Source organism: Mesoplodon bidens (genome assembly GCF_964165515.1).
Source record: "Mesoplodon bidens genome assembly, chromosome: 10".
NCBI lineage: Eukaryota > Metazoa > Chordata > Mammalia > Artiodactyla > Ziphiidae > Mesoplodon > Mesoplodon bidens.
The window spans coordinates 99,939,317-100,011,405 of record NC_138172.1 but is presented as its reverse complement, the minus strand read 5'-3'; the positions used below and the strand labels follow the sequence as shown (position 1 = coordinate 100,011,405).

Here is a 72,089-nt window from a genome sequence, read left to right as displayed (position 1 = left end):
ATTTTCACGTAACAATATATTTTGGAGGTCATTCCATTTCATCATCAGTACTGCTGCTTCATCCTTTTTCATGGCTGCATCGTATTCTAGTGTGCATACATAATTTATATAACCAGTTTCATACCGATGGATATGTATGTTTCCAGTTGTTTACTCATATATGAAAAGCTCCAACAAAGACCTTTGTATACATGTCTTCACATACAAGTATGTGCATTTTAAATGCTGATAGATATTTCCAGATTGCCCTCCAAAGAAATTACATCAACTTATACTGTCATGACTGAATATAAGAACCCTTGCTCCCCACTTGCTTGCCAAAAGCATCTAATAATATTCACAATCTTCCATCAAATGACAGCTCTACCTGAAAAACCACACGAGGTATAGGGACCTCCAAATAAACATTGGGTCCTGACACTGAGCCTTCTACCCTATCTCTTTTTTAATATCAATTTATATATTTATATATAAATTTATTTATTTTATTTTTTATTTTTGGGTCTTCGTTGCTGCACACGGGCTTTCTTTAGTTGCAGCAAGCAGGGGCTACTCTTCATTGCAGTGCATGGGCTTCTCATTGTGGTGGCTTCTCTTGTAGAGCACGGGCTCTAGGCACGTGGGCTTCAGTAGTTGTGGCTCCCGGGCTCAGTAGTTGTGGCGCACGGGCTTAGTTACTCTGGGGCATGTGGGATCTTCCTGGACCAGGGCTCGAACCCGTGTCCCCTGCCTTGGCAGGCGGATTCTTAACCACTGTGCCACCAAGGAAGCCCTACCTTGTCTCTTGTGAAACGAGTGTCCCCTGTATAAGCCCTAATACCTAACAGAGCAAAACAAACAAGATGAAAAAAACAGAATGGGATATATGATCAAACCGACTAGCGCCGCCTAGAGGCTCCTTATTTTCAGTACTGCCAAGTTTGCAAACTACTTTAATTGTGTGTGTGCTTTTTGAGGGTGGGGTAGTAAGAGGAATCCACAGTTTTCATCAGATTCTCAAAGTGGTCTGTGACTGCTGCCAAAAAAGCTAAGAATCACTGACTTAGACAATAAAAAAGAAAGAGAAAATTAAAATGTGTATAAAAATTCAAGTGCCTGATCTTATGGCTTAATGTAGATATCTAAATAACACTGTAAACTTACACTCTTAATACATAAAATAATGAAATCACGCTAGAGCATTGTTCTCAAATTCTGGACTCAAAAAATTTCTAAAACAAAGTTTGTCGACCAATATGGTTTTGCCAAAGTTCTACTACATCAAGTAGAGATGTTAACAACAACAACAACAACAAATTACTATGTTCTGTCATCATTTTTTTTTTTTTTTTTGCGGTAAGCGGGCCTCTCACTGCTGTGGCCTCTCCCGCTGCAGAGCACAGGCTCCAGATGCGCAGGCTCAGCGGCCACGGCTCACAGGCCCAGCTGCTCCACGGCATGTGGGATCTTCCCGGACCGGGGCACGAACCCGTGTCCCCTGCATCGGCAGGCGGACTCTCAACCACTGCGCCACCAGGGAAGCCCTGTTCTGTCATCATTTTATAAGACTATTTTAACATCCAAAAGTAGGAAGGGTGTAACCTTAGAGTAAAAGGCTGTCCTTTAAATTGAATAAGTTTAACTCTTTAAAACTCCCTACTCTGCCCCACATTTTCTCACTTCACCATCAGCCCTCAAGTCTGAATGACACAGACAGGAAAATGCTGTCATGCGTCGTCACTGTCTGCGGGTTGGCCCTCAGAAACCACTGCTATCAGGGACCTGTTTTTTTTTTTTTTTTTTACATCTTTATTAGAGTATAATTGCTTTACAATGGTGTGTTAGTTTCTGCTTTATAACAAAGTGAATCAGTTATACATATACATATGTTCCCATATCTCCTCCCTCTTGCGTCTCCCTCCCACCCTCCCTATCCCACCCTCCCTATCCCACCCCTCTAGGTGGTCACAGAGCACCGAGCTGATCTCCCTGTGCTATGCGGCTGCTTCCCACTAGCTAGCTATTTTATGTTTGGTAGTGTATATATGTCCATGCCACTCTCTCACTTTGAGGGACCTGCTCTTATATTCAGGGAAGTCGGGGCTCCTTCACTGTCTTGTTTTTGGTCTGTGCAGCTGAACGATGTAGAGGAAAAAGCACCAGATTTTGAGTCTTGGATTTGCCATTAATTAACTTCAGTTAAGTTACTTAATGTCTCTCTGAACTTCAGTCCTTACGTCAGACGAGAATAGTAACCCCTTTCCTGCCTACGTCCCAGGACTGACCGGTTCAGATAAATAAACATGTGAGCAAGGTTTTTTGTAAACTATGATTTATGATACAACATGCAAAGTTTATTCAGCTAGAGAGGAGTGAGGTCAGGACTCAACCCCATGACTCTCTGGGGATCCCATATTCTTCATCGTTAGGATATACTCTTTCCTAACATGATATAATTATTACTGTTATTCCTACAATTCTTATATATTTTCATTCCAACCACTGGCTGAACATACAATAGTTATTAATTTGCAAGACTTGGGCTCCTTTGATATGTGGGCAATACCTGTGCCTACAGATGCCAGCTTTTAGTCTAATTAACAAAGGATTTGCTCAGGAAACATTCAGTTTGATTTCTTTTTATCTTCAGATATTAACCTTTGTAGATAATCATAAGACCTATTAGGTAGAACCACTCGGCTATACTGCTAAGAAAGAAGTCTGAGCATTATTGTACTCAAACTGAACATATCTTATCTGGTGAAAATGTAAAAAATGGGATGTAAAATTAGAAATGTCAGGTCTTTTGAGCAGTGTAGTCACTTTACTAAATCTTCCGTAAATTATAGGTAGGCATTAAAACAGTATGTGAGGCTTAAAACAAAACAAACAAAACAAAATAGTACGTGAGCTTGCTGAAGGCAAAAAATTATACTCTAAGGGACTCTCTGGTATACTATATTTTTCTCATTCATTCAATTTTGTGATAATCTAGAATAAAACACCGTTGACTTTTTCTTTTAATCAAGACAAAATCATATCTAGTTAAAGCTGACTGAAGCGTTGGTAGGTCAGGGAGGTCAGAGAGGTCAGGGAGGTCAGGTCCACAGCGGGGAAGCCACTGGCAGCGGGATGGGGTCTCCCAGCAGGGAGGGCGGCACTGAGGGCCCCGCACTTGTGCTGCCAGCTGTGCGAGGTGGTGACACCCGGGCCAGCATCCTCCCACGTGGCCCTTCTTCCTGTTCTTTATTCCCCCAGTGTGGGGCCAAGTGACCTCACGCCTTCCTTGGTGACGTCACAAGCGGAGTCCCAGAACTGCCCCCCTCGCCACCCGCACTGCTGAGAGCCACACCCTCAGCCCCATCTGCCAGCTCGCTGGCCTACGGGGTCTCTGTGGCCTCCAGCCTCAACCCTCTGCCCAGCTTCTGAGGCCCGACAGAATCAGCGTCCACCCGATTTATCCCATTGCTGTGCCATTACTTCGCCAACCCGACCTTACGTCAGGCATGAAGAGGACTTCACCTTTCTTTAGCAGACACGCTGCTTGTACTTCTCCTCTCTGGAATTTTCTACCTGCTCCCTCTGCAGGGTCATATAATACAGGGTATAGGCTTTGGAGTCAGACAAGAGTAGGTATGAATCTCACTCACATTCTTTCTCTATATATTTTTAAAACATTTATTGAGCAGGTACAGTATGTCAGAAACTGCCAAGTTCTTTGTCTCATTAGTTTTTTCATCACACTAAATCTATGAGGCAGCTGTTGTTATTGTCCCCAGTTTACAGGCGAAAAAATCTGCAGTTCAAAGACATTAAGCATAGCCAGTCGGTAGACCGGATGGGATACAAATTCAAAAATTCCTGGAATTCAGAGCCAATAACCTTAACTGCTACTCATTAGCAACCCTCTAGTTATATGAGCTTAAGCAAGCTATGTAACCTCTCTAATCCTTAATATTCTCATGTATAAACAGGGATATAAATGTCTACTCAGCAGGATTAATGAGATTACGTATACGATGCTACTACCAAAGAGCCTGGCGTCCAAAAGAGGCTCCTAAATGTTTCTCTCTTTTCCTTTCTGTCCAATGACATTCCCCTCATCTTTTACATCCTGCCTCTTCCATGAAGGGTCCTTGACAGATGGAGTGAACTACGTCAGCCCACCGTGGTCTCTTCCTCCTGTGCAACCCAAGAGGTCTAAAATTTAGTTTCAAATTGTTTTCCAACCATTTCATGTAAGTTAGTTTTTGTGTTTTCACCCGAAGTTTTTCATAAGCAGCAGCCACATATTATACTTCATTTACATCCCCTGTTCTTTGCAAAGTACATTGCAAGAACGAGATACATGTGGACTGGATTAGCGATGCAGCCCCTGGATACAGTCTAAGACAGATTTTGCTTTAGAAAAATTTCATTCTATATTTCAAAGTGCTTATAAAAAAGGCATTATGGTAAATGCAGATTCATAATCTATCATTTATCCAGCACGGGTAACAATGAATTGAAAATGAGGAACAAACTGGAACTTAACTGATATATCTTACTGAACTGCTGTATTACCAAGGAAATCATGTTGATACTAGAAAACATTAATAGCATCCATCCTTAGATAGATACCGCAGCCATTAGGATTTAAGTGTTCCATCCATGTGTTGATTATTCACAGCTGGTGATTTCCCTCTGCGGTCGTTAGAAAGATGATGAAGGTAACTGGGATTTATAGAATCGGCTAACTATTCTGTTAAGCCAGTCCTGGCAGTGAGCCAAGATAAGAAGCCAGAAATGACTCCACTGATACAAACTAGAGCCAAACAGCCAAGGCAACTGACTTAAGGCTCCAGACACGGTCTATTCTCCGTAAGCTCCTAAACTATGCCTAAGACCACTGAAATCCGGCCCAGCAGACGCCACAGAAGGAAGAGGGTGCCAAGACCTCGCCTGGCCCTTTTCCACCCACAGGGCCTACCTTAAGCACGTCCCAGGACTGCACGTGGCTGCTTCCCGTCCATTACCACATGAGGGCCCAAGTCCTCCTGTCAGGCTTAGCTTCATCCTGGACCCTTTGCTAGACCTTGAGTTTTACCTGTTACCTTTTTACCAAAACAAATTGACCCATTTCCACCTACAGTTTCTCAATTTGAGTCTCTCGACTTGAACAGAGCTGGTGGGAGTCAAAAGGAGACAAGTCCACAGTGTGGACATGTGGCCTTTAGGAGCCGGATGGAGGCTGCCAACTACACTGTCAAGTAAGGGCCAGGCTAAACGGAAAGACGTCTTAAGGGAAGAAGGTCTCAGGTTAGCTATTTCCACTATTTCTGAAGAACTGGCCAATTTCTGATACAATCAGAAAGAAACAATTTTCAATGCCAATTTCATACTACGTTTTAAAAAGTTATATATTTCCTTAGAGAAATATGTCAAACACTTTAACTTGATGTATCTGAATGGAAAGACACTAAATCAATACCTAAGCTTCCAGGCAGGGGGAAGATTTATGAAACCCAAACAAGCTGGCCTGAAAACATCTACCTTTCTGCGACAAACTTCCGGAGACAGCTTCTCTAACCTCCCTGGGTAATTACAGTGTCTCAAGTTTCTCTTCATCCTGCTCACTGTCCCTCCCAGTGACACTTGCACACAATATATTATACCTTTTATGTAGTAGGGAGGGTATGTCAACACCAAGTCAAATATTCAGATGAAATTCAAAGCAGGCAATCTCCTGGAAGTTTTCAAAGAGTTTTACAACTGGCATCCTACACTGGCATCCAAATGACTGTGCCCAATTTTGTCTCAGGACGTGAAGAAAACCTATGTGTGCATCCCTGATGAAATAATTGGTTGCAAAGTTTCCCTTCACATGAAAATTCCAGAAGGCAGTGTCTAAACCTTCATCTTAATCGTTCCTTTCTGCCATATGCACATCATTAGGCTACATGGGCGATGCCTGGATGGTTAAGGGTCACAGAGAAGAAGGCTCTTATTATGAATATTTACCAACCCATATTTAAGATAAAGGAGCTGCAGGGTTTAAAAAGCTCTCACACTACTATAAAACATGTAGCCTCATTCTTGCTAGAAAGTATACATTTCTTGTCCAGAAAGTCTGAAACAGAAGTCTCAAATTCTCTTTAGGAGTAAAGGGAAACAATGTCATAAAATAAGTATAGTTCCGGAAGCTGCAGGTAATCTCTAGGATGGTTCCCATGAATGGACAGAAAGGAACCCATGGCCATCCTCTCACAAGTACAGGGTCCCATAGCAAAGACAGACAACTCACCCAGCCACAGCCCCTCTCAGTAACGCCAAGTGGGTAGTAATTCATTTCTGCTGGTCACTGGGTTCCAGTGAAGGAAACTGAAATGTCATACCTTCATTCACAACACTGTCTCATGGAATTATTTTTTCCGGATTCCTTGGGAAGTTAAAGTATTTGAGAAGAATATCAGGAACTGTTGTTTCAGCCTGTTTTGTGAGTAGATAATCGCCTTCCAACTCCATTATTGCAGGAAATGATGTGTATGGCATTGTTCCTAGTGGGGGGGGGGCACTGTGCTTTAGCCAGACCCGTACATGCTTATTAAACAAAACAAAAGCGTGCAGCCTAAGTCACTTCGCTGAACTCAGACTTTTTGAATCTGGTCTCTAGATAAGAGACTGGCCCCAGACAACCTACCCACATACCAATAACATTCTTTTGAAAGGGTGTAAGCAAAACTTGTTTTGAGAAATGAGAAATTTCACCAATACTACGAAATGTGGCAAATGAATAACTCCAATAAATTAAGTGCTATCAAAATGGGTTTAGCAGAGACCTATTTGAAAGGCTTGATTTTTCTCTCATGTGGGCCTGAATCAAAGACCAGCCTGGGAACTAGAAGTAAAACACATTTCATCCTGAGAAGTACCTTTGAGTCCATGGAATATATTAGCTGGTTTTCCCGACATGTGACATCATCTGTGGTACCAGCTGTATGGGTGTGCCATCTAAGGGTTTAGAAAACTAGTATTTCTTTGGCTTTAATATGTATTTTAGGATCACAGAAAGCAGTCTGATCTAGCTAAGTGCTCCAAGAAGAGAGAGCTGCTATGGACTTCTCTTAAAGAAGCTTAAGCTACTTATGATCATGACCTATCAGCCTTTTTATGGGTGGATTACAAAGAGTAAATTCCTAAATGGACATCTAGAATAGATGGTGATGATAATACAACTGTTATACAAGCAAATATTAAACACAGCACTTATACGTCAGGCTCTGTTTAAAATATATGACATATGGGGGCTTCCCTGGTGGTGCAGTGGTTGAGAGTCTGCCTGCTAATGCAGGGGACACAGGTTCGAGCCCTGGTCTGGGAGGATCCCACATGCCACGGAGCAACTAGGCCCGTGAGCCACAACTACTGAGCCTGCGCGTGTGGAGACTGTGCTCCACAACAAGAGAGGCCGCCATAGTGAGAGGCCCACGCACCACGATGAAGAGTGGCCCCCGCTTGCCACAACTAGAGAAAGCCCTCGCATAGAAATGAAGATGCAACACAGCCATAAATAAATTAATTAAAAATATATATATATGACATAAGTTAACTAATTTAATTCTCAGAACAAACTAGGTAGGTTTTGGTACTTTTACTACCCATGTTTTACAAATGAGGACAGTGAGGCACAGGGAGGTTAGGTAACTTGCCCATGGTCACCTAGTTAATAAGTAGCAGAGGTGGAATCTGAACCGTAGTGTATACTCTTACCCCTCAACTATCCCACCTCTGGGAACCTCTGGTGGTTCTCAGACACTTCTGTCCGATTCAGTTATGATACAATGATCTTATCTCCTCTTCACAGAGATTATTATTTGGATGGTTTGTTAATGAAATGAGAAGCACCAAACGTTTTCTGGTTAGAGTCTAAATATTTTTAATAGAAACACCATAGTTCTATTCTAATTCAACTTTAGTTTCCAGTAGTTTCTGTAGAGAGATTTTATTTTTCCCTGGAACAGTATGCTGCAGTGTTATATATGATACTTCAATAAAGAGGAAACTATTTCTATGGAATGTCTAATGCTTAGCATTGTCATTCAAAAGCTTAAGGATCTTTAAATGATTTTTAAAAATCCATTACTAAATGTAGAATTAAGTTTAAGAAATACCTCAGTTCTTTATTATACCTTAAAAAAATCAGGTGTAAAGAAATACAGGTTCAGGGCTTCCCTGGTGGTGCAGTGGTTGAGAGTCCACCTGCCAATGCAGGGGATGTGGGTTCGTGCCCCGGTCTGTGCCCGCCTGTAATATGTTAAATTAATGATTTTGCATAATCTTTAAGTTTTTATTTTTTCATCTTCTAAAAAATAAAACTAATTTGATTATAACTAATGTTTTTTTTATATAACTAATGTTTGAAACATGCATTTTTCTTCTGTACACATTCAATCAAAGTTTTGTTTTTTTGTTTTGTTTTGTGTTTAAGATACGATGGGGACCTAGACTTGACTCAGCCAGTCCACTGGCCACAGCAATTATGCATATTGCCTCTTACTTTTCACTTGCTGTAGCCTTGAGTTTTCCTTTTCCGAACACTTAAAAAGGAACTTGTCCTTTTCTTTACTAAAATTGAATCTAGGTGGGCAATGGAAACCACACCTCACAGGTGCGTCACCCGCCTCCCCCTTGGGGCTCTCTCCCCTCTCTCTGCTGTCACCACCAAGCATATTTGAGACTGGGGGTCAGCTTCCTTAATTCTCTCCACACAGCGGAGATCATGTTGGAACATTAAAAAAAAAAAAAGGGTTTCACTAAAGACTGGGGGTCACAAAATATAACCAGATAATCTGGTTTATAAAGCATCGATCACTCATCTTTGGCCCAGGCCCTCCTACAAAGACTTCATGACTACCTCCATATGAGGCAGGGGTCATCTGTAACCCCTACCTACTAAGGCTGCTATCAAGTGTGCCTAGACTTCCGAAATTCCAGATGAGCAGTGGCGGGGAGGGGACAGGAGGGGAGAGGGAGGTTTCCACACCTGCCTGGTCCTAAGAATCACCACTTTTTCGGGTGATTAACATTAGGAATGTCCACACATTTCAGGACTCGAGTGTGGTCTTACTCTGTGTCCCTAATGAAATACCTCCATGACATGATAAGAGAATAAACCCAGAATCGATACAAGAGATACACACAAACACGTGTATCCGATACAGACGAGAGGAAGGCGTTTTGTCATCCTCTTCGGCGTGTAGACACCAGTGGGACCCGGCACCTCCAACAGCACCGACTCACTTCATGGTAACCCTTGTCTGGGATGGCGGAATCAGTTCAGGCAAGAAAGAAGGGAAGAAAAGAAATGAAAATAAACCCTGGGGGCTGCTCCCCCCAACCCCCTGTCACTTCTCCAGCCCCAGTGGAAGCCTATGGGCAGCAACCTCACAGCCAACTGGTCGGCTCACAGAACATCCCACCTTAAGAGGACCAGGGACAAAAAGTTATGGGAGCTCACTGAATCTGCAAATGGAGGTTCCTTTTACCTGGTGGTGCATTTAAAGAACTATCACCATCACCTAAGTATGTTAAAAATGTGTGTGTGTGGTGGTGGTGAGGAGGGATGCTTCTCTTCTCTCATCTACTTCTTATTCTCAGCAAATCATTTAAAAAACTTGAACATCTCTTTAGCACCAGATAAGAAACAGGGATACTTCATTGGGAAGTGGGATGGAGAACTTTTCTGTTTCAAGGCAGTAAGTGTAACAACAGCAAGGAAAGCAGACTGCAGGGAGGCTGGAACTGGGGATGAGGGAGGATTCGGCCTCTACCAGAGAAGCCTCTCTTCAGGAATGGATTCTTCCACCCCCGTTCCTACCTGGCAATACTGCTTCCAGAGCTACGGTTCAGCTCCCACAAGTTGAAACTCTAAATACATCTCAAAAAAAAAAAAAAAAAAAAAAAAAAAGGCCTTCAATATAGTGGCTGATTACTAGCTTACATCACTGGTCCTGCTGCGGGTACTATAATATTTTGAGACACAATAATCTTTGTGGCTAGAAAAGCCTAATCACTATGTACATCATTGTTTCTACCTGAAGATTCATTCCCAAACAGATATATATTTGGTAATTGGGAGTCACTGTTTTTTCCAAAAGATGTCAACTTTCTACTTTCACAGTATATAGTTTATCTTAAAAGCTTTCCTGGGCTTCCCTGGTGGCACAGTGGTTGAGAGTCCGCCTGCTGATGCAGGGGACACGGGTTCGTGCCCCGGTCCGGGAAGATCCCACGTGCCGTGGAGTGGCTGGGCCCGTGAGCCATGGCCGCTGAGCCTGTGCGTCCAGAGCCTGTGCTCCACAACGGGAGAGGCCACAACGGTGAGAGGCCCGCGTACCACAAAAAAAAAAAAAAAAAAAAAAAAGCTTTCCTGAGAGAAATAGCAAATATTATAAGCCAGATGACAGACCAGAAACCTGATGGTGTAGACTAAAAACAACAGAACATGTTCATCTAGTCTTTATCTTCATATTCAGCCACTGTGAAACACAGATGTAACAAAAGTAGCAAGGGTAATTCAAACCTCAATCAAACTCATTCCTAGCCTTATACTATGGAGAGAGCTTTTTTTTTTTTTTTAAGATGTTGGGGGTAGGAGTTTATTAATTAATTTATTTATTTTGGCTGTGTTGGGTCTTCGTTTCTGTGCAAGGGCTTTCTCTAGTTGTGGCCAGCGGGGGCCACTCTTCATCGCGGTGCACGAGCCTCTCACTATCGCGGCCTCTCGTTGTGCAGCACAGGCTCCAGACGCGCAGGCTCAGCAGCCGTGGCTCACGGGCCTAGCCGCTCCGCGGCATGTGGGATCCTCCCAGACCAGGGCTCGGACCCGTGTCCCCTGCACCGGCAGGCAGACTCCCAACCACTGCGCCACCAAGGAAGCCCCCCCCCCTTTTTTTTTAACACACAGCACATGTTCTAAGCATGGGATAGAGGAACAGCACAAAACACATTCTTTGTCCTTGAATAACTTAATCTTCTGGGAAAGGAAATGGGAAATCCTTAAATAGGCCTAGCTGCCTAATAAAAGCCCATAGTATTTTCTCACTAATGTATAAAAGCAAAATATTTATCTAAAAGATAAAGATATCTTGTTGATATCTTAACATCTTTTTGATCTTCCTAATAGTGATGCTGTTCTCAAAAGCAAAAAAATTCAGTCACTTGGGCTAACAATTATGATTATATATAAAAAAGCAACAGGGCTGATTATCTAAATTTTGTTGTCATAAGAAATATAAACAGTGCATAGACATACCTATATATGGATGTTAAAAATTCTCACGATCTTAAATTCCAAACTGAGATCTTCATCGCTATCCCTGCCCTGTCTAGACTAGGAACTGCTATTTTCAGCCACATTCTCAAAAACCCACGTGCAGGGTAGCAATTTCCTCTATCAGTCACACATCTGAGTCTATAGAGCAACCTTCCTGTCACACCGTCATTGTGCCACACAGCCTCATTAACCTACAGGATATGCACAAATTAATAAAGTTGGAAGTGATGTGAAAATTGTCTAAGTGATGTTAAGTCTCTGTAAATTTAGCGATGGAAGCATAACTGAAACTTAGGTCTCTTGACTCTCAAACAAGTGCACTTTCCAATTTCCAGTCTTATCTGATATTTTCAACACCAAAGAAGTCTAGTAATTACTGTATGACCTTGCCGGTATTTTCATTTGCGTTTTTGATAAACAAGGGCAGAGACGGAGCTTTATGCATTTTTTTAAAATCCCTATGATTTATCTAGGAATACAAAGTGGCTGGACCACAGGTGCTTCATAAATGCTTTACTGAACTAAACTGAATCAGATGTTGCCATTCTTCTCACTCTCCAAATCCTACTGAATTCAAGTTTTATCTTTATTACTAACGATTCTCTGATTATAACTTACAAAGATAGTTCCTACTAGGAATTCGCTTATTTTAATCATAAACTGTTTTCTTGGTAGAGCATGGTCTTTGATATGATACTGTGTTAATACTATTGTCCTAGTTTTTCTATTTCGTTATTACATGTGCAAAACTGATCATAAATTCCATTAAGATGGAGTGCTATTATTGACTATAGTTCTCTTGGAATACAATCCAGTCACAGTACCATGCTTCAATGAATAAATGTGTATTAAATTCTACTTTGGCTTCCATAGTTGGTGGGAAAAAGATACCCTGACAACTAGCTCTTTAATTCCTACTATTATTTTCCACCAATTACCATATTTTTGTCTCTAAAAATTAATTTAGAAGTTATAAAACTATAATTTGGAGGAAAGAACCAAGGTTTTATTTTTCAAATCCATTTAAAAACATTATGGGGAATGCTCTGTTTCTTGACTTAATTTTGGTTACACAAGATGTAACCTAATCAATTGTGCACTATTCTACACTTCAATATAAAGTCCAAAGCCTCACCAGGGATTTTACTGTACTTTTACTGCTAATAATACCTTCACATCAAGAATATAATTTAAAAATCTGTATGTATGAAACATGAAGAAAGTTAGGAAAAAATACAATTCTCAAAAGTACTCCTAACCCTCCAGGGATACTATATATATGCTTTCTTAAATTTTGACATTTTTGCTCAGGATATAACTCAAATTCATTATTTCTTACACATCTTTGTTCACAGATGGTATGCACCCATCTACACAAAACTGCTTAGTGGGGAAAAAAAAAAAATCTGTTATCACAGTGACACCTGCTGGTTTTTAGCTACAAATTTTAGATCCCGAGTGAAAAACAAATCCTTTAGCGTCAACATTTTTCTTAGTAAAATTAAATACTGTTTCCATCTTAATATTTGGTATGTAATTTTAAAATAAATTTATTCAATATACAATGGACCACATATGGTTTGTGTGTGTGATCACAACCTCACTGTAATTTCATGAACTATTTTTCTAAAAAAGATACATCTCCAAAGAAGCTGCTTAAGCATTTCAGAGTACATGAAATTAAAAAAAAAAAAAGATTTAACGTATGGCTTTCTATTCAGATTCTCTACAAATTCTGTTTTAAGGGACTCATTATAGTAGCCTTAAAAATACTTACAAAATTGTTTCTCTGAAGAATTGTAATTTAAAACATATGGACAATTTCATAAAAGTCAAGAATTTGATCTAGAATTCTTTTCTTGTGATGAGAACTTTAAGATCCGCTCTTAGTACTTTTCAAATATACAATATTGTTAACTACAATCACCATGCTGTACATTACATCCCCAGAACTTATAACTGAAATCTTGTATCCTTTGACCCCCCCCAACCCATTTTATTCACCCCCACCCCCTGCCGCTGGCAATCACCAATCTGTTGTTTCTATGAGGTTTTTGTTTGTGTTTGTTTTAGGTTCTAAATAGAAGTGAGATCATTTAGTATTTCTCTTTCGCTGACTGATTTCACTTAGCATAATGCATAATGCCTTCAAGGTCCATCCATGTTGTTGCAAATAGCAGGGTTTCCTTCTTTCTCATGGCTGAGTAATATTCCATTGTGTGTGTATATATACACACATCACATCTTCTTTATCCATTCATCCACTAATGGACACTTAGGTTGCTTCCATGTCTTGGCTATGGTAAATAATGCTGCAATGAACATGGGGGTGCAGATGATCTCTTCCAGATAGTGATTGTTTCTTTTGGATATATACTCAGAAGTGAAACTGCTCGATCATATGGCAGTTATAGTTTTAATTTTTTTGAGGAATCTCCACGATGTTTTCCATAGTGGCTACACCAATACAATCCCACCAACAGTGCCAGAGGGTTCCTTTTTCTCTACATCCTCACGAGTACTTGCTATCTCTTTTCTTTTTGATGACAGTCATCCCAACAGGGGTGAAGTGATATCTCATCATGGTTTTGATTTGCATTTCCCTGATGATTAGTGATGTTGAGCATGTTTCATGTACCTGTTTGCCATTTGTTAACCTCCCTTGGAAAAGTGTCTATTCAGTTATACAAGTTCTTTATATTTTTGGATATTAACCCCTTATCACATATATAATTTGCAAATATTTTCTTCCACTCTGTAGGTTACCTTTTTATTTTGTTGATGTTTCCTTTGCTGTGCAGAAGCTTTTTATTTGCTGTAGTCCCACTTGTTTATTTTTGCTTTTGTTGCCTTTGCTTTTGGTTTCATATCCAAAAACTCACTGCTAAGACGAATGTCAAGGAGCTCACCCTGTTTTCTTCTACTAGTTTTATGGTGTAAGATGGAGGTGTCGTTTCAACCTTTCCATGTGGCTGTCCACTTTTCCCAACACCATTTATTATAGAAACTGTCCTTTCCCCACTGTATATTCTTGGCTCCTCTGTCATAAATTAACTGACCATATACATATGAGTTTATTTCTGGGCTCTGTTCCATTGGTCTATGTGTTTTTATGTCAATACCATACTGTTTTGATTACTGTAGCTTAGTAATATAGTTTGAAATCAGGAAGCACCTCCAGCTTTGTTCTTCTTTCTCAAGATTGCTTTGGCTATTTGGGCTCTTTTGTGGTTCCAAACTTCAGGATTGTTTATTTCTGTGAAAAATACCATTGAAATTTTGATAGGGATTTCACTAAATCTGTAGATTGCTTTGGATAGTATGAACATGTTAACAATATTAATCCTTCCAATCCATGAGCATGAAATATCTTCCATTTATTTCTTTAATATGTTTAATCAATATCTTGTAGTTTTTGGTGTACAAATCTTTCACCTCTTTAAATTTATTTCTAGGTATTTTACTCTTTTTGATGCAATTGTAAATGAGATTGTTTTCTTAATTTCTCTTTTCAGTCGTTCATTGTTAGTGAATAGAAACACAGCAGGTCCTTGTATATTGATTTTGAATCCTGCAAGTTTACTGAATTTATTAGTTGTAAGTTTCTTTGGTGGAGTCTATGATAAACAATATCATAGAAGTAAAACTCTATTTGCAAATGACACTGACTTCTCTTATAGTCAAAAGTTTCACTCATAAATAATACCTCTATGGAGACTGGAAGTGTTCAGATTGAAAGCCTATGTGTGACAGAAACAAAAAAGAGAATTCACAATGTATATTGGAGGCATTTGTGATTCCTCCAGATTTTCATGAAACCTTGGGTTTAATACCACAAATCTACTTCTATCTACATACTCATAATAAGGACCTGGGATGTTTTCACAAACTATATACAACAATGTCCTAAAAAGAAAAAAATAAAAAAGAAATCCAAAATGAAATATTCAGATAAGAGTTATACAGGTTCAAAACGAGACTGCTATACTCTTATTTGCTTTTATTAGCTCACGAATAGTAAAAAGAATCCAATAGAAGTAATGGAAACAATCAAATTAGTTCACATATAAGAAGAAAACACAAAATAGAAAATATTGAATATTAGGCACAATGATTGAAAGAAAAGGTATCATCCTTTATACTAGAATATGGACAAGGTCTTTTGGGAGGGAAATTTGAATATAATAAAATCAACATATACCTAACATACCTTTCTGTACAGAGAAATCTCCACTAGCTACTGAACACCAAAAATGCTAGAAAAAAATTTTAACTGTATTTATTTTTACTTTATTTTTTTTATTGGAGTATAATTGCTTTACAATGTTGTGTTAGTTAACTGTATTTTTTATTCATGGCCGAGTTCATCACAAATTAATGAAAACAACTGAAGGCAGATTGGGAAAAAGTGAAATTCTACAGGATAATTTGGCTCTGGAACTGATAACTGTCCTAGGTCCCCATCCCTGTGGCCTAGAAGAACCCCCGTTTTAAGGACCCGTGCCTGCATGGGGCCAGGAATCACGGCCTGGGACTGTGTTAGTCTGCTTGGGCCACTGTAAGAAAATACCACAGATGGGGTAGCTTACACAAAAGAAATTTATCTTCTCACAGTTCAGGAGGTAAGAAGTCCAAGATCAAGGTGCTGGAAAATCCCATCCTGTTGAGGCCTCTCCTCCTGGTTTGCCGACGGCCACCTTTTCTGCTGCGACCGTGTGATCTTTTCTCTGGTGCACGTGGAGAAAGGGAGCTCTTCCATCTCGTCCTCTTCTTATAAGGACACTAATCCTATCAGATCAGGGCCCCACCCTTCTGACCCCATTCAATCTTAATTCCTCCTCATGGGCCTTGTCTCCAAATACAGTCACATAGGGCGTTAGGACTTTAACATATAAATTTGGGGGGACAAAATTCAGCTCACAACAGGGACTGAGCTGGACTGCAGTACAGTTGGTGAATCCCCAAAGGGCACCACTCGCAGTGAGTGAACTAGGAAAACACCGAACGTTTCTCTTCTTTATTCCAAGTAGAGCTGTGAAGGATGAAAAAAATCTCTAGGAATGTCTTATCACAGCCTGACACTGGCATATATTTGAGGAAGAAATGCACACTACCTGTGAGTTAACTGTCTGTGAGCACACACACACTGAGTGACAGGGAGGGAGTGGAGGGAAACTCAAGGTGAAAACTGACTTTGAAGTGGTCCAGGGTTAGAGGGCTATAAGAAACAAAACAGAGGTGCTAGGAAAAAACCCTAAAAACCCAAAAACACAAAACATACCGAAAATCCCCAAAAATAAAGTTCAGAGGAATGTAAACTCACAATAAAAATTCACTGATCACATCAGAAAACAAGTCACCATAAACTTGTTTCAGACAAAACAACAAACTGTAGACTCAGATTCACAAAAAAGGAGAAAAATATAGAAATCATCATATGCAGAATGCAAAATAAGTACATTTAATATGTTCAAAGAAAAGAAAAAGAGGGAATAATGGAACTATCCCAAATGACCAAGGAAGTTTGAAAAAGAACCAAACAACACTTTGGGAAATGAAAAAAATATACCCATAATTAAAAACTTGATAGGTTAAATAGGTTAAAGACAGTGAGAAGACAGAATTAGTGGACTGCACAACAGATTTAAACAAATCATCCAGAATTCAACACATAGAGACAATGAGATAGAAAATACAAAACGGAGATAAAGCAATATGCAGAACAGAGTGAGATGGGAACACCTAAGTCTAATTTGATCTCCTAAAGGAGAGAATCCAAAGAATGTAAAGGTACAATATTCAAAGAGGTAAAAGTTGAGAATTTCTCATAATTCAGGAAAGGCACTAATTCTCAGATTCAAGAAGCTCAGTGAATCTGAACAGATTAATGAAAAGAAATCCACAGTAGACATGTTGTAGTATAATGACATTTGATTGTAGAATGCCAAAGATAAAGAACTTAAACATAACCTGAAAGAGAAGACAGATTATCTACAAAGGAATACTGCTCAGACTGACAAGTGTCATTTCAGAAGCAACACTGGAAGCAAGATGACAGTGGAACAATATCTTTAAATATGGAGAGAAAATAACTGTCTATCTAGAATTGTATACCCAGATAACTTTCAAGGATAATAAACAAATACTGACTGTAAAAAATAACTGTTTTTGGAGTTAAACTGAGATAAAACTAAAATTCTAGACACTTATTAGTTAAGGGGAAGCAATCACTTTGTTCAGAAGTCTAACGTTCAAATAAGAGTAAAGACATAAACTTTAGATTCTGTTAACTATGCAAACTAAATTTCATGGTAAGCACTAAAAAGATAAAAATTGAGTTTTACCTTTTAAACTAGTAGAGGAAAATTGTAAAACAAAACAAAACAAAACAAAACAAAACTCAGTGTGGAAAAAGAAAAGAAAAAAACCCCAAAGGTAGCGAGGAAACAAAATGATGGGACAAAAAGCACAGTAAGATGGTACAGCAAGTCCCCTACATGTGAACAAGTTCCGTTCTGAGACCGCATTTGTAAGTCCAATTTGTTTGTAAGTCTGACAAAGTTAGCCTGGGTACCCAATTAACACAATCAGCTATATAGTACTGTACTGTAATAGGTTTACAATACTTTTCACACAAATAATACATAAAAAACAAACACAAAAAATAAAGAAAACATTTTTAATCTCACAGTACAGTACCTTGAAAAGTACAGTAGTACAGTACAACAGCTGGGATACTGGGGCTGGCATCGAGTGAACAGGCAAGAAGAGTTACTGACTGGAGGAGGGAGAGGAGGTAGGAGATGGTAGAGCTGAAGGATCGTCAGCAATAGGGGACGGAGGGCAAGCTGCAATTTCACTCACGCCTGACGCTGATGGCACAGGTTCTGGTTCCTTGCTGGATTCAATTCTACCTACCCTCTTGTAAAAACGATCCAGTGATGTCCGGGTAGGAGCTCTTTTTTTTTGTTGTCATAGATGACACGGTAGCACTGGATCGCATTCTGAATGGCTGCTGCGACCCTCGTGTACCGTTCTACGTTCGGGTCCTGTGCTCAAAAACTAACAGTGCCTCCTCAAATAAAGACAATCCCCTTGTCATTTCCTGTGTCATGAATCTCTTCTGTTCTTCAGTTACTTCTTCCTCTTTTCCCTCTTCGTCCTTTCTCTGGGCCTCCAATTCTGTCAGGTCTTTAGTAAGCTCCTCGTGTTGCACAGCAAGGTGTTCAATGTATGAAAGACATGCGAACTAGCTTATGTGATTGGACAGGTGAATGCACGCTTGCATCTTTGAAAATTCGCAACTTGAAGGTTCATTTGTAGTGGACTTACTGTATAAATAAATCCTAATATATTAGTAATTTCAACAAATGTAAAATGGATTAAAGTTTCCAGTAAAAAGATAATTAGATAGAAAGAAAAAAAAGTGTAGTTACAGTTTTTAAGAGGCACATGAAAACATGATATAAAGGTCCAACAGAAGAATAAAGAAATATATACCCTACAAATTATTAACCAGCTGGTGTGGCCTGTATAAACCTCTCTTTTGGAAACAGATTTTAAAGCAATATAAACTGATACAAAAACATTACTAGAAATAGAGGCTGTGACTACAAATATAAGATTCAATTCTAAACTTGGAAGATAAACAATTCTAAACTAGTATGTACCTAATAACAAAGCTTCAAAATATATGAAATAAAAACTGAAAGAATTACAGGGAGAAATCGGAAAATCCACTAGAGTAGGAAATTTTAACACATATCAGAATCTGGAAGATCAAGTAGAAGAAAAAAACAACAGTAAAACAGAGACAATTTAACCAACACAATTAACAAGTTTGGTCTAATGAACACCCAACAGTTGGAAAATACGCATACTTTTAAGCACTAACGTAACATTGACAAAAACTTAGCATATTTTAGGTCAGATGGCAAATCTCAACAAATTTTAACATCTCAAGTCTTACATGAACCTATCCTTGGACCACAATCCAATGAAAGCAGAAATCAGTAATAAGAACAGAACTTAAAAATCTTCATGTTAGGAAATGGAAAAAAAATCCACATATATAAGTCAAAAAAGAAATCATGATGAAAAATAAAAAATACTTAGAATTAAAAAAAGTATTTCTATAGTACTTTAAGTTGACACACATTATTTCGTCTGATCATTAGAGACTAACCCTGTGAGGCACACAGAGTCCATATTCTCTCTGCTTGACAGCACAACAGCAGAAATGCTGTATGTTATGTAACAACTAAAGCTACCTTTTAATATATAAATAAAATACATATCAAAAGTGATTTAAAACTGGGAAATATACGTGAAAGTGTTCACTACTGAAAATATTAAAGGGAAAGAAAAGCAACCCTCTCTTTTAGAAGATACACTGAACAGCTAAGAAAGTCACAAAGAAAGAACTTAGTATCAATGTTTAAAGCTCAAAAAGTCCATTAAATCATTTTGGTTTAAGAAGTCTCTTAGATCCTTCTATAGTATATACAAACTCATATGGTAAAGTATTTATTATTCATATGAGATGAACAAACACTGTCAGAAATCTTTGCACAGGTTGAGGAACCATTCCTGCTCACACAAAGTCCTGATCTCCTGGTTCCAGCATCTGTTCAATGGTGCACTGGCAATTAATGGCGCTCCCCAAACTGCCTATGGGACAAAAGGAATTTTCATTTACGGTTCCCCTCCCTTTTCATGTGTGGGATATTTTGGGAAGTATGTTTTCTTTTTCCATCCACTGAAAGAGAATTAAGAAAATTCCAACATGCTTGAATGTCAGTAAGTGCTCTTTTTCGTCCAGGTACCACAGGATGATGGATGAACCTGTCAAGCCTACGGTAGCGGACAGACGGAGTTGGCAGAAGTTCAGTGTTACTGAAAGAAATCTCAGATACTCATTTCATCTCCTCTATTAACTTTAATCACTTTTCAACATGCAGCCAAGAATGAAGCTTTGACAGCAAGCCATAAATTTACACAAGCAAGCATTGTCACTTTTCTGCGGTAGCAACACTGAGATAACACAAGAGTTGAGTATTTTCTTTCTTGTGCCTTTCTTTACTGAAGAGCAATAAAAAAAAAAAAAAGACCTGAAAGATTTATCCATACCTCAAATTCATTTGCCATAAATCTCTTGAAATTATTGCATTTAATTCAGCTTAGTTTATGGTAAATAAAAAATCAACTTAGTTCCTCAATTAGATTGGTAAATGCAGATTTTTAAAGATCACAGTGATGACAGAACTGGTACGTGTTTCATCTTAATACACCTGCTTATGAGAACAGACGTTAAACACTAAAAAGGATTTACATTTAACATGGGTCATTTGCCATGTGGGCAAATACTTCTGGTTTACTCAGAGCCAGAATCTTTATATGGTTCCAGAGGGACGCCTTGGCAGATTTTGCTGATTACTCATTGAACAGCTGAAACATGTATAGACATTATTTATCTTACAAAGCTTACCCACAGCAAAACACATGTAAAAATGAGGTAAATCTATGGGCAAGATTATGGTTCTTGGAAAGGTTAAAAGTCAACTCTATTTTTGGTAAGCTTTTCCTTGTGAGCACATTTTAAAAGCTGAAAATATGAAGTGCTGGAAGGCCACGAACTTAACAAGCATGTCTTGTCATCCAGTGAAACACGGCATTACGCTGCCATGCAAAATCTGCAACTTCTCCCAACAGGCCAATTCAGAGACCAACGTGGCTCTCTTTGAAGAGCAGAGACAAAGTTTTGACTCTCTTCAATGTGGCCTCTGCTTCCAGGACAGTTGTTTCTCAGTACATCACTCATGGAATAACACTGTACACACTCCTCCAAGAGCCAGGGAGGCTCTGACAAGCAGCCACCATATCGGCCTTCTGAGCCACAATAATAAAGTAACATTAACCCTGCATAAGGATGAATTAATTTCTTTTCTAAGAAGTCTGTATTTACAGTTCTCGGAGATAATCAATGGAAACTAAGACCAATCCTCATTAACAAAGAGCATGTTTATACCATTTTCCTCCTACTTCTCCCCATTTAGAGATATAGGCAGATACAGGAACTTAAAACCGGGAAGATGTGGCATTCTTCTTCTAGGAAACAGCTAAGACTCCGGTAGCAGTTTCTTTTTTCTGCAGAGGAGTGCCACTGAATACACTGCTAAACTTGAGGCAGAGGCTAAGCGGTTTGGTGGGAGCGGTTTCTGAGGGGAAGGCAATGTTTTCTCATCCGTCTGTCACTGTTATGGTTCAAGTTCTCCAAAGGCTGGAAATTTTGCCAGGCCCTTCTCCATCTCGGCGTATTGTTCTTTAAGCCTCTCCATGGCTTTTCTGTGCTCCTCGTCCACTTCAGCCTGTTCGCTGTGTTGTTCTTTCATGAAATCCTCCCACTGCATTATATGCTGTTTCTCACTAGCTATTAAATGGTCATTATGCATCTGAGAAAAGAAAATTTGAAAGTCATGGGACATTTTTGCAGACAATTATTTTTCTATGCAGAGAGACAAAAATAACTACCTCTTGATATTTGCTCACTACAGTGTAACAACTGGCTTATAAGTCACAATGACAAAACTGCTTTATAGTTTTTTTGTGTTTTTTTTTTGCAGTACGCGGGCCTCTCACTGTTGTGGCCTCTCCCGTTGCGGAGCACAGGCTCCGGACACGCAGGCCCGGCGGCCATGGCTCACGGGCCCAGCCGCTCCACAGCATGTGGGATCTTCCCGGACTGGGGCACGAACCCATGTCCCCTGCATCGGCAGGCAGACTCTCAACCACTGCGCCACCAGGGAAGCCCTGCTTTATAGTTTTAATGTCCAACAAGAACATGACATGTTAGAAACATCTAAGGCTTCTCTTACTATGCCCAAACATGGGCATTCACATTTCTGAAATTTCAAAAATGTCTAGTATTTTAAATGACAGAATCAAACATAATCCAGGTAAATTTTCATACCTCTATTTCTCCACAAATTCCATTTAATCGCATATAATTTAAAAATTAAAGAATACATGCCAAAAGAATTGTTATTTTAAGAAATTAAAATGCATGTCTCACATAAAATATTTTTGGACACATTAAAAGAATCATAGATTATTAATCACTGGAAGAGAACTCAAGAACTCTCTCTTGGTTCAGTTCCAAAACTTAAAGCAAATAAACGGCAAAAGCATCTGTGTCAAATATCTAAGTTCATCTTGAAATGTCCCTTAATATTTCTATATGAGGACAAATTTTTTCTTTTGAGTAACACAACAATAAAGATGAAACAATATATAAATTAAAAGGCATAAATTTAATATAATTTAAATTATTATCTTTGAATATGTATTGGGCTGGCCAAAAAGTTCGTTCGGATTTTCCTGTAACACCTTACGGAAAAACCTGAACGAAACTTTTGGCCAACTCACAAAGAGCTAAATACAAAAAGAAAGTATAAAAAAAACCTTTATATCTCTGCCTCAGTATTCTACATATGTGTCTAGAAGTTTTGCCACAGACTAAGTCCTGTTAAGAAAACAAGCACTGTGACAGATGCAAACCACCAAAAACCTACAAAGCACCAAAACGCTTACTAATCCCAGAGCTCTAATGAAAACAGGAGGACACCTGGTTACTCAGAATACTGGTAACTCAGATGCTGAGAGAGCTAGCAGGAAAAAGATAGAAGCCGTGTTTTCCTGCCACCCATAATGCCACCCATTATCTTCTCTCTCAACTGGGCCATGATGAGAAGCAAGGTGGAGAAGCCATGGTGCTCTAAGTATCTATGAAAGGTGTATTTCTGCTAGTTGTTTTGTATATCTTATTTACTTCTGAGGTTACAGGATTCTCATTTTCCAGATGAAGAAATTAAGGCTTAAGAACACTAAATTTACTTCTCCATGGTCACTGAGCTACTACATTGTAGACTCAAACTTAGGACTTGCTGACACCCAAACCTATGGCTTTTCTATCACGAAGTGCAAATCAGATCTTTCCAGGGAAGTTTTACATAGATGGCTAAAGGTCTTCTGCGAGACACACACAAAAAACTATTGCAAGAGTTTTTTCTGCCAATCTGATCTAAAGCTCCTCAGCACCAAGGTGAGAGGTTAGAAGTGAATCTGAAGTTTCAGTTATAGTGAAACATTCCCCTAAAATATGTCCCGCAGACCCATGTGATCTGAGCAGGCAGTACAGCGGTGGGGAGAGAGGGTTAGGATGGGATCTGCTGATCCAGTAAGTTTGGGAAACAGGTTAAACAAAATTCAAAACATTTCTTCTTAACCTTTCAGCCTCATGGACAGTCATTCTTCAAAAGATGAATAAAACATGAAGAGTTCATTAAATTCTTTTCATGGAACTTTTACAAAACCATTATATTTTAAGAGAAAAGTCATAGAGAAGAAAAATGCAAATAAATCTCATCAAAATGATGCCTTGCTTTGGCTGAAAATTAATTTCTAATAAGTACAGAGGATACTAACCCTGCATGCTCAGAAGCTGTTTAACAGATTAGTCTTTTCTTTTTAATTGAAGCACTGTCATTAGCTTGGCTGACCCTGTGATCTGGGCCATGAGGCAACAGCCCAGGTTCTACTTCCCACCAGGCAGCAAGTTGCCATACAGCTCAACAGAGAAAAATGAGGATTTGGGAAGTGGATAAACCTGGCTTCAAATTCTGGTTCACCTGTTACCAGTTGCACGACTCTGGCCACGTTAAATTTTCCTTAATTTTAAAATGAGGAAAAGAATATTTACATTCATAAATAAATCTGTATCATGTCAAGTTCCTAGCTCAGTACCTACAGTGCTTAATAGAAGGTAAGCATTATTATACAGGTATGAGCAATGCATCTAGAAGGCAGATCAAACCACTTTTTAATCCTCTTCAATTTAAGGTTTTAAATCTTTAATTTTAATAATCTGATTTTAGCAATAGATTTTTATAATTCAAACAATACACAGCAACTCAAATCAAAGTAGCAGTTCTCCCCTCCCAGTCCCATATTCAATTCAATCTTCCTGGATGATTCCACTATTTACCATTTGGCTGTAGAGAAGACTTTAATTAAGATATTGCCAAAGACCACTATCTCTCTATTTTGTAGCTTCAGAATATTATTACCAAAGACATATACATCCAAGTAGCTTTTTCATAAGACATATCACTTCTTGGCCTCCTAGTCCAGGTGAAAAGAAGTTGAATACTGACAATTCCCTAACCGAGCTGAAAATCTAGTCTTGCTTTCGTATCAAGAAGTTCTGCAGACTTGTGGTTGCCAAGCGGGGAGGGGGATAGGGGAAGGAATGATTGGGAGTGTGGGATTAGCAGATGCAAACTTGTGTGTGTGTGTTGGATAAACACCAAGGTCCTGTATAGCACAGGTAACTATATTCAATATGCTGTGAAACCATAGTGGAAAAGAATATGAAAAAGAATATATATATGTATAACTGAATCACTTTGCTTAAGCAGAAATTAAACACAACATTGTAAATCAACTATACCTCAATAACATTTGAAAAAAAAGGTCTGGAAGCCACTCTACTTTATCTATCCTTTCTTAGTCTCCCACCTTTAGTAACAATAACTGCTTTGCAATCTTGTATTCTCCACAAAAATTAGTAAAGAAGAAAAGGGAGGGGTAGCTTGTATATTCCTGTACTGACAACACTGTCATCTTTACCTATAAACAAAAGTCAGCTACCAGAAAATAACATCTACCTGAAACTTAGTTGAGAACTTTATGGTAAGAACTTTAAGCAGTCAAAAAAAAAACAAAAAACAAAAAAACCCCACGCATGCGCGCGCGCGCGCGCGCACACACACACACACACACACACACACACACACACACCAGCCCAAAATAACGACATAACACAAAGTCCTTTTAAAAATACTGCAGTATTCATGAGAAACTCTTCTGATTCTGAATTTATTTGCCCTACCTTACAATTCTAACCAGGTTAGTTAACTGTTTTCCAAAGCTACACCATATTAAAAGTCAAATTAAAGAAAATGCTGATAAATGAGATAGGAAGAAATGATAGGCATCAGCCTTACAAAAAAGAAGACAGATACAGAAACTTAGAAACAGACAGTATCTGAGGGCATTTGAAATAGAGAAACACTTTTTTCTCTCTAATTCCCTGAGGACATCACCATTTTCACCATAGCGTAAAATTTTACATTCTCAGTAATTCCTAATTCATAAAGAAAATTAACCTGTAACATTTAATAAACTTTTTATAAAAACCAGAAAAGTGTGGAATATATTTTCAAAGATTTCCATCCAAAATAGTTAAAGTGATAAAAGTACTATGCTTCAAGATGATAAAAATCTCAGCTTTGTGGTTGACCTGGCTATATGGAATGATTCGTGTTCTAAGACTTCTAGACACATGAGGTTTTATTGTATATAACAGCAGAAAAATCCCGAGTTAGCTATATCTCACATATCATCACCCAGGAGCAAGTTAAAAACTATTCTAAGCCAACAGGAGTGAAGGTTACCTCAGGGCATATCTATTCAAAATGTCAGGAAACACAGTCTGGGCAGCGGTAACCTCACCAGAACAGAACAACAGGAGCTGAATGCTCCTTGAGCTGAAGCAGCAAAGGCGCAAACTCCTCCAGAACCGAGCCCGTCCTAAGGGCAGCACGCCTCCAGTTCACGCAGAGCAAGTTATAAACGCCAAAGATTTAGCCTAACATGCCAATGAGTCTGTTTACAACTAAAAAGAACTCTCAGAAATAAGGAACAATCTTTTTTTTTTTTAAATTTAATTATTTGGGGCTGTGTTGGGTCTTCATTTCTGTGCGAGGGCTTTCTCTAGTTGTGGCAAGCAGGGGCCACTCTTCATCGCAGTGCGCGGGCCTCTCACTATCGTGGCCTCTCTTGTCGCGGAGCACAGGCTCCAGACGCGCAGGCTCAGTAGTTGTGGCTCACGGGCTTAGCTGCTCCGCGGCATGTGGGATCCTCCCAGACCAGGGCTCGAACCCGTGTCCCCTGCATTGGCAGGCAGATTCTCAACCACTGCGCCACCAGGGAAGCCCAGGAACAATCTTTTATAAACAGTGAGCTAACTGCAGACCGTCATCACCTGTGCACAGTAATTCAGCTTCCATGTTCAATATAGAGGGCTCTACATCAGATTTAGTCTGAAAGGAGGATTCCTCTATAGTTGAAATGCGTTTGAAAAATAATGATCATATCTAACTATCGTTATGTGCAACAGATTCACACAAGACTAACAGAAGGAACACAAGATAGTAATGGAACTACTTACCATTTAAAGCTTTAAATTACCTGTAATAGGTAATTACGGTTAGCAGTTAAATTTCTAGCAGCTACCAAAAGAGTACATACTAAATTATACATTTAAAACTTGATATTCATGGTGGTGGCAGTAATTAGGGTCTTTGGTGAGCAATTTGCAAAAATCTATCAAAATAGAAAGTATAAATACTTAATTCCTCTTATATTAGCATTTCCCCTTAATTTTTATTAAAGAAGTATCACAGATCTTAGAAACAAATTCAAATATAAGAATATAAAGGGACAGTGCCCCCCACAACATACACATACAAATCCTTTCCCTTGTTTCCTTTTTCCTAGTATTATTACTAGTTTGATGGGTACACTTACGCTTTTTCCTTTGTTCATACAAACCTATTTACTTAATTACAACAAAATGTAGTCATACGACACATGATAGTCTGCAGCTTTCTTTTTTCAATAACGATACTATATGTACTAATGGCATACCAACAGCACGAGGGTGGGAGAGCTCTGCCCTGGGTGCAAGCAACAAGGGAGTGCACAGTCTGAACAGAATTTAAACCAATGACACACACAACTGAAAGACTGGTTTTTATTATCACCAGGTGTTGGCAATACTGAGTAACGTCAGTGATAAAATACTCTTAACCCCAAAATCCTTCTTTGGTCTGAGTTCTAAACAATTATTGAGGTTACTGTTGAAGTTTAGTAATTACATAAGTTTCAAATTAACACATTTTCATTGTTTATCCTTTAATAAACCTTGAAGTTAATTTAAAGGACTTCCAGTTACAGAGCCAGTCCTGAACAATGTGAGTCAGCTACACACGTTCATTTCCAAAAGTAAATTCCTAACAGTTCAGAATCATGTCAGCTTCATTTCCAAAACTCCTAACAGTTCAGAATCATGTCAGCTTTCTTTAGATGCTCAGCCCCTCTAATCCCTGAATTACTAAATGTCCTTGCATTTAAAAAATGATCCAGGACTTCCCCAGTGGCACAGTGGTTGAGAGTCTGCCTGCCAATGCAGATGACACGGGTTCAATCCCTGGTCTGGGAAGATCCCACATGCCAAGAAGCAACTAAGCCCGCGAGCCACAACTACTGAGCCCATGTGCCGCAACTACTGAAGCCAGCGTGCCTAGAGCTTGGCTCCACAACAAGAGAAGCGACCACAATGAGGAGCCCACGCACTGCAACGAAAGTAGCCCCCGCTCACCGCAACTAGAGATAGCCCGCGCACAGCAATGAAGACACAACACAGTCAAAAAATAAATAAAATTTTAAAAAATAAAATAGAATAAAAAATGATCCAGCAGAGCAACTGCAGAAATAAAACCTGAATTAGTTCAAATCTATCATTCTACATTACTTTTTTTTTTTTTTACTTAAATTTGTACGTTTCACTCTGTAGTTAAAATTTTTATACTGTGGACACACTGGGAGCCATGTTTCCAAAGAAATAAAGGTAGTATTACAATTTCTAGAATTCATTGTGAAATATGACTTTTATGAATGTCTTCCAGACTCATCCTTATGTTTAATACTTTCCCAAACGACGTATCTGTGTATTTTATCACAATAAAAATAATTCAAATCAAGTTTCAGAGGGTTCTTCCTAAATGAAATCAATTGCATACTCAAAGAAGTGGATACATTTGTTTTCCCAAGATAAAAAAGAAAATGCCAACTTTAAAAGAAAATAAAGAGAAAGTTTATTAATGAGCTATAACTGTGTACCAAAAAAAATTAGCTGTAATGGTTTTTGTCTCTTTCTACAACAGAAAGAAACAGTAGTAATAACCCAGCTTACTTATGTCCCATTGGAGATACATTTGAAGAAAAGTCAATCCTGAAGGCAAACTGTGTCTAGGACCAGGTTTATAAATGAACTCATGGATACATAATAAAAACACATTTTTGCACGCATTAGTCTAAGTCGGTAATTCTCAGTGGGGGGTGATTTTGAGGCTCCTGTCCCCCAGGTTTTTGGTTATCACAACACAGGTTGGGGGGGGAGGTGTGATACTGGCATCTAGTGGGTAGAGGCCAAGGACGCTGCTAAACATCCTACAACATGCAGGAAAGACTCCACAATGAAGATTTATCTGCTCCAAAATGTCAATAGTGCAGAGGTTGAAAAACCCTGGTCTAAGGGAAAACTCTGAATAAAGCAACTAATGTCTAAAAAGGTTCTTTGGAACATCTGTCAGCAATACATGTGCCTTTAATTTTACATATGCCTTACACAGATAAATGAAAAAGTATTTACTTCAATAAGAAGTATCAGAATAACAACTGCCAGTAATTATTTAAAATATTTAGAATACTATGTACAGTCATCCCGTGGTATCCATGGGGTTTTGGTTCCAGGACTGCCCCCCCCCACTATGGATACCGAAATCCACAGATGCTCAAGTCCCTTATAAAAATGGTGTAGTATTTGCATATAACCTGTACATCCTCCCATATACTTTAAATCATCTCTAGATTACTTATAATACCTAATACATATAAATGCTATATAAATACAGTGTAAGTGCTATGGAAACAGCTGCCAGCATGTGGCAAATTCAAGTTTTGCTTTTTGGAACTTTCTGGAATTTAAAAAATACACATTTTAAATATTTTGGTTGAATCCATGGATGCAGAACCAGCGGATGCAGAGGGCCGATTGTACTGATCCATTACCCGACATTTTCAAACTCCATCAAGAAAAAAATGTATAAACCATGCTATCTCATTGCTCTCATAAAAAAAATCATACAGAGGGAAAACTAAATTTAGTAAATATTTGTGGACAAGAGGAATCAAAGGATTCATGTTTACTTTATTATTATCTGTCGTCTGGTTGAACAGAACTTCAATAGCTGATGCCTGTGCATGAACCTAAGTTTAAACCAGTGACAGATATTAATCAGCTCATCATCTGCCTTTGACAGCTTATTTAAGTCAGTGAATTTTATAAGCCAATTGTATTTTCATTTCACTACTCTTACTGCTAGTGCCCAATATGCAACCTGTATCAGTTACCAGTTTTTAAGACATATGTCAAATAACTGGGGAATGTGCATTTATTGTTCTTCTGAATGTACTTTTAGATATCAACTGTGGGAAATATGATTTGGATGAATGACGTTTATCGTAACTTACTTCCCACAGAATTCCACAAATTGTCTTGACATAAAAGAATGATTAATGGCAATAGTCTATTTTATTGCATTACTACTCCCACCTTTCTTCGTTCTGAGAGCCATTCAAATATACAAAATGTAGCCAATAGAATAACCGAGGCAACAATTAACATTAGATTGTAAAATGCAGCTAGAGGTCAATTTTGCTTTGTACATATTTGCTAGATGAGAAATTAAACTTTACCTCTCTGTCTTATATATATGTAGTCTGAAACCTCTGCCAAACGAAGTTTTGGCAAAATCAGATATGGCACTTAAAAAAAAAAAAAAGAACTTCAAGATCCATATTTCAAATGTTCTGCTAACTAGATAAGCACTAATAAAAGAAATAAAGACTACATTTCAATATATTCTAAAATACTGATTTTAATGTGTATTCCATAAAAAATAAAGTTCAATACCATTCTCTGAGATAGTACCTGTAAGAAATATATTTAAGACCAAAATACCTCAAGGGCTTTATTATTTCTTGAGGCCATTTTTTTTTAAACCAAGGGACAGTATCTTTCAATTTAGAAAATCGAGTGCTTCACCAACCCTACAGACCACAGCAGGGCTCTTATCCAGAGTGATTGCCGGCATCTTAAACAAACGATCGAGGTGATGGGGGGAATAAAGCCACCTGACATTTGGAAAGTAAAGCTATTTCACATAAATTATATAACACAATGTATCAGGTAAGTAGAACATCAATCTATCTGTTAAGTAAAACAAGTATTTGCTTTGAAGCTCAAAGACTTGTCCAAGGGCATACAGTTAGCTAATAAAGGCAAGTACCAGAAAGAGAAGACACCAGGTATTTTTTACCCAATCTGGTAATTTTCCTACTTACATACAGTTAATACACCAAACATGAAAAAAGTTCAAAGTGACAAGAGGAACCATCTATCCCAATTATAGTTTAATGTTAGGTTAGTTCTGTTAAGAATGACAGGGATTGCCATTTTATCAGAATCATAACTGCCCTGAGAATGTCTTAGAAATAAAGACCAATATCATGTGAGTGCGTAGTCACGTAAAAAACACCCCTTTTTCATTTTTATTTTGAAAGCCAAGAGAACTGCATAAGTTACAGCCAGTAACAGCCAGCACAGCCAGTGTTCTATCAGAAAAAGTCTTTCTGATTCTCAAACACAGGAATGTTCCTGGTGCTTCCACAACAAACTGCTTAACATTGAATGCTTGATTCTCTACATTCTTCTCTGGAAACATCCATCTAGACAGTCTACCTACCAGCTCTGTGAGACCACCGACCTCTCCCATCTTTTGCCTTTGCTTCCACTATATCCATTATCCTACAGTATCTTTCTTCCCATCTACTATCACTCGAATTCCTACTCACTGATTAAGGTTGGGCTCGGATGCCACTATCTTCCTAGTAAATTACACTTTTTGCCAAGATGCTGCAAAGTTCTTTGTAACTATCACAGCCCTTACTTTATCCTACATTATATTAGCGTTAGTGGTTTGGGACTCCTAGACTTTTAGCTCCTACGTGTATGAACTGACTTAAACTTAAATTAAAATATTTCACCCCCAGTGGAACCTAGCCAAGTAGAGACTAAAAAAATATCTGCTGTCCAGCTGGGCATGGCGCACTGAAGCCCCCATGGTTGTCCCCACCGTGCTCTCCGGACACTGTGCAAGCACTGCACCCCGACACCAACTTCCCTGCCCACGGCTCTGCCCTGCCATGTTATCAGTGTCCTCCCAACAGCCCTGCTTCCCAACCTGGCCTGCTGGGATCCTGTTCCTCTCGGGCAGCCTTCCCACCTGGCTTAACTGTCTTTTCAGTAAGGCTTGATTCATCAAATTGTTGAATTTTTAAATTTATATCAACATTAAGAGTTGAGCAAAGGGTGGAGAAATTTAAACTCGGGCAAGGTCCGTATTTTTTTTTTACAGTGCCAGATCGGTACCATTATTATGGATAAACCACACATTCAGGACAAATGGAGACAGTAACACTTGTTGATATAAACACACAAAAAGGCATTATTTTCAGAGTGACTCAACGTTTCTTAACAAGTGTATCCCCACTAGTTTAGAACAATAAAGTTATAAAAATACTTCATGAAAACTGTAAGTTAAAACACCAAATTATTATAGGAACTTAAATTCTTGTGCTGTTTTTCCACATCTGAATTTAGTTAAGATATAATTCAAATAAGCAAAGCACTACCCAGCAAGTGATCCACACACTCTTATGACTATTCATTAAAGAACCCATCCACAGGCATGAATGCCTCCTTTTCTAGAAGAAATATACATAATATACTCAAGGCCTCAGGCCTGAAGATTTATATTTCCAATCTGGTGGGTATTTTTTGTTCCATGTAAAAGTCCTATTCTTTCTCCTCTAAGAGACAAATACCACTTTCAGGGAAAAGTTGAAAAGGAGAGAAAGAGGTCTGCAATTTGAATTATAAAAATACAGATCGTGCAATTATGTGACCATAGCTCCTCAACACATCTTCAATGAATTAGCCATTTTTTAATCTTTTAAAACCACTGCATAAGAGAAAACAAATTCAGAGAATTTTTAAAAATCAAAAGCAACTGCTAATAATATGATGATAATAAAAGCCCTGGAGTTACAGCCTCCATTATCCAAATGGTCCACTTTTACCTTTTTTCGCTCCTGTTCCCTCTGTTGGAGTCTACAGACCGAGTCAGTAGCTGCTTGCACTGAAATAAAACAGAGAGTGGGTTTTCAATCAGCAGCCCTTGTTCAAGGAGAAATTTACCTGGATTAAAACAAAACCAAAACCAAAAAACAACACTTGGACTGTTTTAGATCTCAAGAAAGTATGCAAAAAAAGCTGGTATTATTTTGGTCATGGTAGGGTAGCTAAAAGGGGAAAAAAAAGTATTCAGGGTGTCATAATGAGAACCACTATCATTTGTGAGCTTTGAGCTGCAAGCCAAGGGCATTTAGTACTAATTCCAATGACAAGTTGTCATCAATGACCTCAAAATGCTCTAAAAAGGTATAAAACACCTGATAAACGTATCATTCCATTCTGATGGATGAAGACTTTACAGAGTCTCTCTGATTCATTAACTTCCCCTGCCCCTTCCTCACTGGTTCCCCTGCTCTCTTGCAGGCAGGACTTGATACCCAGAATGCTTTGACGACTTTCTACTATTCTTCTCACCTCTTCTAATTCATCCTGGCTGCCACTGCCAGATTCAGGTTTCTCTGGACTCTTCCTTTTGAGTCATCTCCCTTTTTAATGACTTAAAATTGCTAGTAATAATTATCATAGTTTTTTGCTGAGTATTACTATGGCCAAGAGCTGTGCTAAGTACTTTCCATGTATTACTCCTCTTAATTCACTTTCCTACTAGGTGAGGATCACTATCCCATTTTACAGATTTTTGTCATCTGTAAAAAACTGAGGCATAACGCAGTGAAATGTCACTCAAGGAGGTAATATGACTAACAGGCACAGAAAGCAGGACTTAAAATCAGACCCCTGACCCTAAGACTTGGCTCTTACCTTCAGGGCTCTACCTCTCTTATAATTTCAACAATGAAACTGGTTTTAATCCATCAGTCGTTCAAACCTCTTCCTTTACCGGATCCATTTTATTTCTGTACACAAACGTTTTCACTTACTTCGCTGGTTGGTGTGCGGGCTAAGAGTCAGCCTTCCTCAGTCAAACCTCGAGTTGAACTTTAATTACGTGTGTGACTGACCTTGGGCTTGTTTGCTTGCTCGTTCATTAAGCCATTTGTCAGGTATTTATTGAGCATTTGTTATGTGCCAGGTGCTGTTGCTGCTCCTAATCTCTCAGAACTGTAGCTCCTCATTTGTAAAATGAACATAACAGCTAATAAGAGGACTTCAGAATGGACACGAGAAAAGGATGAGATAATGCAGTAGATAGTAGGCTTAAAAATAGCTGAAAGATTAATAATAAAAGCCACTCAGAGCAGTTCTTCACACATGGTAAGCAGTCAAGAAATGTTACTGTTGCTATTATTCTATGCACTGTCCTCTCCCTACTGAGAGTGCTTTCCTTATTCCTTTCCTCTAATTAAAATGTTTACATGTTTCAAAAGCCCAGTTCAAGGTTTAGGGCCTTCATAAAGCCCTCCAGTTGAATCCTTTCCCCATAAGGATTTTCTCTGATTTGAAATTCTTTAGCCAGGTATGTGTATATCCTACCACTTTATCTTGCATTTGCTTAAATAATTTTACCCAGTTGTTTCACAATTACGCCTTTCTACCCCACTCAACCCAGCCCCCAGTTCAAAGTTCCATACAGGGCAGGGGCTTTGACTTCTCTTTCAGAAAAATGTTAGGCCCCTCCCTGAGAGAGGCAAAGGGGAGGAACCAGCTTTTAAAAAGTCATGTTTTTATCAGTAACCATTCATTTTAGTCACATCAAAGATAATACTTTAGTACTAAAAATTAAGGTTCCCAATCATTGTTTGTTCTAATAGAAAAGTTGAAAACACAACAAAATAAGAGTTGATTAGCTCTGCCTTCTTTCTGTGGTATATTAATATTACATCATCTCTCCCGAGTGGTGGTTCTATCATTTCCTGTATTTTTTTTTTTTCTTGGCTCTGAACATAACTCTTAAAAAATCCATTTTGTGGTCTTTCGGTGCTTCATCATTTTCAGATCATTCTGGGCTTAATCTAAAAGAAGAGTTTCAGGACTATGACATTTATATTTTGTCATCTGTTATATACTTTAAAATTTTAATTAGAACACATCGGACAAAGGCACACTTTAGTTCCTTATCAGGATTATCTTTGTACTTAGAATATCCGTTTTTAGAAATTTCAGTCCCTGAAATTTTTCATTCTTTATCCACAGGATAAAAAAGGTTTGCTTTCTGAATTTAATGAAATCTGCTCTTCTAAAATCTAAGAAAGTCACCTAACTACCCTTTCTTCCCAAGTAGAGACTCCAAGAGGAAAAGGGCCATTTATCTAACCCTTCCTATCACTTCTACACCACATACTGGTCATTCCTGACTCAGTAGGAAGCCACTTCCCCTGCAGTCTCAGTGTCCCAGGAGGCTATATTGACTTTAAGGAGTTAGGAATTCATCAAATTATTTTCTCTAAACCAAACGATTACTTGAGGAGATTAGCACCACACACAGTAATTGTAACATGCAACAGCTAACAGCGTCCCTGTGTCCTCACATAAAAGAGAAACAAATTCATTCTGTCAGAGTGTGTATCTGTAAACCGCAAATACACACCTAAGAAAGTAGCTCTGGTTTGGTATTAGGAGCAGATGTTGGTTGAACTCTCATTCATTCATTTCAATGAACAAATAGTGTGTACAGACGGAAAAGATGTCCCAGAACCAAGCCGTAGGGCACCCCAATGTCAAAAGTCAAGGAGAGAAGTGGAAACTAACAAAGCAGACTGAGAAGGAGGAGCCTGTGCTGTAGGAGAAAATCCAGGAGAAAAGGTGGACTTTCCTTATGACCTTTTCCGCAGAAGCATCATTCTGAAGTTGGAAGAGCTTGAGCTCTGGCAGCAGAAGGACTAAGACTGCATGGTGGTTCCTCCAACTATTAGGGAGAACCATGGATGTTAAAACACTTTCAGTTTCCTCAACTATAAATGTGTTGGGAAGAGGATGATAAATATTTACTTTACACAGTTAAGATGGTCAATGAGGAAAACACAGGTAAAAAAATCTAACTAGTCAAGGGCTATTAAAAATTAATATTTTAAGTCATAATGAGTTCTTAAAGTTTTCTAGCTACAGAGGCAGAGAGTGAAGCAAAATCAGACACACTTAGCCCCCTAAGTACCTCATAAAACAAATTAACAGTTTTTTAAAAAGGTAAAAAAAATCCATCATTTACTGAACGAGGAATTATATAATTATATTTAAACTTTGAAAAGTGGTGGCCAATGGTGGTGCAGTGGTTAAGAATCCGCCTGCCAACGCAGGGGACATGAGTTCCAGCCCTGATCTGGGAAGATCCCACATGCCGTGGAGCAACTAAGCTCGTGCGCCACAACTACTGAGCCTGTGCTCTAGAGCCCACGAGCCACAACTACTGAGCCTGCGAGCCACAACTACTGAAGCCCCGCACACCTAGAGCCCGTGCTCAACAAGAAGCCACCGCAATGAGAAGCCCGTGCACCACAATGAAGAGTAGCCCCCACTCGCCGCACCTAGAGAAAGCCCGCACGCAGCAACGATGACCCAACGCAGCCAAAAATAAATAAATAAATAAATTTATTTAAAAAAAGAAAAAAAAGTGGTGGCCAAGAATAGGAACACAGAGTCTATAAAGAACTGAGACTCCTCACCTCACCATAACCACTCCAACCCCCCAAAAATGAGAAAAAGAAAACGGACTGGGACTTCCCTGGTGGTCCAGTGGTAAAAAATCCGCCTTCCAGGGCTTCCCTGGTGGCGCAGTGGTTGAGAGTCCGCCTGACGATGTAGGGGACGCAGGTTCGTGCCCCGGTCCGGGAAGATCCCACATGCCGCGGAGTGGCTGGGCCCGTGAGCCATGGCCGCTGAGCCTGCGCGTCCAGAGCCTGTGCTTCGCAACGGGAGAGGCCCCAACAGTGAGAGGCCCGCGTACCGCAAAAAAAAAAAAAAAAAGAGAATCCACCTTCCAATGCAGGGGATGTGGTTGCGATCCCTGGTCAGGGAACTAAGATCCCACATGCCACAGGGCAACTAAGCCTGCTCACCGCAACTACTGAGCCCGCGCGTCACAACTAGAGAGCACGTGCACCACAACTACTGAGCCTGCGTGCCGCAACTAAGACCCAATGCAGCCAAATAAATAAAATATCAAAAACTAAAAAAGAAAATGGATTGACAACATTCTTAGAACTTTAATAGGCTTTAATTTGTAGAGAAACAGATGAGGGGGTTAGGGAGAAAGGAGTACAATATGGGAAAGACAGATAAGACAGACAAAGCATCCATTCTGAACGAAAATCTAATAAAATTCTCCACAGGTACTTTGTAACACAAAATAATATGAATTTATTAAAAGAGATCAAACATGAAGAAGGAGATTGCAGAGCTAAGGAGACAAACTATAACCACATCATTACAAATCTAAAAATAAATCAAAACATGGAAAGAAACTGAATAGTCTAAGACCAAATAAACAATTGGCAACATTATTACTGCAGAGCCCAAAGCAAATACTATAAACCCTCATTTGTAAACAAAGTTACAATTCACAAAGGAGAGGCTGGGGAGTAGAGGCCAGAGGGAAGGTCAGAAGTCCTGGCCCCCCCACCTCACACTGACTGATTAATGCAGAAACAATAACACGGCTCTAACTTCTGTACCTTATCATTATGTTTCTTTGAATGATCTTTTAGTAACTACTATCTTCTATAATAAATACTTATTTTAAGGTATTTCCTTAAAGTTTACTTCAGATTTTGTTCTCGTAAATTCAAATAAAATTTAAAATTGTTACCTTTACTGAAAAATTGTCTGATCCCATTCTTGTCAAAGGTTCTCTCTCCCCCTCATAACTTCCCATCTATTCATTCAGCTACCGCCCCTCCATCCATCCTTCTATTTGGATATATACAAAGATGTCGGGAATGATATTCACCAAAGTTAAAAAGCAATGGTTATCTTTAGGCAATTAAAGTGATTTCTTGCTTCTTTTTCTTTCTTATTTTCTTCTTTATTTCTACTTTCTTATTACTTGGGCATATAGCCTTTTGTTTAAATAATAAAAAATAAAGTCACTGCTCTTAAAACTTAGTTAATTTGAATGAGGAATAACCTAAAGGCTTTCTGTCCTTCTTAGCCTCTAAAATCAAAGGCTGGGTCCTCAATGCTAAGCAAGATCTTGAGACAACAAACATGGTGAAGTTTACGAGTCTATGAAATAAATAGAAAGCAGAACACAGACACTAGGATGAGAAAAACGTCCTTCACGGGTTACTCTCATGTACCCTCCTAGAGCTCTCACTTACTTTTTGTGTTTTTTAAGGAACCACAGGGGAGTTTTGGTTCTGAAGCCTCTGCTCATCTAACGCTAAGACACTCAGCTAGGATTCTGTAACCGTCTCCATCCAAACAATCCGAGACGTCCCCCACTTAATGCTCCACAGTTGCTCAGTTTTGTGCACAACGATTGACCAATAGCTTAAGATCCACACCACCGAGTTCTACGATTCTCAGCCGACCACACTCCCAGCTCAGTCCTCAAAACATGCAGAGAAGAGATAAATGAGACAGATCTACTAACAGGCACAAAACAAAACTCAACTGTCACTAACCTTGTAAAGTATTAGTTAGATCAGAGTATACTGCCTAGATAAACTCACTTATAAGCAAGCCAGCGCCATGGCTCAAAATGTAAAGTTTTTAAACATGAAATCCTGCAGGAACAACAGCTGGGCCCAGGCCAATTTTTAACACTACATTGGCTCTAAAAGCAGATAATTATCTCCATTATCCCCGTTAGGCTCATGATAATAGCTACAAGGAAATACTTAGGCTGGAGCCTGCTGAGGAAGCCATTTCTGCTTCTAGCAACAAAATTAACTCCAAAGCCACCGCATGTCTCTAATGCTAACAACAAGGCAGTTCTCAGAGGTTAAAACTTTCATTATTACTTCACATTCTGTGTGCTTTAATTCTTTCTTTTAGGAGAATACATTTACAGTCTGGATTCCCTGTTACCTGTAAAACTTTTCTATTTCACTGTGAAGACTATACTTTTAGCTTGAGGCCTCACGTCAGAAATAGCTTTGGCCCAAGAACGAAACAAGTCAAAACAACCATTCAGTTTTCTTTTTCTTACTAAGTTTTATCCAATATATTTTTTTGTATACTCAAAGTGTGTACAAGGAAAGTTATAAGTACATCTCAAAAGTAAACGTAAGCATCCTTATCAATAATCATTTGAGTTTTACTTTTACTGTAATGACTAGAAAGCTTGTCAAGGTTAAGGAAGTGATGGCATGAACGAACAAGGGTGTGTTTGCAGTGGCCATGCAGAGCCTGAAGTCAATTTTAGACTCTCTGCTCTTCTACTCAAAGAAACCAAATGTGATTGTGGGAGGTCTGTCCTCTCCAAGCTCCTCTGAGCATCAGAGGACCCAGGCTAACCTGGACTTGCACACATACTCTTACGTAACTCAGTCATTAACCAAGCCCCCCTGCTACCTTCCCTCACAGGCCATTACATTACCCTCCAGTTTTGCTCTTTTCTCCCCAGAAAGATACTGTTTCATGTTGCCCTCCACTGTTATCTACCAGCATCGTGTGTCCTTGGACAAACTGAACAGTGTCAATATGGATCCGAGAAGCCCTGAGTTTCTGATACACCTCTAATTTTAAACTCAGTTACTAACAAAACTCCTTTTATTTTATAGTTTAATATGTTTAATAAATATCCTTTTAAGCAAACATCTCTCCATGTTAAAATATTTTGCTTAATGAAAAAAGTGATAAAACACAAACGTTTTTGACAGGTTTTTTTTCTTTTAGTTAAAAACTCCAGTATCCTGCTTGAAAAAGAAGCTTCATTTCATATCCTAATTACTGGTCATCAAACTTTTTCTTATGAATAAGTTTTTTTTTTAAGGTAAAAAATGTTTCGATTGTCTTACATCCTAGAAGGATTATCTTGTGCACCCATCTTGCTTTGGAGATTAATGCTCTTAGCATCAAGGGCAACACACACTAACTGCTAGATAAGCACTTTATCTGTGACTTCCCTCTCCTGGCTTCCGCTTAAGAATTCTCTCTCCATCTCTCAGCAAATACTCAAGGACATCCATTTTGGCAGAGCATGCATCTGAAATAAAACAATATACAAAAATCTCTGGCTTACGTCTCTGGAGAACTTGGTTTAAGTTGTCTTGCATTGTTTCCCTACACGTGGGAAGAGTATGTTCATTTGTTTCATGGATCATATTCTTCAAATTTTCAAGAACTCGCATTTCTCGAAGACCACGTTTTTCCTATTAAAAGAAAGTAAACAGCTAGTACATATTGTGTCTTAAATCTTAGTAATTACTTTCTGGGATTTCCACCCAGGTTTTGGTTATGTTATTACCTACTACTGAAATTTACACAGCCTTCTTCTAATTATTTGACAATAAATGAGGTCAACACCTGGAGGCATTTTTTTAAATTACGAAATGCTTCAAAAGTTGCAATGTAATATTTTTATACCTATGTTTAAAAATGGGCATGAGAAATACTAAAAGAACAAGAAGAGACCTAGACTCCATGTATTTCAACTGTGGCAAAGAAAGAAATGATCTGGTTTTAAATTTTATTTTGTTTTCTTACCATCATAAAGCTTCTATTATTACGCTCTGTATTTTTCATCTGATTCCAGTTTTCTCAACTAAAAATGTGTCGTCAAAGTAATAGTATGTGGGTATTTCCCTGTACAGCAAAGAGTTAACACCGAGTGCCTGAGGCCTCCTCCTTACAAAGGCCTGCCTGCAAGGTTGGCCTTTGGCTGGGGGCTGGGAACTTGACCAGGAAACAGCTCCCATGGAGGTATAAGCCACCTCGTTCCTTCTGGGAGTCTGGAAGTTTGACACACGCTAGGCAGAGGGTGCCTACTTGTCCAGTGCCCAGTAAGAACCATGGACCCCCAGGTTCAGACGAGCTTCCCTGGGAGACACTATTTCATGCGTGTTGTCACAACTCACTGCTGGGGGCATTCTTGGAAGTTTCTGCCTGGCTTCCTACAGACGTCTCCCCATGCACCTGTTCCCTTTGCTGATTTTGCTCTGCATCCTTTTGCCATAATAGAGTTCAGCCACCAGTACAACCACATGCTGAGTCCTGTGAGTAATCAATGAACCTGGGGTGGTCTTGGGGACCCCCAGCCCATCCCCGCTTCTGAAAGCTGAGCTTAAACCACCCTTCCACTTGGGTGGGCTAGACTTAGTGACTTGCTTCCAAAGAATAGGGCAGGGAATGAGACAAATACTAACTTTACAGTGGAGTCAATGAAGGTGACCTCATCAGCGATGTCATGGTGACAGCACGCACCTCCCAATGTAATGTGACAAGAAGGGCACTTTAACCTCTCTGGTACTCTTTCCCAAAGCCCATAAACCCAGTCTAATCTTAGGAAAAACAGCAGACAAACCCAGATTGGGGGACATTCTACAGGATACTGCCCAGGACTCAAGATTGTCAAGATCAAGAAAAACAAGGAAAGACTGAGAAACTGTCACAGACCAAAGAGGACTAGACAGACATGACAATTAAATGCAGTGTGGTGCCCTGGATTACATCCCCGAACGGGAAGAGGACTGCAATGGAAAAACTGGTGAAATCCAAATAAAGTCTGGTGTTTCATTAGCAGTAATGTATCAGTGTCAGTTTCTTAGTTTTTCCCAATGTAGCGTGGTAATTAACGTAAAACATTAACAACGGGAGGGGACTTCCCTGGTGGCACAGTGGTTAAGAATCCACCTGCCAATGCAGGGGACACGTTCGAGCCCTGGTCCGGGAAGATCCCACATGCCGTGGAGCAACTAAGCCTGTGCGCCACAACTACTGAGCCTGCGCTCTAGAGCCCGCGAGCCACGACTACTGAAGCCCGTGCACCTAGAGCCCGTGCTCCGCAACAAGAGAAGCCACCGCAATGAGAAGCCCTCACACCACAATGAAGAGTAGCCCCTGCTCACCGCAGCTAGAGAAAGCCCGCGCGCAGCAACAAAGACCCAACGCAACCTAAATAAACAAACAAAACAAAACAAGGGGGGGTGAGAGGTATAGGAGACCTCTGTACTACCTTAGTAACTTTACTGTAAATCTTAAAATAATACAAGATGAAAAGTTTACTTTAAAAAGGGTGGTAAACTTGATTGTAAGGAAATGTTAGTTACTGGGGGTTCTGTTTTGAACCATTCTTACGGAGCAGCTGTGGTCAGATTTTCACTCAAATTTTTCCACAATAAAAAATGTTAAACTTACACAAAAGTTGAGAGAGAATGAAAGAATGAATCCTCATGTACTCATCACCAAGCTTCAACTCGTGGCTGACTTTGTTCCCCCGTAACACTCCGTACAGCCCCCTACCCACAATCCTAGATTCTTTTAAAGCAATATTTCAACATCTACCTTTAAAAAACAAGGACTCCTCTTTAAAAAAAAAAAAAAAGAATGAAACCACAGCCCCCTTCCCCTCCCCCAGCCCCCACCCGCCCACTCACTCTCTCTTTCTCAACAATAATTCTTCAATACTAAATATCAACGAAGTGCTCACATTAGCTCAAAAATCCCAATGTTTCTTTCTATACCCCAGTTCGTTTAGACCAAAATCTAAATAAGATTCATACACTGCAACTGGTTAATATGTTTCCTAAATCCTTTTTAATCTATAGATTTCCCTTCCATTTTTTTTTCCACCTTGCAATTTGAAAAAAGCGAGTCATGTGTTCTGCACAGTTTCCCACAAACTCTTTTTTAACTGAATGAATTCTAATGGTGTGATTTAAGATATCCTTTTGTCTCTTCTCTTTCCTGTAAATTAGTAGTTAGAACTAGAGGCTTGATCAGATTCACGGTTTGTTTTGCTCTTTGTTTGCAAGCGTATTTCAGAGGTAGAGACTGGTTCAAGATGGCAGAGCAGAAGGACGTGTGCTCGCTCCCTCTTGCAAGAGCACTGGAATCACAACTAACAGCTGAACAACCAACAGGAAGACACTGGAACTCAGCAAAAAAAGATACCCCACGTCCAAAGACAAAGGAGAAGCTGCAATGAGATGGTAGGAGGGGTGCAATCACAATAAAATCAAGTCCCATGACCACTCGGTGGGTGACTAACAAACTCGAGAACACTTATACCACAGAAGTCCACCCACCAGAGTGAAGGTTCTGAGCCCCACGTCAGGCTTCCCAACCTGGGAGTCTGGCAACAGGAGCAGAAATTCCCAGAGAATCAAGACTTTGAAGGCTAGTGGGATTTGACTGCAGTAGTTCGACAGGACTGGGGGAAAGAGACTCCACTCTTGGAGGGCACACACAAAGTAGTGTACGCATCAGGATCCAGGAGTAGTGACCCCACAGGAGACTGAACCAAACCTACCTGCTAGTGTTGAAAGGTCTCCTGCAGAGGCAGGGGGTGGCTGTGGCTCACCATGGGGACAAGGACACTGGCAGCAGCAGTTCTCGGAAAGAAGTACTCCCCTTGGCGTGAGCCCTCCCAGAATCCGCCATTAGCACCACCAAAGACCCCAGTAGGCTCCAGTGCTGGGTCGCCTCAGGCCAAACAACCAACAGGGAGGGAACCCAGCCCCACCCATCAGCAGACAAGCGGATTAAAGTTTTACTGAGCTCTGCCCACCAGAGCAATACCCAGCTCTACCCACCACCAGTCCCTCCATGAGGAAGCTTGCACAAACCTCTTAGATAGCCTCATCCACCAGAGGGCAGACAGCAGAAGCAAGAAGAACGACAATTCTGCATCTTGTGGAACAAAAACCACATTCACAGAAAGATAGACAACATGAAAAGGCAGAGGACTTTGTACCACATGAAGGAACAAGACAAACCCCAGAAAAACAACTAAATGAAGTGGAGATAGGCAACCTTCCAGAAAAATAATTCAGAATAATGATAGTAAAGATGATCCAGGACCTCCAAAAAAGAATGGAGGCAAAGATTGAGAAGATGCAAGAAATGTTTAACAAAGACCTAGAAGAATTAAAGAACAAACACCCAGAAGAATTAAAGAACAAACAAACAGAGATGAACAATACAATAACTGAAATGAAAAACACACTAGATGGAATCAATAGCAGAATAACTGAGGCAGAAGAACAGACAAGTGACCTGGAAGACAGAACCCTGGAATTCACTGCTGCGGAACAAAATAAAGAGAATGAAAAGAAATGAAGACAGCCTAAGAGACCTCTGGGACAATATTAAATGCACCAACATTCGCATTATATGGGTCCCAGAAGGAGAGGAGAGAGCGAAAGGACCCGAGAAAATATATGAAGAGGTAACAGTCGAAACCTTCCCTAACATGAGAAAGGAAATAGCCACCCACGTCCAGGAAATGCAGAGTCCCAAGCAATATAAACCCAAGGAGAAACACGCCAAGACACACAGTAATCAAATAGACAAAAATAAAAGAAAAATTATTAAAAGCAACAAGGGAAAAACAACAAATAACATACAAGGGAACTCCCATATGGTTAACAGATGATTTCTCAGCAAGCCAGAAGGGGGTGGCACAATATATTTAAAGTGCTGAAAGGGAAGAACCTACGACCAAGATTACTCTACCCAGCAAGGATCTCATTCAGATTTGACGGAGAAATCAAAAGCTCTGCAGACAAGCAAAAGCTAAGAGAACTCAGCACCACGAAACCAGCTCTACAACAAATGCTAAAGGAACTTCTCTAAGTGGGAGACACAAGAGAAGAAAAGGACCTACAAAAACAAACCCAAAACAAATAAGAAAATAGTAATAGGAACATACATATCGATAATTACCTTAAATATGAATGGATTAAGTGCTCCAACCAAAAGACACAGGCTTGCTGAGTGGATAGAAAAACAAGACCCACATATATACAGTCTACAATAGACCCACTTCAGACCTAGGGACACATACAGACTGAAAGTGAGGGGATGGAGAAGATATTCCATGCAAATGGAAATCAAAAAAAAGCTGTAGTAGCAATACTCATATCAGATAAAATAGACTTTAAAATAAAGAATGTTACAAGAGACAAGGAAGGACACTATATAATGATCAAGCGATCAATCCAAGAAGAAGATAGAACAATTATAAATATATACGGACCCAACACAGGAGCACCTCAATACATAAGGTAAATGCTAACAGTTATAAAAGAAGAAATCGACAGGAACACAATAATAGGGGGACTTTAACACCTCACTTACACCAATGGACAGATCATCCAGACAGAAAATTAATAAGGAAACCAAGCTTTAAATGACACACTAGACCAGATAGATTTAATTGATATTTATAGGACATTCCATCCAAAAACAACACATCACATGTTCTTCTCAAGTATGCACGGAACATTCCCCAGGATAGATCACATCTTGGGTCACAAATCAAGCCTCAGTACATTTAGGAGAATTGATATATCAAGCATCTTTTCTGACCACAATGCTATGAGATTAGAAATCAATTACAGGGAAAAAAACGTAAAAAACACAAACACATGGAGGCTAAGCAATACATTACTAAAAAACAAAGAGATCACTGAAGAAATCAAAGAGGAAATAAAAAAATACCTAGAGACTAATGACAATGAAAACACAACGATCCAAAACCTATGGGATGCAGCAAAAGCAGTTCTAAGAGGGAAGTTTACAGCTATACAAGCCTACCTCAAGAAACAAGGAAAACTCAAATAAACAACCTAACCTTACACCTAAAGGAACTAGAGAAAGAAGAACAAACAAAACCCAAATGTAGCAGAAGGGAAGAAATCATAAAGATCAAAGCAGAAATAAATGAAATCGAAACAAAGAAAACAATAGCAAAGATCAATAAAAGGAAAAGCTGGTTCGTTGAGAAGATAAACAAAATTGATAAGCCATTAGCCAGACTCATCAAGAAAAAGAGGGAGAGGACTCAAATCAATAAAATTAGAAATGAAAAAGAAGTTACAACAGACACTACAGAAATACAAAGCATCCTAAGAGACTACTACAAGCAACTCTATGCCAATAAAATGGACAACCTGGAAGAAATGGACAAATTCTTAGAAAGGTATAACCTTCCAAGACTGAACCAGGAAAAAATAGAAAATACGAACAGACCAATCACAAGTAATGAAACTGAAACTGTGATTAAAAATCTTCCAACAAACAAAAGTCCAGGACCAGATGGCTTCACAGGTGAATTCTATCAAACATTTAGAGAAGAGGTGACACCCATCCTTCTCAAACTCTTCCAAAAAATTGCAGAGGAAGGAACACTCCCAAACTCATTCTATGAAGCCACCATCACCCTGATACCAAAACCAGACAAAGATACTACAAAAAAAAAAGAAAATTACAGACCAATATCACTGATGACTATAGATACAAAAATCCTCAACAAAACACTAGCAAACAGAATCCAGCAACACATTAAAAGGATCATACACCACGATCAAGTGGGATTTATCCCAGGGATGCAAGGATTCTTCAACATATGCAAATCAATGTGATACACCATATTAACAAATTGAAGAATAAAAACCATATGATCATCTCAATAGATGCAGAAAAAGCTTTTGACAAAATTCAACATCCATTTATGATAAAAACTCTCCAGAAAGTGGGCATAGAGGGAACCTACATCAACATAATAAAGACCATATATGACAAACCCACAGCAAACATCATTCTCAATGGTGAAAAACTAAAAGCATTTCCTCTAAGATCAGGAACAAGACAAGGATGTCCACTCTTGCCAGTATTATTCAACATAGTTTTGAAAGTGCTAGCCACAGCAATCAGAGAAGAAAAAGAAATAAAAGGAATACAAATTGGAAAAGAAGAAGTAAAACTGTCACTGTTTGCAGATGACATGATATTATACATAGAGAATCCTAAACATGCCACCAGAAAACTCCTAGAGCTAATCAATGAATTTGGTAATGATTCAGGATACAAAATTAATGCACAGAAATCTCTTGCATTCCTATACACTAATGATGAAAAATCTGAAAGAAATTAAGGAAACACTCCCATTTACCATTGCAACAAAAAGAATAAAATACCTAGGAATAAACCTACCTAGGAAAACAAAAGACCTGTATGCAGAAAACTGTAAGACACTGATGAAAGAAATTAAAGATGATACAAACAGATGGAGAGATATACCATTTTCTTGGATTGGAAGAATCAATACTGTGAAAATGACTATACTACCCAAAGCAATCTACAGATTCAATGCAAACCCTATCAAATTACTAATGGCATTTTTTACAGAACTAGAACAAAAAATATTAAAATTTGTATAGAGACACAAAAGACCCCAAATAGCCAAAGCAGTCTTGAGGGAAAAAAACAGAGCTGGAGGAATCAGACTCTCTGACTTCAGACTATACTATAAAGCTACAGTAATCAAGAAAATATGGTACTGGCACAAAAACAGAAACATAGATCAATGGAACAAGATACAAAGCGCAGAGATAAACCCATGCACCTATGGTCAACTGATCTATGACAAAGGAGGCAAGGATATACAATGGAGAAAAGACAGTCCCTTCAATAAGTGGTGCTGGGAAAACTGGACAGCTACATGTAAAAGAATGAAATTGAAACACTCCCTAACACCATACACAAAAACTAAACTCAAAATGGATTAGGGACCTAAATGTAAGACTGGACACTATAAAACTCTTAGAGGAAAACATAGGAAGAACACTCTTTGATATAAATCACAGCAAGATCTTTTTTAACCCACTTCCTAGAATAATGGAAATAAAAACAAAAATAAACAAATGGGACATACTGAAGCTTCAAAGCTTTTGCACAGCGAAGGAAACTATAAACAAGACGAAAAGACAACCCTCAGAATGGGAGAAAATATTTGCAAACAAATCAACAGACAAAGGATTAACCTCCAAAATATATCAACAGCTCATGCAGCTGTATACTAAAAAACAAACAACCCAATGCAAAAATGGGCAGAAGACCTAAATAGACATTTCTCCAAAGAAGACATACAGATGGCCATGAAGCACATGAAAAGCTGCTCAACATCACTAATTATTAGAGAAATGCAAATCAAAACTACAATGAGGTATCACCTCATACCAGTTAGAATGGACATCATCAGAAAATCTACAAACAACAAATGGGAAAAGGGAACCCTCTTGCACTGCTGGTGGGATTGTAAATTGATACAGCCACTATGAAGAACAGTATGGAAGTTTCTTAAAAAACTAAAAATAGAACTACCATACGACCCAGCAATCCCACTACTGGGCATATACCCTGAGAAAACCATAATTCAAAAAGACACATGCACCCCAATGTTCACTGCAGCACTATTTACAATAGCCAGGTCATGGACACAACCTAAATGCCCAGTGACAGACAAATGGATAAAGAAGATGTGGTACATATACCCAGTGGAATATTATTCAGCCATAAAAAGGAACGAAACTGGGTCACTGTAGAAACCTGGATGGATCTATAGTCTGTCATACACAGTGAAGTAAGTCAGAAAGAGAAAAAACAAATATCGTTTATTAACACCTATATGTGGAATCTAGAAAAATGGTACAGATGAACTGGTTTGCAAAGGAGAAACTGAGACACAGATGTAGAGAACAAACGTATGGACATCAAGGGGGGAAAGTGGGGAGGGGGTGTGTGTGTGGTGGTGTGATGAATTGGGAGATTGCAATTGACATATGTACACTAATATGTATAAAATAGATAGCTAATAAGAACCTGCTGTATAAGAAAAGTAAAATAAAATTCAAAAAAAAAAGAGGAATATTTCAGAGGTGGGCTGTGCACTTTCAACAGGATGCTGGTAACATTCTGTCTTCATTTATCAGCAGGAATACTTTCATAAAGAGAAATTTCCCCTCGACAACTATTTGGTTACTCTCAGATATGCTCATATGAAAGGCAGAATAAAACATTTGATTATTTCTCTTTATTCACCAGTTTCAAAAATAATGGTTTGGTTTCCTAAATTTGCTAAAGGCTTTTTTTTTTTTTTTGGGTATGTTTCCACGCATTCCTATGACTCATAGGAATATTTGAAGTTTTTAATCCATTGCAGTATTTGCCCTCCCTGATGCTGAAATCATCCTATCTATTTCCAGGGAGAGCCTATTTACCTTGGCTCTGGAATGCTTCAGTCCAAACCCCAGTGCTCCTTAGTAGCTTCTGTGCTTTCTAGTTAGACCTGATGCTCCAGGCTCTTCTTGTCCATTTCCTGACCCACACTAGGAATCAGCAGGTCTCTAAACACCACTGGTATTTAGAGACTGAGCACTAAGGGTCAGTCATCATTTCTAGCCCTTTGAGTGGACAAGGCTAGGAAACAGGTATTTTTGTGAAAAGAAAAGAAACATCTTAAGTTCACATTCATAATCAAACTTAAATTCAGGGGACTTCCTTGGTGGCTCAGTGGTTAAGAATCCTCCTGCCAATGCAGGGGACGAGTTTGAGCCCTGGTCCGGGAAGATTCCACATGCCACGGAGAACTAAGCCTGTGCACCATAACTACTGAGCCTGCGCTCTAGAGCCCGCAAGCCACAACTACTGAGACTGCGCACCTAGAGCCCGTGCACCGCAACGAAGAGAAGCCCCCGCTCACCACGACAAGAGAAAGCCCGCGCACCGCAACAAAGACCCAACACAGCCAAAAATAAATAAATAAATGAATTTATTTTTTAAAAAAACCTTAAATTCGGGACTACAGGATTTTTAATTACCCTCCTGTCTTTATGTTTCTTTTTCAATTCTCAAAATACCAACAGAGTTACTCATTTGCTTTGTCACCAAGTCAATGAAATAACAATACCAGTGCCAGAATTAACAAAATTACTGAAAATAATTTCAGGGATTTTTTTTTTTAACTTTCTGCTCTGAAGGGTATTCCACTAGAAATGTACACAGTCAAATTACTGCGTTTTAAAGTTACCTGGAAGAATTTCTCTGCGTGGCAATGCCACCAGGTTTGCTTTTTTACATGTTACTTGATTTTTAGGGATTGCTCCTTAAAATTTAATTTTCTCTTAAATTATGTAACGTATTTACATGGCTCCCAAACTACATCTAAAAATAAATATATTCAAAAAAGTCTAGCTTCTACCACTATCTTTTGAATCCTATTCCTGCTATCACTCTCTTTAGAGAATTATTTTTACATTTTTATCCTGCCATTGTCTTAAGGATATACATCTACATGTATACATAGGTATGTGTATGTATATACACAGACGCATATATAAACATATATGTGTGTATATACACATATGTATAAATATATTTCAATTCCTTCTTAAACAGAAACATGATATACAGACTTTTCTTATTTCACTTTGAGTCACGCTGATTAACACACACACACCCACAACGTATATAATCTTTCTCTATGTGGTCATGCAGTCTATTTGTTCTCTCTTTTGGGTATCTCTTTCAGTATTTTAAAAAGTTGGCGCTTTTGTTCTCATGGTTATGTTCACACTAATACTTCTTACAATACCCTGGTCTCCACTCTGGCTACTGTCTGTTGGTTCCCTGCTCTAAGCAAGATTAGTATTAGGTGGTCACCTCTTCTGTCTCTAGCCTTTCCCTCTGCCCTCAGAATCTAATCTGCAGTAGCATCCTTTCCCTCCCAGTTAATACTGATAAGGCAACAACTGAGGACAGTCTCCTTTTCATATGCCCTCCCCTCTCCTTCCGTTTTCTGATAGGCTGTATCTACATGGGCAGAAGACAGAGCCACCGCATGTGACCTGGTTAGGCTCTCTCCCTTATAGCCATTGTTTAGCCTTAAATTACACGTTATAGTAAGTGAATTTGTACCGTCACCTCTCTAACAGCCCATTAATGACAATAATTTAAACAACAAATAGGCCCATCTGGTATGTGTTTATTTTTATGCTGGTATTTTTGGCTAAGGTATACGGTTGACACCTACTACAAAAGGAAGACTATAGGGCTTCCCTGGTGGCGCAGTGGTTGAGAGTCCGCCTGCCGATGCAGGGGACACGGGTTCGTGCCCCGGTCCGGAAAGATCCCACATGGCACGGAGTGGCTGGGCCCGTGGGCTGTGGCCGCTGAGCCTGCGCGTCTGGAGCCTGTGCTCCACAACAGTGAGAGGCCCGTGTACCGCAAAAAAAAAAAAAAAAAAAAAAAAAAAGGGAAGACTATAAACCAACATCTGTTTATTTGTTATATGAATATTATTTCTGGGGTGAAAATTCTCAGAGCAAAGCACAGCACCAATGAAGCTTGGTTTCTGATGTATAACACCCCATAAAATTAAATATACAGTTAATTTTTCTCAAGTTGAAATTAATAACAAGCGCTCAGGTAATGTGCTTCAAGACAGTGCCTGGCACTAAATGCTTCCAAATGTTAGCAATTGTTCATAATGTTAGTACAGTCACTGTAATATTTACATTAAAGATGTAACTTGATAGTATTAGAGAGGAAATGAGAGACCGATGTAGTATTTAAAATTTTCTTTCCATCACAAAATGGTCAGTCCCACAAGTTTTTTTTTCTCACAAGTTTTAAAACCGTTATCATATACATACATGAATCTATTACATGCCACATGGGATCGACTTCTTCCTGAAATTTAATACCCTGACAGCTACTCTTACAACCTAACAAAAATGAGATCAGATGTCAAATGAAATTCTTGTCTGTGCTGCCTTTTAAGGGACTTTATCTTTTTATCAGTACAACCCACATTCAGATGCAGTAATAAGAACCCTCACACCTCCTGTAACTACTGTACTTATTTTAACAAATTTTTTTGCCTCAATTTTAATCAACATTTCCTCCATTTTTTCCCTCTTTCTCTAACATCTATTTTTCTTTCTCAGTTCAAGTATCAGCCCCCTTCTGAAGATTTCCCTCCCAGCCCAGCTGGGAGTCATCTCCTCTTCTGAGATTTCAATCACTTTGTGCTTATTTTATCATAATAATTTCACCATCACAATCTGTTCTCCGCAGACTGTAAATTCCTGAAGGTAGAGACGGTTTCGTATCTATTTTTGCGTACCCAGTGTGACAGACAGCTCTGGATCCATCCCCCTCCTCTCCTCCTCTCAACACCCAAATACCACGTGCTGGTAAACCTGCGCGTAACAGACACAGCTAGCCGTCGCCCACCTGCCGTCCTTTCTGCTGCATGAAGTGCACGCACCACGGCTGGACTCCCACAGCTACCCTGTGAGCGTGAGCCTGGGGTGAGAGCAGCACGGCAGTGCGGAAGGAGAAGCTGGAGGAAGAGCTGACGTCCTGGGGCTGCCACACCAGCCCCAGGCTCTGGCTGCTGTGAGACGAAAGTAAGCACTTAGGAAAGCCACTCTCCTCAGGTGTCTGTCACTAGTGACCAAACACCTTCCTTATGATACACCAAGGTATTCAGGAACCAGTCAATAAAGCCGTCAGAGACTGAGGTTTGCTGAAGATGAGTTCGTGCAGGACTGCACAGCCCCTAAGCACTTCATAAACGCTGACCTGCACGGCCTCCCCTGTGTCCCACACGAGAGAGGCCCCGGCGTCTCTGCAGCTGGAAAGATAACAGTGCAGAAGATCACGCCTTTACTCGCTGACACAACCAGACAGGCTCACTGGAGGGGCCCTGCCGGGATCTCTGTTCATAGTATTTACTGGAATCGGGGGGAATAAAAGAGCTGTGTGCAGCTGGGAGCAGGACAGTCAACTGTCCTGAAATACTACCAAACACAAAAAGAGAGCTTAAAATATTATAATAGAGCATTGATAATTTAAGTAATGCTGCCACCGTGTGGCACTTATTCCCTTCTTTTAGAAAGAAAATTTTATAAAGAAAAAGATTATCGTTGCCGCACGTTAACTTTTAAAAATATATAAACTATAAACGAGTTTCCTTTTAAATGCTAGCCAGTTTTTCTTCAAGTGAACCACATTTAAGCGACCTAGGGAAGACAAAACTTAAGGACCTACTGTGTGGCACAGGGAACCATATACAATATCATGTAATAACCTGTAATGGAAAAGAATCTAACAAAGAATATACATATGTATGTATGGGTGTGCGTGTATATTATATATATGTGTAACTGAATCACTCTGCTGTACACCTGAAACACTGTAAATCAACTGTACTTCAATTTAAATAAAAAAGATGAAACTTGTAGGAAGCCCTGACAGCCCTGCCTCCCCGCTCCTCCGGTCCAGCCGTGCGACGCTGGGGAAAGACCACTTTTATTAAATAGAGGATGTTTTTATTTGGGCCAAGATAGAAAAGAACGGTAAGTAATGCACATATCTATTCAAATCTAAATCTCTAAAATGCTTTCAGCTTTTCTCTCGTAATTTGAGGGGAAAGGTTAGTGTGTAACAGACAGAAAAGGCAGCCGAGCCTGATGTACAGGAAAGCTTCCAGGAGACACTAAAAAAGACGGACCGGGGAGGTGACTGCGTGAAAGGACGGCATCAAGTTCTTTTCAAGAAGAGGAGTCATGTGACCAATTAGCTGGCGAGAGCGCAAACGCAGCAGACGAAATATTTTTGAGCCCTTCAGAGACCATTCTTCAGTGACTACATGAGCCTGCCCTGCTGCATAAAGGCTGGGTCCCTGTCTGTCTTACTCAGGGATACAGCACTGGTTCCTGACAGGAGGTCTCACACAAAGTAAGTGCTGAAGACAGTTTGTTTCACTTTCTTTAATAAGCTTACATCTGTCATACCCAGTGTGAAAATTTTATTCTTTAGTAAACATCTTCCTGAGATGTCTATGCCATTTGCTTAGCAAACCGCTGTTTTCCCTAAAGATATTAAAAACTGAACCAAAACTCATTCAAAGTATTGCAAATTCTGAATACAATTTTAATTTGATTTTACTTGCTCCCATCTTTCTCTTAATAATAACAGTTACCAACACCTGCCTAACATCGACATACCAGGGATTTAAAAAAATGATACATTACTTAATCCTCACAAAAACTCTGCAGTATGCATTATTGTTCCCGTTTTAAAAAAGAGGAAACTAGGCCTTAATAAAGCAAATAATCACAGCTAGGAAGAGGGATACCAGGATTTGAGCCCAGATACGTCACATGCCCAGCTCCAAGGCCCATGTTCTTTTACGCTTCAGCACAGCCCTGTCTCCAAAGAGACCCTGGAGGGCTGAACAACGTGGAACCCAGTAACTAACTGCTCTCCTCTCAGGCACACGCCCGTCTTCTCTCGGCCCCAGTTAACAGAGGTGTTGGCTTCAAAAGGGAGTGAGCTCTTCAGTATAACATATTCCGCAGCATAAATGAAATAACACTTCTTTCATCATCCATTCAAGACTCAGTCTTGCTTGTACAGCCCTTTCACAGGAACCACCTACATTGTCTAATGAGCACTCAGCCACTAATCAGCTGTGTGACCTTCTGCACATTTCTTTCCATCTCTGGGATCAGTGAAGCGGGGGTGGGGGTGGGTGGGTGGGTGTTGGATTAGAGAAGCCATCTTAATTCCAAAATTCTATGCTTCTTTTAATATAAAGTAGGCCTTTAGATATACATTTACAAACTTTTAAAAAATAAAAGCTATTTAGCATTTCAAATTAACCAGACTGGCAAAAAAATAAAGATGACTGATGAAAGGATGTTGGAAAAGCCAGGTTTTAGGCCAAGCTCTGTTAATTGTGCTTTTGAATCATATTAAGTACCTACCCTACAATGCACAAGACATTCTTTCAGGCACTTTGAACACAACAGAGTATAAGAAAGCTAAGTGTCTGGGCTTCCCTGGTGGTGCAGTGGTTGGGAGTCCGCCTGCCAATGCAGGGGACACTGGTTCGTGCCCCGGTCCAGGAAGATCCCACATACCACGGAGCGGCTGGGCCCGTGAGCCATGGCCACTGAGCCTGCGCGTCCAGAGCCTGTGCTCCGCAACGGGAGAGGCCACAACAGTGAGAGGCCCGCGTACCGCAAAAAAAAAAAAAGGTAAGTGTCTATATTCTAGGGAGGACAACGGGCAATAACTAAGCAAAGAGTAAGGAAAATACCGGTAGTAATAAGAGCTCATGGAAGGCAGAATTCAAGATGGTCCCTGAGAGCACCACCCCTAGGATATACACACCTCTCAGTTATTCAGTCAAACCCTACCGAGGTGCTGTTGTATAGCTATTCTGCAGGTTTACTTAAAGCCCCGAATAAGCTGACTTTAAGAAAAGGAGATTATCCCTAGAGGGCCTGACTCCATCAGGTGAGTCCTTAACAGGGAGGGGACTCTTCTTGGTAAGAGAGGTTTAAAGCATGAAAGGGAGACTTCACTTATGTCTTTGAAGAAGGAAGGGGCCGTGTGGCAGGGAATATGGGTGGCCTCTAGGAGCTGAGAGCGGCCCCGGCCAACAGCAAGCAAGGAAATGGGAACTTCGTCTACCTGGGCAAGGAACTGAGTCCTGCCAAAATCCTGTGAGTCAGAAAGAGGACCCTGAGCACCAATTAAGAATGGAGCCTAGAGAGCTCCTTGATTTTAACCTTGTAAGACCGTGAGCAGAGCAGAGTACCCACCATGCTGTGCCCAGACTTTATTCCCACTACTTTACCCTCACTATTGAATTGTTAATAATCTTTACATAGCGTGATGAGGGAACAGTCTATGGTTAATCTTCTGTCTGTGGGATAATTATTCTTACTCTACAACAGCAACAGTAATGATGACAAAGATAACTAATGGTTATTCCTAGGGACCAGAAAATATTCTAAGATACACACACCTTCAATCTTCACACTAACCCCGTGAAGCAGGTATTAGGCAGACTGAGTCTCCTGAACCCAGCAATGGTGTGTAATGCTGCAGCTCTGTTTGTTTTCAGTGCTCTGTGCCACAGGCTTTCTGTACCGTTAAAGGGTTTATGGAAAGGTTCTCTCCTTTTAGCAGGTTTAGCCTGCCTGCTTGGTTGGAGTCTCATTTGAAAATAAAACCCCGGGAATTCTCTGACGGTCCAATGGTTAGGACTTGGTGCTCTCACTGCCAGGGGGTTCAATCACTGGCCGGGGAACTAAGATCCTGCAAGCCGTGAGGCCAAAAAAAAAAAAAAGAAAAAAGAAAAAAAAGAAATAAAAGAAAACCCTAACTTCCACAAAATCACAAAACTGCTTGTGTAACATCATTTACCATCTACCCAACAGCAGCTTGGGATGTTACTATTCAACGCACAGTGAACCAGTTATACATGTGCAAAAACCACCGTCAAATGAAACAGAACGGCAGGCTAGTGCATCAGGACTGTTGGGACATAGCACACAAGGTGGGGTGGGAGATGGTAAGGCTAGAAAGATAGGAGCCGGGTCACAGAAGGATGATGGGCTTTGTCCTGTAGACAGAAATGATATCAAAGGTTTTTAAAAAGTTAACATCAGAGCGCTCTGGCAGCAGGGTGAAGACTGGATTTGACTGGGTTGATAGAGCAGGCACACCAATCAGAAAGGACAGAGATTTGCTAGGTAACATTTGGAAGGCCTGACCACTGAATGTAACCTAAGCGGGAGGGAAGAGCCAAGGGCGATTCTCATGTTTTAACTTGAGTGCTTTGGGTAGATGCTGCTGCCCCAAATGAGAAAAAAAGATATAGAAAATGGGTCTGCACAACTGAGCCATTCACCTGTAAAATCACTTTTTTCATTATATCTCATTTTATACATGAAAACCTGAGCTCAACAGACAGTACACACCCGAGAGCAGGCACCGGAACTGGAGCCCAAGGCGCCTGCTGTCTACCCTCGTGAGCCCTCCATTCATGTCAATGCCTCTGAATACTTTGTATATTTTATGAACACATGAACAGAAATCATAGATTTTATAACTAGGGAATTTCCCTTCCGTATATTAACACACTAACAATTAGGGCAGTCTTTTTACAAAATAGGTTTCAAATACTCACTTCAAATTCTTTCACAAAATAACGGGTTTCACCTTGGATAACTGGTCTGTGATCTAACAGTCTTGAATGAATTTCTCCGAGATCTGTAAAGACAAAATGAAATTCACGGTCAATCCACGCTAAGTGGCACAATCTCTAGCTTGTTTTACTCTTCCTGTTCCCATAAACGTATGAAGGTTAAAACCCAGTTCGGACTATGGATTATCCAGTCAGTAACTTGGTAAAGTACTTTTGAGGGCAATTTGGCAATATCTAATAAAGTTGAAGACGTATACCTAGCAATTTCATGACCAAGTACGTGCTCTAGAAAAACTCTTAAACAAAGCAAAGAGAAATGCATAATGTTTACTACCCCATGAATATAACGTCAAAAGAGAAAAAAAGGGGAACGACCTAACATACTCATAGGATGGATATTACAAATCAGTGAGTGAAAATGAATACAGTGGGGTTACATTTATTAACAAGGATAAATCCCACAAATAAAATGTTAAGCAAAAAAGCAGCTTTCAGAAGGATAGAGCCATTTATATAAACTTTCAAAATACGCAAAATCACTTCCTGTTGGGACATATACAGAAGCCATAAAGCTATAGAGAAATGCACGAGAACGATAAACACCAAATTCAAGACAGCCGTTACCTGAGGGCCGTGCAATGAGAGCAAAGGGCACGATGGGGCTCTTCACGTGTGTTTATTAATATGGGTGGTGAGTGTTCATTGTAAATCTTTATAAGTCATAATTAAGGAAAAAAAAGTTCTGAATTTTAACTGTTTTTGGTGAGTCATCCCGGGGTATATTCTGCTCTGATACCACTTACCACACTGTCCTGAAATTTCCTCTCTACTCCAGTGAGTATCTCAGAGACCAAATTGTTTGTATCATCCACAGAGGGTTAACATACATTTTTCTATATGACTGAGAAGCCATTACACTGATTTTGGGATATCTGCATCTGTGGCCTGATGTAATGGGAATTTACTTAGTCTTTGGAGAATTCAATTCTGTTCAGAAGTGGATAATGATCACTTCTGAAACCCTGACTGCGCTCCAAAACTTAAGATGTGAAGATTAGGGGGAAAAAGATTCTGAAACACACAAGACCACAGAAATTAAGCTGGTTTTGTAATAACATTATAACAACAAAACAAACACATTATAATAATTCAGAGTTGCAGGTATCCCAAGGATTACAAACAAATTCTCTCAGTTTAATCATGTAAAGGTAAGCCACATATTTCCACATAAACTCAATCCTAGCCCTGCTAAAGGCAAAGCACTCTTTTGTTGTTTGTTAACAAGACAAAAGATATAATCCTTTGTTCTCCAAAGTTCATACTCTAACGTGGGAGTTAGACAATCTCTTCACACAAAAGACAGAAATAAGCACTTCAACAGACTATGAGACAAGAAAAGACACAGTAAACTGCAGATCTCTCATTATCTAATAAAGTTCTGGCCCTGGATTTGCAGACCTTTAATGTAGTATGTGGATCTCTTTGCCCATCATAAGGAACAATTTACTGCAGAGTAAATTCTTCTGATAACACCCACATCGCCACCATTGTCACCTCACTGCTTCTCAAATCCATCCCTTCTGTTCCATCCTTGCTTGTCTTGGACTATTTCAACAGAGTGAGTCACACCCCTCTTCAACCCACTCCATGTACAGTCAATTCTGCTTATCTGCAGGACAGTAGGCCCTTTGTATTCTGATTCTGCAGTTACAAATTCACTTTATAAAGTAGGCTAGTTCACAAATGAGCAACCTGCAAGATGAGGATCCACTGTACCTGCCTGAGTCCTCTATTTAAAACACAGATCTAACCACAAGACTCTTGTACTTGTTGTTCCATAACAATATGGAACATTCAACAAGAAGTCCAATCTCCTTAAAAGGCAAGAATTCTTCTTCGGTCTGATTCCCACGTGTAGTTTCCCAGACATGCCATGCTGACTCAGGCCTCCACGCCTTTGCTCATGCTGTTCCAAACTAAGTCCAAAATATCCTTGCCCTCTTTTCTCAACTACTAACCCTTTATTCTTCAAGACTCAGGTCAGACACTCCATGCCCCAGGAAGCTCCCCGTCTCCTAACAGCCAACCACAGCCCAGAAAACCTCAAAGACCTGGGGCCTAAGTATTGAAATCATTTATTTATATATTTCCCTTTCACTAGACCCTGGCAATAAAACTCGACACGTATATTTTCACAATTGATAGTCTTCAAGTAAGATGAACTAAAAACAGATTTTCATAATGAAAATAGTAAATGGTTCCACAAAAAAACCCAAGAAGGTTCTAGACATATTTTCAATTATAACTCAATTTTGAATTAACCTGAAAAACTTCCTTTGAATTACCTTCTTTTAAAGAAAGTACTACATCTGAAACTAATATATTGTAAATCAACTGTACTTCAATTTAAAAAAAAAAAGTACTACATCAAAATCACAAACTTCTGTGCATCAAAGGACACAATCAACAGAGTGAAAAGGCAACCCATGGAATGGGAGAAAATATATGCAAATCATGGCTGTGAAGTGGCTAATATCCGGAATAGAAAAAGACCTCCTATAATTCAACAACAACAAAACACACTACCTGATTAAAAAATGGGCAAAACACTTGAACAGACATTTCTCCAAATAAGATTTACAAATGTCCAGTAGGCACATAAAAAGATGTTCAACATCATTAACCTTAGGGAAATGCAAATCAAAACTACAAGATACTGGGACTTCCCTGGTGGTCCAGTGGGTGAGACACCGAGCTCCCAGGGCAGGGGGCCCGGGTTCGATCCCTGGTCAGGGAACTAGATCCCATGTGCCGCAACTAAGACCTGGCGCAGCCAAAATAAATAAATAAATAAATATTAAAAAAACAAAAACAAAACTACAAGATACTACCTCACACCCATTAGAAAGGCCACTACCAAAGAAACAGAAAATAACAAGTATTGTTTAGGTTGTGGAGAACACTTGTGAACTGTTGGTGGAATGTAAAACGGTTCAGCCACTATGGAAAACAGTATAGTAGCTGCTCACAGTTACAAATAGATTTATCATTTGATCCAGCAATTCAGCTGTGGGTATATATCCAAAACAACTGAAAGCAAGAACTTGATATTTGTACATCCATGCTCACAAGGGCCAAAAATGGGAAGCAATCCCAGTGTCCATCCATGGGTGAATGTATACCCAAAATGTGGTGTGTGTGTGTGTGTGTGTGTATACAATGAAATATCTGAATCATATTCAGCTTTAAAAAGGAAGGAAATTCTGACACATGCACGATTTTACTTATATGAAGTACCTAAGTAGCCACATTCAGAAACAGAAAGTAAAATGGTGGCTGGCTGGGGCGGGGGAAAGGGGAGACTGGGGAGTCCGTGTTCAATGGGTACACAACTTCAGTCTGGGAAGATGAAATAGTTATGGAGCTGGATGGTGGTGACGGTTTCACAACAACGTGAAACGTACCAATGCCGCTGAATTGTATGCTAAAATATGATTAAGGGAAACTTTATATTCCATGTATTTTACCGTAATTAAAAAAATTTTAATAGTTCACTAAGATTGCACATGTAAACAATTATAATTAACGCCTAACACCCATGCACTACGCCCACTAGATTTGAGACACCTGAATTCTAACTAACTAGATCTGAGACACCTGAATTCTACACAAACCTGACAGATACGGTTAAAATGCAATAGGCACGAACACGAGGATGCCATTCCCTGGGCAGCGCTGAGGGGCGCTGGAATCCTACAAGGGTTTCAACACTGCAAGACGGTAGGGCTGCCGGCAGAAGCGAGGGGGTTAAGAGGACGGAGATGAGGCGGTGCGGTATTTAACTGGCAAAGATCTTCCTGCAGGAAACAGTTGTTGAGAGCTTGGAGAATCAAACCAATTCAGGTTCTGTGAGAATCCGGGCTGTAGCTAGGTTGTGACCTTCTCCCAGCTCAAAGCAGACGGGACGAGTGGACATCGGAACACGTGTTGGGGGCCTTTCGTGTTTTAAGATGCCTTCATGTTCTCTCGTTTCCACCTTGCACGACCCAGGAGCAGACAGGGTCAGAGCGAACGACCTAGGCACACACCTCCTAAGCGGCCTGCCTGGGTGCGCGGGCTCTTCCCGACTCCCAAGTTCAGGGCATCACACGTGGGTCGCGAGCCCGCGTCCACGGCAGCTCCACGCAGGGTCCCGGGCTAGGGGAGGGGAGAGGGCAGCCCGACGGCTCCCGGCTGCGGCTTCTACGAGGAAGCAGGAGGGGCTACGGCGGTTTGCTGTTACTGGGAGGCACCTGGCGCGGGAAAACAGGCGCCAACGCGCACAGACCCCTCCTCCCACCCGCCCACCGCCCCACCGCAAACGCCAGGCCGCCCGGGAGCCGGGGGTCGACCTGGGTCCCGCCGCGCTGGGACCACCGGGCCGAGAACCCTAGTACTCCGTACCCTTGATAATGAGGTGGGCTGGCGAGCCCGCGGTCCCCAGCGAGTCCTTCTTCTTGCTGCCGCCGCCGCCGCCGCCCGGGGCGGCCTCACAAACCTCGGGGGTCTCCGTCCCTCCGCCGCTCATCCCGGCCAACTCCGCCCACCCGCGGCCGCGCTGCGCCTGCGCATACCTACGCGGCCCGCTTTCCCCGCGCGGGGTTTTGGCGTCATCAAAGGGCATCGGGGAAGCTGAGTCTACCCAGCGGGCGGTTCCCATAAAGCCACTATGGTGTGGCCAGGGACATGAGCTTGAAGAAGACGGTGCCGCCCTGCTGGGTTAGGGCAGATGCTGCCGGAATAGGAAGGTGTCTGAAAGTTAGAGCTCAATTTATTCCTCCCTAAACCTGCTGGAATTTATCGTGGTTTAGAGAGGTTGGCGGAGAGGGGATCTAGTCATAGATGAATATGAATAATAGTGGTGTAAATACATTATCTGTATTATTACCTGCCACCGGTATTTAATGGAGGTTGTTGACGTGCATGCTTTGCCACAGTTGCTCATCATGGCAACTGCGGGAAACAGTTTTGTCATTTCTTTCTAACAAAAGAAGAAACAGGATTAGAGATTAAGTAATTTGCCCAAATCACTTCTCAGACTCATTCATGCCCATGTAAAGAGCAAAAACGTCTGTTCTTGGCATTTGTATTTACAAAATCTCAACCAGTTGTTATAGGGGCTAAGATAAAATAAATGCATGTAATTATGGAAGGGACCATAATTTGCTAGGCTGCTTTGATTCGTAGCCTTGAAGAGACAAATCTGGTGCTGACAGATTTGTATCTAGTGCTGCTGTTTGGTAAACTCCTTAGAGCTGGTCTTGTATTCTCAACAAGTTGTCATTCCCTTCCTGGCACAGGCCCTCCCCCATAGCCTCTGCTTTAGCTCCTGCCTGAAGTACCTAGATAATAGTAATTGATGCAATTTTCCTGAGGTGTTTCGCAGATGTGAACCCACCCCCACCAAATGGAAGATGTTAACTACTTGATGACTATGAGCATGTAGCCCCAGGCCTCCCGGAGCCTAAGGACTGATAAAGTTAACCCCTGTGACACCACCCAATCAGAGTATTGTGCACGATCTGATCGCGTATGCTGCAGACCCCTCCCCCCACCTTGCACTTGGCCTTTAAAAATGCTTTGACGAAACCCTTCAGAGAGCAGGAGCCTTTTTAGGACATGAGCCACCTTGTCTCCTTGCATGGCCTTGCAATAAACCTTTCTCTGCTCCAAACGCCGACGTTTCGTCGGGCACATGAACTTGCGTTAATATTTGTGACTGTTCAAACAACAGACGGTGCAACTTTTCAGTGACTCCTTCATCTCCTGTGTTCACCCAGTGGTTCTAAGAATCATCTCTTAATCTCTCCCTTCTCCCTCCTCTCTTCCTGCACTGTCCTTACCCTCAAGGGTCTCTCAGTCACCAACATTTACAGTCTAGGGCCTTGTATATGATAGGATGGAGTTAAGTGCAGCACATGTGTGGGACACCTGGGGGCAGGAGGTGGCCAGGAACGACTTCTCAGGGGAGGTATATTTTGTCTTCAGACCTGAAATGTTGTGTAAGTCATGTGGGGTGCGGTGAAGATGGAACTTGGGGTTTTCTAGCACAGGAATAACAAAGAGGCATAAAATAGATGAACTCATAAATAGAATGTGAACTTGGTTAATTGCATGTTATTGGGTCCAGCTTCTAACCTTTTATTTCCCTCACTTTGGCATTAACCTCTAGAAAACGTAATTATTTTTAAAGCCCCTCATTATCCTCCCCACTTCTAGGCACTTTTCGTATTCAAGTTTTCTTCTGCATCTGCCAGACTAAATCTTCTCTAAGCTTGGCTTCTTAGTTTCTTTGAACTACTGAAAAACCTGGGAAGACTTAGCACTGAGCAGGACACTGTGGGGCTCCTGGGCACAAAATTCTGTGTCCCTCATTTCTCGATTACAGAAAATAGGTTTCATTCAGCCTCCATGACCTTCCCAGAGTCCCAACTAGCAGGTTCAAACAGTTGCTAATTAGGGAAGGGAGGGGATGCGGAGACAACAGAGGAACCCTGAAAAGAAACAGTAGTGTCAGAAGTTCCTTAATGGTCCAGTGGATAGGACTCAGCGCTTTCACTGCAGTGGCCTGGGGCTCAATCCCAGGTTCCCCTGGTCTGGGAACTAAGATTCCGCAAGCCATGCAGTGTGGCCAAAAAAAAAAAAAAAAAAAAAAAAAAAAAAAAGTGCAGCCTTGGGGCAGGGATATATAACAGTATCTTTGCTGATACTGAAACCCCTACCAGGTGGGAGAAATTAACCGTAATAAGCAGGTTGACTCCAGACCGGTTAGAACCAGAAGGTTGATGATGCTGACTCCCACTTACTTCCCCACCAAGTGGACAATCAGAAGAATGTCCACCAGCTGATCACGCCCTCTTTGAATCATTACTATAAGACTTCTCACTACCCCCTCTAGATTGGGACACACAGTTCTGAGAGCAGGAGTCTGCTGTGGCCTCCTTTGCTTGGCAAAGCAATAAAGCTATTTTCTACTTCACCCAAAACTCTGTCTCCAAGATTTAATTTGGTGTCGGGGTACAGAAGCCAGATTCGGCTTCAGGCTCCCTCTAGTACAGTGAGATTGATACTTCTCCCACATTAACATGGCTGTTAAAATTGCAGATTCTGGGTTCTGCCTCTCCAGATTCTGTTTCAGTAGTTCTGGGGTAGCTGCTACCTCCCCGTACCCAATTGCCAGTTGATTATGATATAAGAATTCCAGGTGCAGTAGTTAAGACTTTGGAATCAGACAGAACTGGGTTCAAATTCTGACGGTGCCACTTGCCTGATGTTCCTTTTCTACAGAATAGCAATAAGATATCCATATTATAAAGTTGTGGTGATTGAAGAAGTTAATACCTGTAAAGTACTTAGAACAGTGCTTGGCACAGCAAATGCTCAACAAATACTATTTCAATAACCTCTATCTCCTTATAAAGCCCTGTATAATCTGCGCTTTCTCCCAATCCACCTTTATTTGCCATAACTATAATGGCTTGCAAGTGTTTTGCGCTTTACGATTTATAAAATGTCATCACACATAACATACCATCTTCTCATTATTCTAGTTGGGATAAATATTAAAATACCCATTTTCAGATACAGAAGCTAAGGATTAGAGAATGTGGGAGAGTCTCTAAGATGGCTGCGATGTTTCCTCCCTTCCCGCCCATCAAGAGATGGAGTTTGTTTCCCCTCCCCTGGAGTCTGAACTGACTTTATGACTTGCTTTGATGGGTAGAACATGATGGGCCTTAAGTCACCTGGCAGTTTCTGCTTTTGCTCTTGTCAGGAAGTCTAGGCTGTCCTGCTGGGGAGAGGCCGGCCGTGCTGTGGAGAAGCACGGGAAGATGAGACATCCCCTGCAGAGAGAGGCTTTATAGGTGAGAACAGAGGCCCCCTAGCAGCCAAGTGTGAGGGAGGCCTTCTTGGATCTTTCAGCCCAGCCATCAGCCAAGCTGAATGCAGTCCCATGAACTGCAGTGGAGTGGATACCACCACATGAAGCCAGAAAACTGCCTAATCAACCCACAGTGTTATGGAAACAGGAGGGAAGGGGGCAGGGCACAACCTCTAAAAGAATGACATAGGGCTTCCCTGGTGGCGCAATGGTTGAGAGTCCGCCTGCCAATTCAGGGGACACGGGTTCATGCCCCGGTCCAGGAAGATCCCACATGCCGGGCCTGTGAGCCATGGCCGCTGAGCCTGCGCGTCCGGAGCCTGTGCTCCGCAACGGGAGGGGCCACAACAGTGAGAGGCCTGCGTACCGCAAAAAAAAAAAAAAAAAAAAAAAAAAAAGAATGACATAGCCACTGAGGATATGACAAAAACTGGCTAGAAACCATTAGGTCAAAGACGGTGGAAGATTCGACTTCCAGTGGACCTTGAGCCTCATTATATGCTCATTGTAATACATCAGCTAAATGACACACCCACCAGCACCATGACAGTTTTGAGGCTGACTATAAAAGGCCAAAAAGTGGGCGGTGGCCCAAGTCCTGGAAATCCCCGCCCCCTTCCCCAAAATAGTTGGAATAGTCCTCCCACTCATTAGCCTATGAAATTACCCAGCCCATAAAAACTAACCACCCGATATTTTGGGGCCTCTTGCCTTCTGAGATGGCCCACACTGTCTGTGAAATGTGTTTCTTCCATGGCCACTCTAGCCTTTTGAGACAGGCCACATTCTGTCTATGGAATGTGTATCTCCCTAAATAAATTCATTTCTTGCCTATCACTTTGTCTCTCACTGAATTCTTTCTATGCTGAGACATAAAGAACCTGAGCTTCATTAAGTCCTGAGACCAGGTGTGTGATTTCAATTAAAAGACAGTGGGTTCCACGTCCCAATCTGAATTGTGCGGTTTTATTATGAGAAATAATAAATTTTTGTTGTTTTAATCCACTAAGGTAGGTGTGTGTGTGTGTGTGTGTGTGTGTGTGTGTATAAATTATGCCCACCTCTTATAGAAAGGATTTCACGTGGTTTACAATGATCTGTAAATGTACTCCCACAAGATGGTACCATAGTTATCAAATAGCAGAACCATGGTCAGAGCCCTGGTCTATGGACTTCAAGGCTGGTGCATTCTAAAACAGCAGAGCTCCATCAGCTGGGGGTGGGGGGTGGGGACGTGGTCTCTCCGCTGTGTCATGACTGTGCCAGACATTATTTCTGCCTCTTTCTTTTTAGACACCCCCTTCCTGAAATGTTTTCCTTGCCCCTTCTGCCTGTTCAATGCATTGAATCAACTTTAGTTTTGTTGTATAATAAAGAACTTGGCTGATCCTTGTCCCTGGTTCCTGGAAGATAACCTCTAAATCCTTGGAATTTCCCAAGTGATGGGAGTGGCTTTGTTATTCTTGGTGGGCCGGAGGTTATGCTAAGGCGCTCACTCACGTGGGGTCCGGGATGGTTTCAGGATGGGGGCTGGCCATGCATGAAAGACCACCGTGTGATTAAAGGGTTGAGGCTTTGAGCCATGTAATATCAGCTTGACTTCTGGCGAGGAGAGCAGGCTGGGGATTGAGTTCAGTCATTTGGGCAATGATACATCAACCATGTCTTCACAGTGGAACCCCAGTAAAAACCTTCTGGACAGCCCGGGTGACCTTCCTGGTTGGTAGCCATACTTTAATGTGCCAAGAGGGTGAGGCAAACTAAGGACCCAGAAGCTTAGCGTTTGGGACCCTCCCAGACCTCGCCCTATGCATCTATTCATTTGGCTCGTCTTGATTTGTATCATTTACAATAAAATTGTAATCATAAGTACAGCACTTTCCTGCATTCTGTGAGTCATTCTAGTGACTTATTGGAACTGAAAGGGTAAAGTGAGACCTCCTGACATTCGTAGACAGCTGGACAGAAGCTCAGGTGGCCTGGGAACCGCCAGAACTTGTGGAGCCTTCTGGAGTCTATGAGGTCTGGGCTGACTCTGGGAGTCAGTGTCAGAACTTGCTGCAACTGAACAAACACTTACATGGCACTTAGGACAGGCCAGCTAATGTTGTACGTGCTCTACACAGGCTGATCCAGTTAGGGCTCACGGCAGTCCTCTGAAGTTGGCAGCATTATTATTCTCCCCATTTGACAGGTGAAGAGGCTGAGGCATAGAGACGCTAAATGCCCAGCTGGTTTGGGGCAGAAACAAGCTGGTCCCTGCGTACGTGTTTAAGTGTAGGTGGTGGATGAAGTAGAAAGTAGGGGAGGGTGATCTGGAGAGAAGGAAGAAGAAAGCCATACTACCTCTAACTGGCCTTTTCATTTCCTCATTCAACACGTTTAACAAATATGGATTGAGCACTTTCCGTGTGCCAAGCGCAGTGCTAAGGGCTGGGATATAGCACTGACCCAGCCTTTTCCTCCCCTCACGGAGGTGACATCTACCAGAGGGGACAATATTAAATCCCTATGCAATGACTTTCCTGCAATTCTGTTGCTTACAGCCTGTAGATACACATTCCAGCTGTTTGATTGTTTTCTTCCACCCAGTACTGTGTTGCGTTGTTCTCTGGGTTGGTCAGGTCCAGAGTACACCTCTGTTTCTTTCTCCTCTTTTACAGAAATCTTTAAACTGAAGCTCAGACAGCAAAGAGCAACTGAAAGAGAAGTTCCAGTGGCAGAGCCCTCCTGCCAGATACCTTGGGCTGGGATCCGGGCTGCTCTGTGTCCACGCTCTTTGACCCATGGAATCTCAGAGTTTTGAGGACAAAAAGGACTCTGTCATCTCCCTGAAGGGCTTGTGTTATCTCTAGTTGTCTCTGGATTGATGAGACGTTTCCTGTATTATTTAAATAAAACTTGCATTGAGAGAATTGTAGATTCTCATCCAGTTGTAAGACATAATACAGAGATTCGCCATACACTTTGCCTGATTTCCCTCCACTGGTAACATTTTGTAAATGTGAATACCATAACCTAGATATTGACATTGATACAGTTCATCAATCTTATTTAGACTTCCCTAGTTTTACCTGTACTCATTGTGTGTGTGTATTATGTTCTGTATACTTTTATCACATGTGTAGGCTTATGTACCTGTCAGCACAGTCAAGATATTGCACAGCTCCAGAGCCATAAAGATCCCCCTTGGCACCTTTTTGTAATCACACCTACCTTCCTCCCTGCCCTACGCCATCCCCTGGCAACCTATGATGTATCCTCCCTTTCTAAATCATGGTCATTTCAAAAACATCACCTAAATGGAATCATACACAAAGCACTTCTCCTGTTTTAAGAGTAGCTGTTCTCCCCTGCACAGCGCTCTATGTTATGCTTGATCCTATTTTTAGAGACTCTCAGTATCAGACACTTCTGAACCATGGAATGGTAAAGGAATTTTGCCAATTATTGTGCTTCTTGAGAGTTAAGGCATCTAAAACATGGAAATAATGCTGATTTAGAAGAAGTAAGTTTCTGACTTCAGGGTAAATTATTTGCTAACTCCTTATTGAACCTTATAAAAATTAGAAAATAAAAATAAAATGTGTATTTAATTTCATGCCTCTTGAGAACAAAATTAAAACTCATTTCTTAGTATAAGCCCATCAAGGATCAGCATAGCTGCGGGAGTGGGCTCCTAAATTTATTTTGCTTTTTATCAAATCCACTTCATGAGATTTCCTCTGGATATTTTCTATTGGCGTTACTGTTTATCCTTTTTTGTCTAACCTATTTTTAAAGTGGGCTAAAAAATTAAAAATGGAAGAAACTGATGAAAATAAAGGAGGGGAAAAGATTAGACAGTCTTTTGGGGTAAAATACTAAATATTACTGTGTGTTAATCATATGAAGTTTTGGAAATGCCTCTGGCATGCTAAGCCCAGAGGCTGTGTGGTATGAAATAACGTGCTGGGTATTGGCATTGGCAGTGACTAGGCAGCGACTTTACAGTCTTGGACTGATCCTTCTTGGACTGAATCCTGCTTGTGCTTCTTAGAGCTGCTTCCGGTGTAGCTCCATCACTTGGAGAACATGCAGTGCTTTACCGCGAGAGTTGCTACAGAGAGAAACTCCTGGGACAGAGCCAGCCAATCAGAACTCAGGATGCTCCATCACCAGGCTAGGCCCACCTCCAGAAAACTGGACTTAGCTATGCAAAAAGACAGGAGCAAGAGTTTTTGGATGAGTGCAGCTGCTCTGTGTCTGATTGTTGCCCAAGCTTCGGACAGGTGTAGTATAATGGTTCTCATGGTGGGGTCACCACACCAGACCTCTTGAATCAGAAATTCCAGCGGGGACCCAGCAATCTGTGTTTTGAGAAGCCTCAGGTGATTACCACTCATGCTCAAGGCTGAGAACCACTGCTTTCATGTAATGTCTGTCACACATGCCTCAAACTTCTGACAATGACAGTCAACTCTACATTTCTTTCATCTAAGTCTCAGGGCTCAAGTCAAATGCCGAACAGTCAGGAACCGGTAAGGTCAACCCGAGGGTTAAGCATTTCTAAGGGTTTTTAAGATAAGGGTGTGTGCGTGTGTGTGTGTGTGTGTGTTGCAGGAGATTGGGAAAACTGGGGCAGTGGAGGAAGGATAACCCACCTTGCACGAACAGACTGGTTCATGGACTGCACCAAAGAAACTTTGGAATTTGTAATCAGATGGCTGGAAGTTTGTGGTCTTGGTCAAAGCAGGCCTGGGGCCTTGCTGTTTAGAGCGATGCTTTGTCAGGTTAGTTGTGTGGCTACTGTATTTCAAGCTTAACTTGGACAGACAGGCCTGCCAGGCACAAATTTCTCAAGCAGATGATGTTCGGGAAGGCATAAATTATCCATGGCAAGACCGCGAGGACAGATGACCCTTAGCAGAAATGGCAAGCCAGGTCCGCAGGATCTCTAATACAGCTGGCTAGCCCTAGGGACCCAGCCTCTCTGAAGTGGAACAGACAGCACAGATGAGCCATCAAATAAACTCGCCAGGCTGGAAGAGATGTGACGCTTTCATTCTCCCCACAAAGAAACGAAAGTTTAAAAGATGAAAATATTCCTAAAGGAATCACGATAATGGAAGAAGAAACCCTTGAGACATAATAGCAAAAATGGCCAACATCTCAAATTCTCCTGACTTCCTGTCTCCCTTCTTTTGGCCTCTCTCGTAAGTGAAAGATGAGTTTTGCTAGATAAGGTAGCCGTTGGAATTAGTTTTATTCATCGGCGGCAGGGAGAATAAAGGAAGAGCCTGCAGGAATATGGGCTCCAGCAACAAGTAATCATGATTACAAAATCAAATTCCCCATCTCATCTCTGATATGCCTGTATGTAACCCTAGAGCTGGGCTTCAGTGTTATAAATCCAGCATACAAGACATGGAGCAGATAGAGCCCCTTGTGTATCGAAAAGCTCTGGCCAGCAAGAGCGATATATGATAGCAAATGTCTCCCCACTGCTTTTTCAGTAAAATTCACCCAGAGCTCCAGGAAGAGTTGGGAATGTAATTCAGCTTCAATAAATCAAGACTAAAATTAAGATGGCCAGATATGTAGCAGCCTCCTCAGGTGTATGGAGAATTTCAAATTTAGTGCCCTGGTAATGGGTAGGAGCAGGTTATCTCATTACGGAGAGAAAGAAGAAATATCACTCTCTGGAGCTAAAAAGCGAAATGCTCAAATCCACAAGACCACCATATCTCTGCCAAAGCTAGATTAATATTAAAGTTTGTGTAACATCTGACTTTTTTTTTTAAAGGAATGAAGTCTAATGATAGAAAAAACATACATAAATGAAAAAGCTGTACTTCACCATCATTCTAATTTGGCTCCTTGTCAAGAGTTGTGTATTTTATCTCTCGGTGTGATGTACGTGTACCTGATTGCAATAGAGTTCTATTCTTTCCTAACAATATCTGTGCTTAAATTTTTATCAACACGTCTTGAAGTGATTCTGGAAGGACTTTTAGCAGGGCTCTCACACAACGCGCCAGCAGTGGGTGACCTGCCCATTCCTTCCACTCCTACCTTCCTGCCTTGGTCCCTGCGGTAAACCTAATGTGCCCGTTACAGACTGTGGTGACTACAGATTCAGGTTTAACTTGGGGGAGCCAATGGGGGACCTATATGCTTAACAGGGAGTAAAAATGAGCATGCCCACACATCTGTTAAAAACCTCCATGCAGTAATGTTATGCTGAATCTGGATGGGGATGGAGGAGAGTTGAAGTTAGGTCGCTTTTCCTACCATCTTGTGACGGAACTCCACAAATCACTTCATGACATCTTGGATGCTTTGGGTATAAGTGGGCTGAAAGACAAACGGCCTTTTTTTTTTTTAATATTTATTTATTTGGCTGTGCCGGGCCTTAGTTGCGGAATGCATGCGGGACCTAGTTCCCTGACCAGGGATTGAACCCACACCCCTTGCACTGGAAGCATGCAGTCTTAACCACTGGGCCACCAGGGGAGTCCCACAAATGGCCTTTTGATACTGCTTCCAGTTCTATTATTTCTATTTGGTTTGTTTACTTATTGATTTTTATTTGGGGGGCAGCGCCGTAGCTTGTGGGATCTTAGTTCCCCAACCAGGGATTGAACCCAGGCCCTCCATTGCAGTGTCCTGACCACTGGACCCTGGGGAATTCCCTCTATTTGGTTTAAAACCATTATTTATTGCAATTAGTGGAAAATTTGTGGATCCTCGACTGAAGAATGATCCTTCCCTACTTGGAATTTTTGACCTGTTCTTGAAAGTTGCACAGGGCCTAGGGAGACAGGGCCAGTATCTAGTCAAGGCCGTCAAATCAAATCCCAGTGCATAAAATGGTGACGGGTGACGTCCTCCAGTTCTGCAGTTGTACAGTTCCCATTCACTCCAGTCGTGGTCTAACTGGGTGGTCAGCATGTGGGTTAGTCTCTGCCTCTGCCCTACCTCCTAAAGTAACATGAGATAATGTGAAGGTTGTAAAGTGTCTGGTACAGAGTGCAGACACAGTAGACACTCAGTAAATGGTATGTGATTATTTTTATTTACTTTCAAAGAATGCTGAGCAGCTGGCTGCCTCCCCAAGGATGCTTTACCTGCTGTTTCAGGAATCTGTTTACAGACCATTGGATTGGAAACCCTGAGGCCTAGTTGCTTGTTGACACACAGTAGGTGCTAAAGAAATATTTGAGGGTTATTTTTTTAAAAATTGAAGTGTAGTTGATTTACCATGTTGTGTTAGATTCCAGTGTACAACAAAGTGATTGTTATACATATATATTTATTCTTCTTCATTATAGGTTATTACAAGATATTGAATGTAGAGGGATTATTAAATTTATTAACTTTTTAAAAATTTATTTTATTTTTGGCTGTATTGGGTCTTCATTGCTGTGTGTGGGCTTTCTCTAGTTGTGGCGAGTGGGTTTCTCACTGCGGTGGCTTCTCTTGTTGCAGAGCATGGGCTCTAGGCACGCAGGCTCCAGTAGTTGTGGCTCGCGGGCTCTAGAGCGCAGGTTCAGTAGTTGTGGCACATGGGCCTAGTTGCTCTGCAGCATGTGGGATATTCCCAGACCAGGGCTCAAACCCGTGTCCCCTGCATTGGCAGGCAGATTCTTAACCGCTGTGCCACCAGGGAAGCCCTAGAGGGATTGTTGAATGATGAGTGCTCTAGGCTTCTGGGAATTACAGAAAGGAAATGGTGGAAAGGGGCAACTACTTTTCAGAAGGAATGGCATACACCTCATTTTAGAGGAGTTTCGTTGATTTTTTAGGGGAAAAAAAATTAGTACGC

General features: G+C 40.6%; 1 protein-coding gene across 1 annotated transcript; it reads right to left on the bottom strand.

Annotated features, from left to right (window-relative positions):
* Window positions 1-18,995: 18,995 nt before the first annotated feature.
* BLOC1S5 (biogenesis of lysosomal organelles complex 1 subunit 5) lies at window positions 18,996-60,964 on the bottom strand. The gene is made up of 5 exons (XM_081245745.1): window positions 60,805-60,964; window positions 56,344-56,426; window positions 39,592-39,721; window positions 32,399-32,457; window positions 18,996-21,744 (listed from the first exon to the last, which is right to left on the bottom strand). Exons 1-5 carry the CDS (start codon window positions 60,926-60,928, stop codon window positions 21,550-21,552), a joined length of 591 nt encoding a protein of 196 aa, XP_081101871.1. The 5' UTR covers window positions 60,929-60,964; the 3' UTR covers window positions 18,996-21,549.
* Between the last annotated feature and the right edge of the window lie 11,125 nt (window positions 60,965-72,089).

What these genes read in the sequence shown, in the direction of transcription:
- BLOC1S5 (XM_081245745.1), bottom strand. Translation starts at nt 60,928, where the DNA reads ATGAGCGGCGGAGGGACGGAGACCCCCGAGGTTTGTGAGGCCGCCCCG. An exon ending in AGCCCACCTCATTATCAAGG is followed by an intron (nt 56,427 to 60,804) that starts GTACGGAGTACT and finishes TTGTCTTTACAG; the next exon opens with ATCTCGGAGAAATTCATTCA. An exon ending in ATTTTGTGAAAGAATTTGAA is followed by an intron (nt 39,722 to 56,343) that starts GTGAGTATTTGA and finishes TTCTTTTAATAG; the next exon opens with GAAAAACGTGGTCTTCGAGA.